Source organism: Triticum urartu, chromosome 3A (assembly GCF_056163025.1).
Source record: "Triticum urartu cultivar PI428250 chromosome 3A, HENAU_Tu73, whole genome shotgun sequence".
In the NCBI taxonomy this organism is placed as follows: Eukaryota; Viridiplantae; Streptophyta; class Magnoliopsida; order Poales; family Poaceae; genus Triticum; species Triticum urartu.
This window is the reverse complement of record NC_141875.1, coordinates 68391848-68463742: the sequence shown is the minus strand read 5'-3', so window position 1 is coordinate 68463742 and position 71895 is coordinate 68391848. Positions and strand designations below refer to the sequence as shown.

At 45.0% G+C, this 71895-nt stretch overlaps 4 protein-coding genes and 3 pseudogenes across 5 annotated transcripts; 3 read left to right on the top strand and 4 right to left on the bottom strand.

The window, feature by feature from the left end:
- The first annotated feature begins 9460 nt into the window (after window positions 1-9460).
- Window positions 9461-11431, top strand: LOC147978607 (uncharacterized). Its single transcript, XM_087514817.1, has one exon. It carries the CDS (start codon window positions 9461-9463, stop codon window positions 11429-11431), a length of 1971 nt encoding a protein of 656 aa, XP_087370943.1.
- Window positions 11432-24253: 12822 nt separating this feature from the next.
- On the top strand, window positions 24254-25871 carry LOC125547984 (uncharacterized). The gene has a single exon (XM_048711706.2). It carries the CDS (start codon window positions 24329-24331, stop codon window positions 25418-25420), a length of 1092 nt encoding a protein of 363 aa, XP_048567663.2. The 5' UTR covers window positions 24254-24328; the 3' UTR covers window positions 25421-25871.
- A 5054-nt stretch (window positions 25872-30925) lies between these two features.
- Window positions 30926-34398, bottom strand: LOC125547983 (cysteine-rich receptor-like protein kinase 6; annotated as a pseudogene).
- An 11399-nt stretch (window positions 34399-45797) lies between these two features.
- On the top strand, window positions 45798-47319 carry LOC125546668 (uncharacterized). Its single transcript, XM_048710839.2, has 3 exons — window positions 45798-45907; window positions 45998-46725; window positions 46804-47319. The coding sequence occupies exons 2-3, from the start codon at window positions 46007-46009 to the stop codon at window positions 47093-47095; spliced, it is 1011 nt and encodes a 336-aa protein (XP_048566796.2). The 5' UTR covers window positions 45798-45907; window positions 45998-46006; the 3' UTR covers window positions 47096-47319.
- Window positions 47223-52069, bottom strand: LOC125547982 (F-box/LRR-repeat protein At4g29420-like; annotated as a pseudogene). Its single transcript, XR_015618203.1, has 4 exons — window positions 51783-52069; window positions 50569-50735; window positions 49184-50424; window positions 47223-48429 (listed from the first exon to the last, which is right to left on the bottom strand). The product of XR_015618203.1 is annotated as an F-box/LRR-repeat protein At4g29420-like (transcript).
- A 1931-nt stretch (window positions 52070-54000) lies between these two features.
- On the bottom strand, window positions 54001-57706 carry LOC125542902 (F-box/RNI-like superfamily protein). Its single transcript, XM_048706129.2, has 2 exons — window positions 57181-57706; window positions 54001-55182 (listed from the first exon to the last, which is right to left on the bottom strand). The coding sequence occupies exons 1-2, from the start codon at window positions 57671-57673 to the stop codon at window positions 54341-54343; spliced, it is 1335 nt and encodes a 444-aa protein (XP_048562086.1). The 5' UTR covers window positions 57674-57706; the 3' UTR covers window positions 54001-54340.
- A 2363-nt stretch (window positions 57707-60069) lies between these two features.
- Window positions 60070-65842, bottom strand: LOC125546667 (uncharacterized; annotated as a pseudogene).
- Window positions 65843-71895: the final 6053 nt, after the last annotated feature.

Genomic DNA, 71895 nt, shown 5'->3' with positions numbered 1-71895 from the left:
ATGGAGAGAGAGAGACACAATTCTGCTTCTTTGAAGACCAACAGACAAGAGATCGTCCAAGAAAGTGACATGTGCCTAATGTAGACTTGCGATCAACCTTGTCACCAGCATAATCAGCATATGAGAATCCAACTAGATCAAACTCTGAGCCCTTTGGATACCACAATCCTAGTGTTAGGGTGTAAGCCAAATATCAAAGAATTCACTTCACAGCTAGGTGATGCGACTCCTTTGGTGCCGCTTGGAATCGGGCACACATGCAAACGCTAAGCATGATATCTGGCCTAGATGCACAAAAATAGAGTAAAGAACCAATCATTGAGCGGTATACCTTTTTATCGAACTCTTTACCATTGTCGTCGAGGCCAAGATGACTTTTGGTTGGCATTGGCGTCGTGTATCCCTTGTAGTCTTGCATTCCAAACTTCTTTAGACAATCTTTGAGGTATTTATCTTGAGATATGAAGATGCCGTTGCTTTGCTGACGGATTTGAAGACCAAGGAAGAACTTCAGTTCACCCATCATGGACATCTGATATTGCTCTTGCATCATGTGTCCAAACTCATCACTGTATCTTTTGTCAGTGCAGCCGAAGATAATGTCGTCCACATAGATCTGGCACACAAACAATTCACCATCGTATGTCTTCATGAAGAGAGTGGGATCCATGGAACTAGGTTTGAAGCCTTTTCTCTTCAGGAAGTCTTTGAGTGTGTCATACCAAGCACGAGGGGCTTGTTTGAGGCCATACAGTGCCTTGTTGAGCTTGTAAACCATATCAGGATGTTTTGGATCTTCAAAGCCAGGTGGTTGTGCAACATACACTTCTTCTTCAATCTTGCCATTGAGAAAGGCACTCTTCACATCCATTTGATACAGGAGGATGTTGTGATGGTTGGCATAGGCTAGCAGAATGCAAATGGCTTCAAGCCTATCCATCGGAGCAAATGTTCCATCGAAGTCAATACCTTCAACTTGAGTGTATCCTTGAGCAATGAGACGAGCCTTGTTTCTGACAACTTGACCATGCTCATCTTGTTTATTGCGATAGATCCATTTGGTGCCAATGATATTATGCTTCCATGGGTCAGGACGCTTGATCAATTCTGTTGGGGATATGACTACCAGATATGACCTGCCCAGGAGGGGCCGGGTCAACCACAATGGCGGTTCACCGGTATGAATCCCTAGAAGTATACAAGGTGGCGGTTCACAGTTAGGCTTATGATAGGCCCAAGCCCAGAGGCGGCTTAAGGCCCGTACGTATAAACCGCCATGTATGAATAGACTTGTAATGAAAGGCATGTAAGATACGTCACCGAGTCGGACACGTTGTATAAACCGGCCGGGACTCTGTAGGCCGCAGGGCGTCAACCCATGTAAATAAGGGGACGACCCGGCGGCGGCTTAGGACAATAAACAACAGATCGAGAGCCGGGTTAAGCGTATTCGCTCCCTGGTCATCGAAACACTAGCAATATCACCTCAACTGGACTAGGCCTTTACCTTCACCGCAAGGGGCTGAACCAGTATAAACTCCTTGTGTCCTTTGTCCCGTTTAACCCCTTTAAGCTTCCTAGTTGTGATGGCTCCATGTTTAAGTCCTTTCACTAGGACATCTGCCATGACAATTCCATGACAGTTGGCGCCCACCATGGGGCCAGCGCACGGTGGACTTGAGTTTTTGAAGGGCAGCTTCGAAGGGCTCAAGGGATACGCTGTGGGACGGATGACCAAGAGTCGTCGCGACAAGCTCTACATCGACGACGCAGGCTGGGGCCCCGACGTCGGCTCAATTGAGTATGGGTACTGGGTCCCCTTCGGTGGGATCCACGTCTTCATCGGCCGGATTGGTGAGTCGGGCCCTGAGCCGGACATCTGCACCGACATCGTCGAGACGGCTCAACGTGCGAGACCCGCCCGGGCTCATCCGGCCGTGAAGCGTGCCTTCGTGGGATGCATCCATGGAGGGGAATTTTCTGAAAGATCTGTGTCTGGTGGTGAGACGGCCGTCCAATCTGATGGTGAGTCATCCACGGGAGAGGTAGATTCGTTGTATCAACTGCAAGATGGTGGGCTTGGGGGCTGTTCCGATGGCAGTAGTATTCCGGACCCCTTTGAGCCACCGAGCAGAGCAGGGATCTTCATGACTAGCACACAGCCCGTTCAAAACTCTACGGCTGCGGCAATGATAACCACGGGGTCAGCAGCGGCTGGGGCAGGAGGCCCTGCGCGCCCGCTGGCTCAGGTGCTGATGGATCTCATGGATAGGATGACAGCCATGTTGACTGCCGTGGTTAACCCGGCGAATCAGGCTCAGCATGATGCAAAAGTGGCACGGTTACGTGAGGAGGTACTACAAGCCAAAGAAAACCTAGCAGCGGAGTATGTCAGGATGGCTGCAGAGCGGCGACTTTGGATGCTCGAGCTCAACAGCTTCAATCAGAGGCTTTTCAGCTCACGATGGATCTAAACGCATCAAACGAGGTCATGAGGAGAAGACACCAGAAGGCTCAGTCACGTCTTCCTCTGACTTACGATCCTAGAAACCTCTTCCGCACACCCGGTGCAGGCCCCAGTAACTCGCCAGAGGTGAACTGGGTTGCAACGCCTGCGGCTTGGGTGCCGGTTCAGCCACGGGTGATGGAACCCCCTCGTGTGAATACTGCTACACATCATTATGTACCAACACCATCGGGTCATTATTCTAACCCTTTGGAAAACATGATCGCTGCGGCGGCGCGATTGGCGGCTCTCTCAGCGGAGGGTGACTCTCCGACAGCGATTGAAACCCGAAGGGTCACAAAACTTCTTCAAACGGCTCTGGCGCAGCAGGAGGCTTATTCTTATAGTCGAGACAGGATTCATTTGACACCTCGCCCAAGCCGGAGCCCGAGTTATAGCAGGCACATAGATTCAGCAGTCGTTTCAAGCAACGCCCGGCGCCGTGACCAGCCGCATGGGCATGACCCGGCGCGTGATGGAGCTCCTAACTTGGTTGACCAGGATAGGATCCGCCAAGAGGCTGAGCGGGCGGCTCAACAAGCAGCTGAGCAGGCGGCTCACTAGGCTTTTCCGGTTTATCCGATGACCTCTGTTGAGGCAGGCGTGGCCACAAGGACAGGAGGTGTCGTGGAATTGTCACGTCAGATGTCCTAGTGAAAGGACTTAGTCGTGGAGCCATCGCAACTAGGAAGCTTAAAGGGGTTAATCGGGACAAAGGACACGAGAGGTTTATACTGGTTCGGCCCCTTGCAGTGAAGGTAAAGCCTAGTCCAGTTGTTGTGGTATTGCTAGGTTTCGATGACCAAGGAGCGAAATACACTAGCTTGGCTCTCGATCTGTTATTTCTTGCCCTAAGCTACCGCCGGGTCGTCCCCTTATATACACGGGTTGACGCCCTGTGGCTTACAGAGTCCCGGCTGGCTCATACAACGTGTCCAGCTCGGTGACGTCTATTACATGCCTTACTTTACAAGTCTTATTCATACATGACTGTTTATACTCACGGGCCTTAAGCCGCCTTTGGGCTTGGGCCTACTATAAGCCTTATTATAAGCCATCATTTTTGTATACTCTTTGGGCTTCTTTTAAGTAACCTGCCATGGTGATTGACCCGGCCCCTCCTGGGCGGGTCATGCCTGATAGTCATATCCCCAACATTAGGCCCCAGGTTGATTTGAACTTTGTTCTTGTCAATCTCCAACACTTAGAAAAAATCCATCTATTACTACTGCGAAAGCCTTGTAACCCGCCATGATGTCATCTCCGGATTTTTCGGAAAACCGCCACACCGTCATCTTCTAACGGATCCTTATCTTAAATGTCTTCCGAAAATCGAGGCATCTGTTTAGTTGGATAATCATTATTTTGGCCTTCCTTGATTTTCGCGCCTGCCTATTCACCTATCCCCTTATAAATAGGTATGACCGGCCTTCCTTAGTCTTCTCCTTCTTCCTCTCGCAACCCTTCTATCGCTCGAGCACTGCCGCCGCAGCAGCACTCACCGTCGTCCTCAACCTCGACCGCTGCATCACCCTGAGCTTGTCCAGAGAACGACGGCGATCCTCCGCAGTAGATCTGCATTCGTAAGTCCCTGCTTTCCCATACCTTGGATCTACATTTAGGGTTTTCGAGTTCCTTCTGTGTTCTTCGTCATTCGTCACGGTTTCTTTGTAGTTTCTCCACCGCATCATCCTTTGATCTAAAGGAAGTATAGAACTCATGTGGTAGTTGTTTTGCATCCATTCCAGACACTAGCAGATCCCTTTTTCTCGTACAAAAGCCTCCTTGGAACTGATGAACTCCTCTGTGCTGGTTTTTAGGTCTAGATTTATTTTCCTTTTTTGAACCATCTTGATCCAAAATAATAGCAACAACTTGTGAAACTTGTTTATCTCAGCACTTAGTCAATTCTAACTCAGGCAACCTTTGAATATCTTTAGTCATGGCGGCTTATCATGCCGGCTCATTGTTCCTTTATATATCATTAGCCCTTACTTAAGCCGCCATTGCTCATCTGTACTATAATCATTTAACCTGTAATTCCACCAATTAATTTAAACCGGCAAATTACTTTATTTTCAGCTTGTCCTTTTTCATCATGCCGTCAAAAGCGCCAACTGTCTGCAACTGGGTCCCTTCCACAGTTACTGATGACACCTTGAAAGATTTTGTCACCATCGGATATTTGCCGGAGAAAAATATTATGTCCTATCGTGCTCCTGACCCGTCCGAAGAATGACCTCAACCCAAAACAGTGAAGTCATCATCTTTACTGATCACATGAATCGGGGTTTTTCTCCACCCGACTCAAAGTTCTTCAGAGACGTTTTGCATTTTTTCAAGCTTCATCCACAAGATCTAGGACCCAACTCCATATCCAACATCTGCAATTTCCAAGTTCTCTGTGAGGTTTATCTTCAAGAAGAACCGGCCGTTGAACTCTCCAGAGAGTATTTCTATCTAAACCGCCAGAATGAATGCACCAACGGTCCTAGCTTGGAACTTGGTGGAATTTCGATTCAGCGCCGACAGGGCGTTGTCTTTCCCTTAGTAGTCTTACCAAGCCATCCCAAGGATTGTAACCAAACTTGGTTTTACTGCAAAGACACTTCACCAGCTGATGAAAAGCCATTGTCGGGTTATCGCGCGGAGCGTCTTGACTCTAAATTTGTGCTCCCTGACAAGCTGACTACCGCTGAACACAAGCTCATACCATCCATCAAAAGGATTCAAGCTTTATTGGGAAACGACCTAACTGGAGTTGACCTGATCCGTTGCTAGATCGCATGGCGGGTCATCCCTCTGAGCCGCCGATCCAACTTGATGTATAAATATGGCGGAGGCCCAGATGACCCTCTGCATCATAGTTCTGTACAACTAGCTGAAGAGGACATTGTTGCAATGTCAACCATCCTCGTGAACGGAAAATATGAGGACTGCAGTAAAGTTGGATTAAATCCTTTCTGCAAAATTAACCCGGCACCAGAGGTAAATCCCCTTGACCCCCTTTTGCTTTCAGTAGTTAAGTACCTGCATGACTTTTAACCTGTTATTTTCCTATAGGCCAAATCTGACTTCTGGAAGGCCAAATATGATCATGAAGCCGCCAAGAAGACTAGAGCCGCTGCCATAGCCGCCAGGAAGACAACCTGAAAGTCCAAGAAGAAAAAGACTGCTTCTGATATGTTCAAGTTGGATGATGTTTCTGAGTCGGGGGTAGCCCTTGACTCCCTTGGCCTGTTTTTTAACAACCTTATTGACACTGACTATTGTCAGGACGACACGGGGGCCAGCCAGGCAGTAGAAGAAGAGGTAACTATTTCCTCCGACTCAGAACCTTTGCCAAGGCCGAAACCTCGACCGGTAACCCGGAAAGTAAGGTTTTCACACCCTTTGTCTTATTTGGATCCTCATTTTCTTTTGAAAAAGCAGGAACATGAGAGCCGCCATCAGGCCCGGACTGATGACGACAATGAACTGCCCTCCGGCTTACCAAAAACTCCTTGAAAACGCCAGAATGAGGTTTCTTTCACCTTTGTCTCTTGCTTTTACCAATGAATCTATTTCCTTACTCTCTTAACTTTATTTTACTTTTGCAGGAGGTTTCTCGTTCTTCTGGCGATTCTTCACAAACTCAATTCCCGGCTTTCAAGACTGCCCCTGGGTAAGGGAAATTATCTTTCTTCTGCATCTTTAAGTCTGCATCATTATACTAACTCATGAAATCTTTCTTAGCGGTCAAGCAAAGTCCAAGAAAGCCAAGGTGGCTAAGCTGGCGGAAGACCCGAAAGACCATGCTCCTGAACCGGCAATACCAACTCCTCCTGAACAATCTGAAGCACCGGAAGACCATGGTGTCCATGTTCAATCAGAGCCTCTTGAGCCGTCAGTTGATGAGACCATTCTCAATCCGTCTACCGCTGAGCCATCTAGCTCAGCTAACCCGCCGACGACTTCTGACAATGATGTCTTAATTACTGGTAGTCGATTCGTTGAGCCGGGCAACCCAACTGTACTGGCCCGGCACTCTGCCAAGCAAGAGGCTTTAGAAAGGCAGAAGGTGCGGTTTGACATCTCTCACTATGCTCACCTGAATGTTAGTGACGTGCTATCTGGATACCTCAGTCATGTGCACTCCAGCCGTGACTCAGAAATTGAGATGGTCAAGCAACTGCAACTAAAATATGAGGTACATTCTCCGGCTTTCACTATCTTACATATGCTCTGCTAGCCCCCAACTCTCTGAATTATGATGAACCTGAATGATCTGGAGACTTGTGATATAGGTTGATGCTCTGTCTTAGATTTTCCTTAAGTCCAGCATAAATTTCACCTGTAGTCCCCAAGGGCCGGCTCAATTTATCATGAATGAGCCGGTACTTGACTTCATAACTGTCTTGAATTAGTCCAAACAAATAGTGTGATCCGGCTCAACATGAAAAGACTTTCTTAATATCATGCATTATCCCCCAAGTGCCAAGCGTTATTACTTGTAAACCACTTGGGACTTTAAACATAGAAGAGCCATTTTGCATTTTTTTTAAAATTGCTTTGGCAGACATTAGCCCCCAAGTGCCGAGTGGTGTTGCATTGCAAAGCACTTGGGACTTTAATCATTATAACCTTTATTGAAATAAATTTTAACACACATGTGCATGTTTGTAGACCGCCCTAACTGAATAGGGTTCTCAATTGACTGATGCAAAGACCCGGCTGGCGGATCAAGAGGCGGAGATAAAGAACACTAACTCCAAACTCCAGTTGAGCCTCTCTGAAGCTGAAAAACTAAAGACCAGTTTTGATGCGGAGAAGAAATCCTGGGCCGATGAGAAAACCTTGCTGATACAGTGTGCTGAGAAAGCGGAGGCGGCTCTCAAGGAGGTTACCACGGAGCTCACCGGCTTAAAAAACTGTGTGTCTCAGATGGTCTCCGCAATCTTTGGTGAGTCATTTGCATTAGTTACTTGCACTCTATTTTTGCCAGAAATATAAGCCGCCTGCTTTACCTTTTTAAAATACTCATAGGTCCACGGAGCAACAATCTGAGTCAAAACAGCGTGACAAAACTCAAGGCGGTTTACACCTTGGTGGAACAACTGTATACTGGGGCTCAACGGGCGCTTGCTATTATCTCCCCAGCCAACCAAGGACCCAACCTCTTGAGTGACATTTTGAAGAAGTTATCTATTTTACCCGCCAGCCAACCAAGTTATCTATGTTGAAGTCTTGTGTGGGAAGGTTAAATACCCTGCTGATTTTCTTGTTCTTGGTTCCCCACAAGATAGATTTTGTCCCATTATATTTGGTAGATCCTTCTTGAACACTGTTAATGCTAGGACAGACTGCGAAAAGGATGTTGTTACTATTAGTTTGGGTGATATGTCTCATGAGTTTAATTTTGCTAAATTTAGTAGACAACCCCGTGATGAGGAATTTCCTAGTAAAGATGAAATTATTGGTCTTGCTTCTATTGTCGTGCCTTCTAGTGATCCTTTAGAACAATATTTGCTAGACCATGAAAATGATACGTATATGAATGAAAGAAGGGAAATAGATGAAGTATTCTTTAAATAGGGACCTATTCTGAAGCACAACTTGCCTGTTGAAATCCTAGGGGATCCTCCTCCACCCAAGGGTGATCCCGTGTTTGAGCTTAAACCATTGCCTGATACTCTTAAATATGCTTATCTTGATGAAAAGAAGATATATCCTTTATTATTAGTGTTAACCTTTCAGAGCATGAAGAAGAGAAATTATTGAAAACTCTGAAGAAGCACCGTGCTGCTATTGGATATACTCTTGATGATCTTAAGGGCATTAGTCCCACTCTATGTCAACACAAAATAAATTTGGAGAAAGACGCCAAACCAGTTATTGATCACCAACGATGGCTAAATCCTAAGATGAAAGAAGTGGTAAGAAAGGAAATATTCAAGCTCCTTGAAGCATGTATAATTTATTCCATTGCTGATAGTCAGCGGGTAAGCCATGTCCATTGTGTCCCTAAGAAGGGAGGTATTATTGTCGTTCCTAATGATAAAGATGAATTGATTCCGCAAAGAATTATTACAGGTTATAGGATGGTGATTGATTTCCGCAAATTAAATAAAGCTACTAAAAAAGATCATTACCCTTTTCCTTTCATTGATCAAATGCTAGAAAGATTATCCAATCATACACATTTTTGCTTTCTAGATGGTTACTCTGGTTTCTCTCAAATACCTGTGTCAGCTGATGATCAAGAAAAGACTACTTTTACTTGCCCTTTCGGTACCTTTGCTTATAGACGTATGCCTTTTGGTTTATGTAATGCACCTGCTACCTTTCAAAGATGCATGATGGCTATATTCTCTGACTTTTTTGAAAAGATTTGTGAAGTTTTCATGGATGATTTCTCTGTTTATGGATCCTCTTTTGATGATTTCTTGAGCAACCTTGTCTTGAATGTTGGAACTAAACACGACATGTGCGTGTGTCCGTGTAGGTTTCGTATTCATCACCTAGTAGGATTAGGAGTAGTAACCGAGTAGGTTAGCTAGCCAATCTTGCTACTATATATATGTTTGTATAGCCCCTTGTAAACACAACCAGAAAAAGTAATACAAAGTTACGACAGGCTCGACACGAGCCTGTAGCCATCCAAATCGAGTCAAAGTATTCACGTACGTTTGCTAGTGCGGAATTGATCAAAGTAGAGATCGATCGCGTGATTGTATATTACTGCGTTGGTGTCCTGGACGGCTAAAAATACTAGTCCATCACGCCCAAGAAAGATCGATCAAGGACAAGGCTAGCTTTGTACTGCGGTTCCACTCGGCGTAACGTAAATCGTCGAGTTCGTCAGCGAGCTTCGATCGTCGTCAGTCGTCTTTAGTCATCGAAAAGTACTCGACGGCGTGGACTGGGCCAACAATTGGTATCAGAGCAAGGTTGATCTTCTAGTAACGGAGGATCATGTCGGATGACGAGAAGAACAAGCAGCTGACGGAGTACTCCGGTGCGGCTAAAGTATTTGCTGCCCCGGCGAGTTCGTCGTACCCACGATTTGATCGCGAGAACTTCGGGGTCTGGAAGGCCCTCATGGAGTGTGGTCTCCGCGCCAACGAGCTATGGGACGTGGTCGACCCAGGAGGCGTCGCGTTCAAGAAGGAGGGAGCCGAGCACCGGAAGGGTCGGCAGGCGGCGTCGGCGATATACTCAGTGATGCCGATGGATGTCCTCCAACACCTGATCGCCAAAGAAACGGCGAAGGAAGCGTGGGATACTTTGAAGCTCATGTTCGAGGGACACACCCGCGTCAAGCAAGCCAATCTCCAAACTCTCCTAAGGAACTATGAGACTTTGGTCATGGGCGACAATGAGTCCGTGGATGCGTTCGCTTCACGGGTAGCTACTCTCGTCAATCGGATTCGCGCGCTTGGAGAAAACCTCACGGAGGCCTCAGTTGTCCGGCGGTTTTTGCGTGCAGCCTCTCCCCGGTACCTGCAAATTGTCACGGCAATCGAGCAGTGCGTCGATCTCGCGACTCTCTCCATCGATGATCTCGTCGGACGGTACAAGGCTCACGACGAGCGGATGCGGTATAGTCTCGGAGACGGGAGGAACGACGAGCTTGTGATGCTCATAAAGGCTCAGTGGATCACCCTTGAAAACCAAGGCGGGTCCAAAGGCAGCAGCAAAAAGAAGGGGAAGCAGCATTCGGCGAGAAAGAACTTTGCCGACTCGGATGATGACTCAGACGATGAGGCTGCACCACCACCGAGGAAAAAGTTTGACATCAGAAAAGTGAGGTGTTATAACTGTGGCCTCCTCGGCCACTTCAAGGTTGACTGCGAGAAAGCACCGAAGCAGAAAGCGCTCATGGCCCAGCAAGAAGATGAAAGTGACATGATGTTGATGTGTGAACTCGTGGACAAGCAGGATCTAGTTCTTCAAGCGCCGGCTAAAGAAATTGTCGCGCCCGTGGAAGAAAAAGTTCACCTTCATAATCATGGTTCGGAAACTCGTATTGATGCTATTGATGTGGGAGGTGACTTCAAAACTTGCGTCGATGCTACATATGTAAGTGCTAACTTTGCTGGATTGGATGCAGCGAAAGCAGCGTGTGCTCAATCATGGAGAAGCAGTCTTTGTGTTGGTCAACTGAAAGAGAGGCCCGTAAACAACTCCAAAACCGACACGGAAGTTTTTACTTTAGGCGAAGGCGTGGTGCCAGAAGTCCACGACACAATGCGTCTCGGTGTGGTCATACCAGCGACGAGGTATGACACGCGGCAAACTGCGCTCGGACCTGACGAGTGTGGCACGTATGTGGTGTCTGACAGTGCAAGAGGGAGTTGCACGGACATGGAGAGTCGCTGCACATCCGACGTCGCGAGTCCAGGCGGTAGTGTCGCGTGCGTGGCAACGAGCGGCAAGCCAGCCAGCTCACGCGAGCAGGTGCCTGAGGCAAGGCATGGCATGTCCGCGGCTCCCACGGTTTTGATTGCTAGCAGTCCAGGAGATGGGCCGGTTGCTGTCTACAGCAGGCTGGCTGCAGCAAGCTTTACACCAGGATGTCCACTACCACGTGGTGACCCAGCATGGAGAGAAGTGGGGCAAGGCCCATGTGATGGGCTAGAAAATAAGCCAGGCAACGAAGGCTCTCTTGAACCAGATAATAGCAGCTCGTGCGCTGCAGGCTCTTCAAGAAGCAGCAGTTTTGGAGCGTTAGAAACATTAGTAACAGAGGTTTTGGCAACTCCAATAGATGTGGCGACGCCTTCGAAAGTACTGCAGAAAAGGACACGTCCATCTACAATCGATCATCTACAGTCGGAGTTACACCCATATTCAAAGAAATTTCTTCAGACGATTGACCCGGTAATGGTGAACGGGAGTGGGCGACGGTGTCTAGCAAACACCAAGGAACCGTTGGAATTTTAAGACGCAAATAAGCAGGAATGTTGGCGTCATGCTATGAAAGAAAAGTTGGGGTCGGTCCATGACAATCGAGCAGTTTTAACATGGTCCCTCTTACCCCCTCTTTTCACATGAGAGGTAAGAGTATAAAATAGATCTTAGCCGTTGATCTCATCAATGAATGGCTTGATTGACTCTTACCTTCTTACCTCACATATAAAAAAAGGAGGTAAGAGGGACCATGTTAAAATTTGCCATGACAATAAGAGCAGTTTTAACATGGTCCCTCTTACCCCCTCTTTTCACATGAGAGGTAAGAGTATAAAATAGATCTTAGCCGTTGATCTCATCAATGAATGGCTTGATTGACTCTTAAGATGGAGTCGTGGGAGCTTGTGGATCTTCCCAACAATGAAAAGGCTATGGAGCTCAAGTGGGAATTCAAGGTCAAGAGAGATGTCGAAGTGTGCATGAATCACAAAGCGAGGCTTGTGGCCAAAGGGTATGTGCAAGAGGAAAGTATGGACTTCGAAGAAGTGTTCGTTCCCATTGCAAAGATGGAGTCGGTGAGATTACTCATCGCTCTCGCAGCTCAGGAATCATGGAAAGTACATCACATGGATGTAAAATCCACGTTTTTGAACAACGAGATAGAAGGAGATGTGTATGTGAATCAACCACCAGGTTTCATCAAAGAGGGAGAAGAACACAAGGTACTGAAGTTATAGAAATTCTTGTACGGGCTACACCAAGGCTCTCGGGTAGTGGAATATCAAATTTGATCGGACGTTGATTTCTCTTGGATTTGAGAAAGCCCCACTAGAGCATGCAATGTACAAGAGAGGTGAAGGAAGGGATCGTCTACTAGTTGGCATCTACGTTGACGGTCTATTAATTACTGGAGCAGATGAAGAGGTGATTGCAAAGTTCAAACTACAGATGAAAGAGCTTTTCAAGATGGATGATCTCAGTTTTTTGAGCTACTACCCTGGGATAGAGGTACATCAAAAGCCAGAGGGGGTCACACTATGCCAGGAGGCATACGTAAGGAAGGTACTTGAAATCCGTGGCATGAAATATTGCAATCCTATTGACGCTCCAATGAAACCTCGTCTTGAGCTAAGCAAGAAGAGCAAAGCACCCGCAGTTGATGCAATAGAGTATATTGCAGCTGCAGCTGCGGCGTGTCAAGGTGTGTGGCTAGGGAGGCTACACGGTGATCTCATGGATCGAGATCTGAAATAGGTGATGCTCAATGTTGATAGCAAGTCTGAAAGTTTTCTACGCGAAGACCCAGTGCGGCATGATAGGAGCAAGCACATTGATACGGTGTATCACTATATAAAAGACTGCGTAGAAGAAGGTAAGATGAAGGTCAACTACGGTTGCACCGATGATCAGATGGCAGACATGCTAACCAAGGCGTTGGATCGAGAGAAGTTCTTGGAGATGACAAGAAGGATCGGCGTCGGAGCTATAATGTAACGACGTCGTGTTTAGGGGGGTGATTGTTGGAACTAAACATGACATGTGCGTGTGTCCGTGTAGGTTTCGTATTCATCACCTAGTAGGATTAGGAGTAGTAACCGAGTAGGTTAGCTAGCCAATCTTGCTACTATATATATATGTTTGTATAGCCCCTTGTAAACACAACCAGAAAAAGTAATACAAAGTTACGACAGGCTCGACACGAGCCTATAGCCATCCAAATCGAGTCAAAGTATTCGCGTACGTTTGCTAGTGCGGAATTGATCAAAGTAGAGATCGATCGCGTGATTGTATACGTACTGCGTTGTTGTCCCGGACGGCTAAAAGTACTAGTCCATCACGTCCAGGAAAGATCGATCAAGGACAAGGCTAGCTTTGTACTGTAGTTCCACTCGGCGTAACGTAAATCGTCGAGTTGGTCAACGAGCTTCGATCGTCGTTAGTCGTCTTCAATCGTCGGAAAGTACTCGACGGCGTGGACTGGGCCAACATTGAATTGGAAGAAGTGCCACTTTATGGTTAATGAAGGTATTGTCTTGGGGCATAAAATTTCTGAATGAGGTATTGAAGTTGACAAAGCTAAAGTTGATGCTATTGAAAAGATGCCGTGTCCCAAGGACATCAAAGGTATAAGAAGTTTCCTTGGTCATGCCGGTTTTTATAGGAGGTTCATTAAGGACTTCTCAAAAAAAATTTTGGCCTCTGACTAACCTATTACAAAAAGATATTCCTTTTGTCTTTGATGATGATTGTGTAGAAGCATTTGAAATACTTAAGATAGCCTTGATTTCTGCACCTATTGTTCAGCCACCTGATTGGAATTTACCCTTTGAAATCATGTGTGATGCTAGTGACTATGTTGTAGATGTTGTTCTAGGACAAAGAGTTGATAAAAAATTAAATGTTATTCAATATGCTAGTAAAACTCTAGACAATGCCCAGAGGAATTATGCTACTACTGAAAAGGAATTCTTAGTAGTTGTATTTGCTTGTGATAAGTTCAGACCTTATATTGTTGATTCTAAAGTAACTATTCACACTGATCATGCTGCTATTAAATATTTTATGGAAAAGAAAGATGCTAAACCTAGACTTATTAGATGGGTTCTCCTACTACAAGAATTTGATTTGCATATTATTGATAGAAAGGGAGCCGAGAACCCCATTGCAGACAACTTGTCTAGGTTAGAGAATGTTCTTGATGACCCACTACCTATTGATGATAGCTTTCCTGATGAACAATTAGCTGTCATAAATGCTTCTTGTACTGCTCCATGGTATGCTGATTATGCTAATTACACTGTTGCTAAATTTATACCACCTAGTTTCACATACCAGCAAAAGAAAATGTTCTTCTATGATTTAAGGCATTACTTCTAGGATGACCCACATCTTTATAAAGAAGGAGTAAATGGTGTTATTAGACGTTGTGTACCTGAGCATGAACAAGAACAGATCCTACGCAAGTGTCACTCCGAGGCTTAAGGAGGACACCACGCTGGAGACAGAACTGCACACAAGGTATTGCAATCTGGGTTTTATTGGCCTACTCTCTTCAAGGATGCCCGTAAGTTTGACTTATCTTGTGATGAATGTCAAATAATTGGTAATATTAGTAGACATCAAGAAATGCCTATGAATTATTCACTTGTTATTGAACCATTTGATGTTTGAGGATTTGATTATATGGGACCATTTCCTTCCTCTAATGGATAAACACATATTTTAGTTGATGTTGATTATGTTACTAAGTGGGTAGAAGCTATTCCAACTAGTAGTGTTGATCATAACACCTCTATTAAGATGATTAAAGAAGTTATTTTTCCGAGATTTGGAGTCCCTAGATACTTAATGACTGATGGTGGTTCACATTTTATTCATGGTGCCTTTCGTAAAATGATTGCTAAGTATGATCTTAATCATAGAATTGCATCTCCTTATGACCCAAAGTCTAGTGGACAAGTGGAATTAAGTAATAGAGAACTTAAATTAATTTTGCAAAAGACTGTTAATAGATCTAGAAAGAATTGGTCCAAAAAACTTGATGATGCATTATGGTCTTATGGAACTGCATACAAAAATCCTATGGGTATGTCTCCGTATAAAATGGTTTATGGTAAAGCATGTCACTTACCTCTTGAATTAGAACATAAAGCATATTGGGCTATTAAAGAGCTCAATTATGATTTCAAACTTGCCGGTGAGAAGAGGCTTTTTGACATTAGCTCACTTGATGAATGGAGAACCCAAGCCTATGAAAATACCAAGTTGTTTAAAGAAAAAGTTAAAAGATGGCATGATAAAAGGATACAAAAACGTGAGTTCAATGTAGGTGATTATGTATTGTTATACAACTCTTGTTTAAGATTTTTTGCAGGCAAACTTCTCTCTAAATGGGAAGGTCCTTATGTCATCGAGGAGGTCTATCGTTCCGGTGCCATAAAAATCAACAACTTCGAAGGCACAAATCCGAGGGTGGTAAACGGTCAAAGAATCAAACATTATATCTCAGGTAATCCCATAAATGTTGAAACTAATGTTATTGAAACCGTAACCCCGGAGGAATACATAAGGGACACTTTCTGGAATGTTTTAGACTCCAAAAAGGAATAGATACGTGGTATGGTAAGTAAACTGACTCCAAAACAGTTCTAATGGCAATTTTCTCCCTTTTGGAATATTTAAGAAAATAGAAAAATGAGAAGCGGACCGGAAAGGACACGAGGTTTCCACGAGGGTGGAGGGCGTGCCCCCTGCCTTGTGGGCACCTCGTGTGCTCTCCGGACTCCGTTTTCTTGCACGGTACTTCTTTTGGTCGGTAAGAATTCATTATATAATCTCCCGAAGGTTTTGACCACCGTATCACGCAGAAATCTCATGTTCTTGTTCAAGCTGTTTCTGCTGCAGATTGGAGCAATATGTCATCCCAAGATTCGGAGGGATAAACCTATGTGGCCGACTACCTTGCAGATCATAAGGTCTACGGGGACTTGGAGCATTGTGGTTGGACCATGGAGGAATAAGAAGACTATGAGCCTAAGAGAAAGGAGGAGACGAGCTCAGATGAAGATGAAGTCCCATTACCTCAACCTAGGGACATGCATGTGGAGTTCAAAAAGTCAAGCCTCCCCAATAGAGCAAAGAAACCTAAGATCGAGTTTATCCCTTTTTGTCTCTTGCAGGAGAACAAACAAGAACTATGCAAAAAGGTACTAAGCCTTGAGCGGGAGATCGAGGACCTAAAGGAGCAGAATTCTGTCCTCAAGCGCAAATTAAGGAAGAAGCGCACATCATCACCAACACCTTCTTCACCAACAAAGAAGAACTGAGCATTGAGTATGGGCACTCCCCTTGGCAACCTCCAAGCTTGGGGGAGTGCCCCGGTATCGTATCACCATCACTTTTATCTTTACTGCTTTTCTTAGTTCGATCCTTTTGGTAATATCTTGATCCAATAGAATAAAGTTTTAGTATGATCTAGTTTTGAGTTTTGCTTTATGACCTTCCTATGTAATCGAGTCTGTGAGCTATATATAGTAAAGATTAGTGTTGAGTCAAGGGCTTGATTATTTTGCTACGATGTTGAGGGAATAAAATAAAAGAGAAGAAATAAAGAGATCATATGGATCATATGGAGAGTAATGAGCTCACATATAAAGAGTATGATGAATAAAAGTTGTTGAAAGTTGACAAACATAGTTTTGGTCATCATTGCAATTAATAGGAAGTAATAAAGAAAGAGAGGTTCACATATAAATATACTATCTTGGACATCTTTTATAATTGTGAGCACTCATTAAAGTATGATATGCTAAAGAGTTGACGTTGGATAAGGAAGACAACGTATTGGGTTATGTTTTCTTACATATGAGATAAATTATACTGTCATGGATCATCCAACATGTTGGGCTTGCCTTTCCCTCTCATACTAGCCAATTTCTTTGCACCAAGTAGAGATACTACTTGTGCTTCCAAATATCCTTAAACCCAGTTTTGCCATGATAGTCCATCATATCTACCTATGGATTGAATAAGATCCTTCAAATAAGTTGGCATCGTTGCAAGCAATAAAAATTGCTCTCTAAATATGTATGACTTATTAGTGTGGAGAAAATAAGCTTTATACGATCTTGTGATGTGGAAGAAATAAAAGCGACGGACTGCATAATAAAGGTCCATATCACAAGTGGCAATATAAAGTGACATTCTTTCGCATTAAGATTTCGTGCATCCAACCATAAAATCACATGACAACCTCTACTTCCCTCTGCGAAGGGCCTATATTTTATTCTTGTCTTATACTTCATGCAAAGAGTCATGGTGATCTTCACCTTTCCTTTTTACATTTTATCCTTTGGCAAGCACAATGTGTTGGAAGGATCCTGATATATATGTCTAATTGGGTGTGGGTTTTCATGAACTATTATTGTTGAAATTACCCTTGAGGTAAAACATTGGGAGGCAAAACTATAAGCCCCTGTCTTTCTCTGTGTCCGATTAAAACTTCATAACCATAAATATCGCGTGAGCGTTAGCAATCGTGAAAGATTAAAAGATGGTTGAGTATGTGGACTTGCTGAGAAGCTCTTATATTGACTCTTTCCTTTGTTATGATAAATTACAATTGCTTCAATGACTGAGATTATAGTTTGTTAGTTTTCAATGAAGTTTCTGATTCATACTTGAGTATGTGATTGAATTGTTACTTTAGCATAAGAGATATATATGTTGCTGTTCTAAGAATGATCATGATGCCCTCATGTCCGTATTTTATTTTATCGACACCTCTATCTCTAAACATGTGGACATATTTTTCGATTTCGGCTTTCGCTTGAGGACAAGCGAGGTCTAAGCTTGGGGGAGTTGATACGTCCATTTTGCATCACGCTTTTATATCGATATTTATTGCATTATGGGCTGTTATTACACATTATGTCACAATACTTATGCCTATTCTCTCTTATTTTACAAGGTTTTCATGAAGAGGGGGAATGCCGGCAGCTGGAATTCTGGGCTGGAAAAGGAGCAAATATTAGAGACCTATTCTGCATAGCTCCAAAAGTCCTGAAACTTCACGGAAGTTATTTTTGGAATTAATAAAAAATACTGGAGAAAGAATCCACCATAGGGGGCCCACACCCTGGCCACGAGGGTAGGGGCGCGCCCTACCCCCTGGGCGCGCCCCCTGCCTTGTGGGCCCCCTAGTGGCCCTCCGATGCCCATCTTCTACTATATGAAGTCTTTCGTCGAGAAAAAATCATAAGCAAGCTTTCGGGAAGAAACTCCTCCGCCACGAGGCGGAACCAATCTAGGGCTCCGGCAGAGATGTTCTGCCGGTGAAACTTCCCTCCGGGAGGGGGAAATCATCACCATCGTCATCACCAACGATCCTCTCATCGGGAGGGGGTCAATATCCATCAACATCTTCACCAGCACCATCTCATTTCAAACCCTAGTTCATCTCTTGTATCCAATCTTTGTATCCAAACCTCAGATTGGTACCTGTGGGTTGCTAGTAGTGTTGATTACTCCTTGTAGTTGATGCTAATTGGTTTACTTGGTGGAAGATCATATGTTCCGATCCATTATGCATATTAATACCCCTCTGATTATAAACATGGATATGCTTTGTGAGTAGTTACGTTTGTTCCTGAGGACATGGGAGAAGTCTTGCTATAAGTAGTCATGTGAATTTGGTATTCGTTCGATATTTTGATGAGATGTATGTTGTCATCCCTCTAGTGGTGTCATGTGAACGTCGACTGCATGACACTTCACCATTGTTTGGGCCTAGAGGGAGGCATTGGGAAGTAATAAGTAGATGATGGGTTGCTAGAGTGACAGAAGCTTAAACCCTAGTTTATACGTTGCTTCGTAAGGGGCTGATTTGGATCCAGCTGTTTCATGCTATGGTTAGGTTTACCTTAATACTTCTGTTGTAGTTGCGGATGCTTGCAATAGGGGTTAATCATAAGTGGGATGCTTGTCCAAGTAAGGGCAGTACCCAAGCACAGTCCACCCACATATCGAATTATCAAAGTACCGAACGCGAATCATATGAACGTGATGAAAACTAGCTTGACGATAATTCCCATGTGTCCTCGGGAGCGCTTTCCTTCATATAAGAGTTTGTCCAGGCTTGTCCTTTGCTACAAAAAGGATTGGGCCATCTTGTTGCACCTTATTTACTTGCATTACTTGTTACTCGCTACAAATTACCTTATCACAAAACTATCTGTTACCGATAATTTCAGTGCTTGCAGAGAATACCTTACTGAAAACTGCTTATCATTTCCTTCTGGTCCTTGTTGGGTTCGACACTCTTATTGAAAAGGCTATGATAGACCCCCTACACTTGTGGGTCATCACTCATTTGTGATGTCAGTGAGGCGATCAAACGTCAGCTGAACATTCTCATTTCTCTTGAAGCGGTTGAAGAGGTTGCGAAGAACACTGATCCTTGAGTCTCTCTGGGTTGAGACGCCTTCGTTGACCTTGGAGAGCCAGTCCCAGACTAGCTTCGCAATTTCCAGAGCACTCACACGACCATATTGTCCTTTGGTCAAATGACCACATATGTTGTTCTTGGCAGTAGAATCCAGTTGAATGAACTTCTTGACATCAGCAGAGGTGACACCTTCACCGGCCTTGGGAACGCCATTCTTGACGACATACCAGAAATCGACATTAATGGCTTCAAGATGCATGCACATCTTATTCTTCCAGTAGGGGTAATCAGTGCCATCGAAGACAGAGCACGCAACGAAGACTTTGATTATCCCTGCAGTCGACATAGCTAAAACTCCAGGTGGTTAAGCCAAATCACACAGAACAAGGGAGCACCTTGCTCTGATACCAATTGAAAGTGCTAGTTATCGACTAGAGAGGGGGTGAATAGGCGATTTTTATGAAAGTCTTCAAAACATGGGGGCTTTGAAGACAAACAGTAGAAATGAACCTGTTGATATGCAGTGGAAGGTGGACTACACTAGACAAGCCATAGTCCAGTAAGCAATGAAGTGAAAGCACGAAGACTATCAAGTATGGATCAGGATGGAAGATAGTATGAAGCCAAACAACAACAGTCTTCACATAGTAAAGTCAATCAGATCGTGCAAGCATGCAATGACTTCATGAAGACAAACAATAAGTAAAGAGAGGTAGAGGATAGAACCAGTTGCTTGGCGAGGACAAGGATTTGGTGGACCAGTTTCAGTTGCTGTGACAACTGTACGTCTGGTTAGGGAGGCTGAGATTCAACTCAGAAGACCGCGTCTTCACCTTATTCCCCTTGAGCTAAGGACACACAATCCTCGTCCAATCACTCTGGTAAGTCTTCAAGGGAGACTTCCAAACCTTCACACACTTCGTTCACCGGCGATCCACAATGACTCTTGGATGCTCAAAATGCGACGCCTAACCAGTTGGAGGATTCACAATCCTCAAGTGTAACAAGTCTTCAGATCACGCAGACAGAAAGACTTCAGTGATGCCTAACACTCTTTGGCTCTGGGTGCTTAGGGCTTTGTCCTCGCAAGGATTTCTATCTCAAAGGCTTCGGAGGTGGGTTGCTCTCAAACGATAAAAGTCGTGCACTAACTCTGAGCAGCCACCAATTTATGGTGTAGGGGGTGGGCTATTTATAGCCAGGAGGCAACCTGACCTGATTTGTCCGAAATGACCCTGGGTCACTAAGGAACTGACACGTGTCCAACGGTCAGATTTCAAACACACGCGGCAGCTTGACTTGGGCTACAAGTAAAGCTGACTTATCCAGCTCTGGATAAGATTTGCTCTCATTGTCTTCGCTCGAAGACATAGGATTTGGTTGAGCATCGCTTCAGTCACTCTGAATTTGTTCACTTGGACCCCACTTAACAGTATGGTGGTTCCTATGACTCAACAAAGAAAAAAAGAGGAAACTACGTAACAACTATGTCTTCACAATCCATATTCTTCATGCGATGTCTTCTCATGTCATAGTTTTCAATGTGAATCTCTTCACAGACCACCATTGTCTTCAATGTCTTCACACATTTTTAGGGGTCATCTCTGGTAGGTAAACCGAATCAATGAGGGACTACTACCTGTGTTATCCTGCAATTCTCACAAACACATTAGTCCCTCAACCAAATTTGTCGTCAATACTCCAAAACCAACTAGGGATGGCACTAGATGCACTTACAAGCCCACAACAACTTGCTGTGGGTGAAACTATGACTAGTTGACGCCCACGGGCATCAATTAGGGTTTGCCAAGCGAGATGGTACTCCATCTCATCGTAGGTGCTTTTTAAATACAATATAAGCGAAGAAAAATCACTAATTGAGATGTACTCCTTCCAAAGATCATTGTGCTCTTATGTGCGCCATTCGTCGCAACCTGTGAGTTTTCCCTTATTCGTAGATCCGTTTATTTGAAATGGTTTATCTTTTAAACCGTGCGTCGAAATCTCGAATGTTTGCACCGTTGGATTCCTCGTGTCGAGATTTTCAGAACTACATCCATATTGATAGGTATTGATGAAACATTTTCTTGAAAAAAATTGGACAAAAAAACCATGTGTATCGTGGAAGAAAAGAAAGAAAACACATTTTTTTATTTTACGGTTGTGCTCTGGCAGAAGCAAATCCTTTTATGAGAGGTCCTACTTGACTAATTAAAGCTAGACCTACTTCCTCTAATCCTCATAATTAGAAGCCTGATGCGGTTCTAATCTCCTCCCTCTAATTCTACGGCGACTATTAGCTCTGGACGGCGAAGCGCTACCGAATCGTGAAGACCGTATGCTTGCAACCAAGTAGAGAGGTCGTGCCGTCGGTCTTCCGTTCGAGAGATTGCAAGTACGATCTACACTGACTCGTGTATTTCCACTGCACTCCGGAGTTGGTAACAATCGTTAATCCAAACCCTGTGCAAATCTTCATATTGTTCCTGGGTGATCGTTGGTCGATTTTTTCTACTATGTTTCTGAATAGTACAGGCTACCGAATATGATGATTCGATCTAGCGCGTAGATCTTGACCAGGCCAAGGTGACCAGTTGAGTCGGTGGCGCGTAAGACGAGCATTTGACCCAACACAAAGGTCGTGCCCGGAATTGATCTGAGCGTTGGTCTGAACTCCCATTGAGCCGCGACGTTCACCTAATAAGACCTGCATGGGCCACCACTGTTGGAGCAGGATCTGGCAGATCTGTCGATAGGGTATCCTAGATAGACAACTTAGTTGGATGGTAATAGGTGCATGTTCAAGTTCACGCTCTCAAGGAAGATATAAATACCCTACTCTCGCTCCTGTATATTGTGTTGGGGTATGTATAAATTACAAATCAATACCAAGGAACCGTGTGTTGTCCTATCGACTGTCTGACCCCTAACTTATGTATCATACCGAGGGTCCTACCGTTACAAGTTCTAGTCGGCTATGTCGGTGGAAGTAGAGTCCTTCACGGTTCTGGTATCTTCGGATTGTATATCAAGTCTTTCGCAGTATTCGTAGATATTACGAGGCCGGGAAACCGACATGGTGAGGGACCCCTCAGCCGAGACACCATCAAGGATGCTCCGACGTGCAACTATATACCGCCGACAGGCATAACTACAACACGGGGTACTACTTTGCTGATGATATCTACTCCCTCCGTTCCTAAATATAAGTATTTTTTAGATATTGCAATATGAATACATGCGGAGCAAAATAAGTGAATCTACACTCTAAAATATAGTTTATACTGAAATCTCTAAAAAGACTTGCATTCAGGAACGAAGGGAGTATCCTCTATCGGCGATGTTTGCGAAAACTATATCCGATCCTCGCGGTAGAAAATAATGTCGCTTTGCACAAATGCAAGAAGGTGCTAGTAATAATGCGAAGAGGGCATTAGAAATGTTTCAAACTCTCATCGAAATAAAAAAAGTTTCAAACTCGTTGGGTATGATATTTGAAAGATGGACCGGCGCAGTACAGAGCGCGTAGGTTTGCCCGGTCGTCGGTCGATTCCAGATGCTCCGAGAGGCACCCAACCAAAGGGGAGGGGGAGGGGGCCGTTCGTGGTGGCTGCTTCTGGTCCCGCCCCGGCCTCCTGCGGCGGTGGCAGGCAGGCGGTGGTAGCGGTACCGCACTGGAGTTGCACGCAAGGGGACAAACAGTGCATGCTGCGCCCGGTCCGCTGCAATTGCCCAGTCCAAAACAAACCCCGCCTCCGCCTGACACCTCTGCACTGCGCGCAGACCGCCCAGCTGCTGCCCGTCCTGCACTGACGCCTACGTAACCCGGTTGGCTCTGCCCAGGGTCCCCACGCTGTCAGCCAGCGGCGCCGGACGGTGCCCTCTGGGGATGGGCTGTGGCTGCTGGGTCTTGCTTGCGCCTGCGCTGCCGGCCTGCCGCTGCACGCGACACGCCTCCGTCTCCCTCGCCCGATCGGACTCGAGATTTGACCATCCGTTGGCGTGTCGACGGGACCGATCACGAAGCGTCTTCCTCCACTTCAATCCATCTACCTGCGTGCATGCAGGTTTTGCGCCGAGGAGGCAATGGCAATGACCCGTCGGTGCACAGGGCCCGCCCGTCTCAGAGTGTCGAACACGCCTGCAGCAGCTATCAACATGTAGCCCACCGTTTCAAGCGTAGGCTAGGGTGTCTCGTCATGCATCTCAACGGAACCGCTCGCCGGGGAAGATCATCGACGGTGTGAAAAGAATAGGTACCACTCGAGGAGTAGAGTCGAGTAGTTCGGTGCTCATCGCGACTTTTCAGGGGCCTAAAACCGATCCTAGACTGATGTGTGGAAATAATAATGAGACCCTATGCCTGGCTTGTTGATGATGGCAAAACATGAGCAGGATTGGTCTCCAAGGCCTCCAGCAGTTTCGCAGCGTGTGACTCACCTGACCTGACCGGCTTGACGCAGACCGTTGCACCACTCCTGGTAGTCAATAGAGCTAGCGCTGCCACTGCCCAGCTAGGAGTAGCCTCGATCAAGCCGCCGTGTGCCGATCAACATCGGTCTGGATTCGTCGCTCCGGGACGCTGCAACGAAAGTTCACCAACAGTCAAGAGGAAGAAACTTGCCATGCGAACTCTAAAAAAAAGAAACTTGCCATGCACTTGTGCATTGATCCATGTGCAGTTCTACGAGAAACAAAACGGAATGGGGTTAAAAATAGTATAATTACTATACAAAAAGAGCAGCCAGATGTTTCGTGTTTGTGCTACCCACAATCATTGTTACAATCTACAGGATGTAAATAATGCTCAACGTACGAGCTGCTCGGCAATGCCCGGTCCCCAGAGCCAGGCCGAACCACGCAGAGGAGAGGATAGAGATTAGAGAGAGATGAACAGGAGGAGTCAGACAGATAGGTCAGGGCTGCAGCAAGATGCCCAGCCGCATGCAGGATGCCACCTCTCGTCTTTGACTGGAGTGTCTGGGATGCTGAGCTCCGGCGGTCGGCACGGCAGGGCGAGCAACGGATCGCCCGTCCGGGACAAACCACAGCCTTTTCGCTCGCCGCCGCTGCGCCCTTGTCCGTTTCCCCAGAATAGAAGTCTCAGACCCCCACTCCTGTTCAAACTGCCCCTCCGCCTGTCAGCTTGCTCTGCCAACCCACCAGAGATGCTGCTGCTTCCCGTCGTACTCCCACTGTCGTCCTGCACCGCCACCCCACCACTTCCATTGTCTTCTTCCTGCACCCCCCGCTACATATTGGCTCACCGTCCCGCGCCATCTTCTTGCAATCTCAGTTACCGGCAAGTGAGAGCTCGATCCAGCGTCCAGCTTAGGTTGTTCAGGTTTCTTGGAGCGATGGTTCGTATTACGGCCATGGACCAGCTGGAGGGGGAGGAGGTGGTGGTCAGGGCGCCGGCGCCCACGGGGGCGTCAGGCGGGGTGAGGAGGGCCGGGGAGCCGGAGAGGCTGGCGCAGTGCCCGTGCCCGCGCTGCGAGTCCACCGACACCAAGTTCTGCTACTACAACAACTACAACCTCTCGCAGCCGCGCCACTTCTGCAGGGGCTGCCGCCGCTACTGGACGCGCGGGGGCGCGCTCCGCAACGTGCCCGTCGGCGGCGGCACGCGCAAGCCCAACGGCAGCCCCGCCGCCGTCCGCCGCAAGCGCCCCTCCCACTCCCACTCCCACCACGCCGTCCCCGCCGCCGCCGCCTCTCAGGCCGCGCCGGTCGTCCCGCTCTCGGTCTCCGCGCCCGCGCCCCTCCCGCTGCCGCTGCTCCAGCCGCAGCCGCAGCCGCAGCCGCAGCAGTACGAGCTGACCTTCCTGCCGCCGTCCCTTTCGGCGGTGGACCCCGACCGCCGCCTGCTCGACCTCGGCGGCAGCTTCAGCTCCCTGCTCGCGCCGCCCGCGCCGCTGCTGCCCAACTTCGCCACCAGCTTCGTGTTCGGCGGCGCCGGCGCGGGGATGGCGATGGCCCACGCTCACGTACCTGCTCTGCCGCAGCCGGCGCCGGTGGCATCCCAGGCGCTGCCGGAGAGCTTCTGGGGCATGGGGTGGCCGGACCTGTCCATCTAGAGTCTCCATCAACCTCCCCACCGGCCGGCGCGCGCATCGCCAACATCATGGATGACGGCGGCCAAGCTCTAATCGATCTAGCATTTTCTTTCGTTGACGGTAGCTTGTTAATTAGTGTTACTTCTGCATCCATCCATCCATCCTCCATGGTTATCTTTTTGAGAGCTTTCGAAGCGATCTTGATCAATCCGTCAGAGCTAGCGATGAGTATTTTGTTAGTTAGGTTCGTTCAGGAGAAATGGTGCGGTTATGAGAGTCGATCTGAGGATGGTGGTGAAGATACTCAGGTTAATCCGTGTGTTTTGTACTGTGTCCGCGACTGCATGCATGGTCTGCAGTCTGCTGATGGTGCCAAGCGTAGAACTGAAACTGGAACTGATGGAACGATCGACGATGGTAGCTTATTGATGTTGAAAATGCAAGTCTTGTTTCCTTGTGATTTCACTAGTTGAATGCCCTTCATTATAGCACTTCATTATTGTCTCCATTTCTTTGTCGATGCGATTTTGGAGCTCCGGATTGACCATTTGCTCAAGATTTTCCACCGGTTCAAAGTTGGATTAACGTTCTTTTGGGATCAATGGCACGACGTACAGTGTCTATTTTGGTATTGGTTTCTTTTGGCCATTCTTCCCCTTATCTGTGCACAAAAGGAAATTGAGGCACCAGATCTATGAGGATTGAGGGCCATGAGACCATCTTTTTTTTAGGGGATGAGACCATCTATTAGTTAGTGCTTGACTGTTCGTACTTCCTTGAAGCCCACTGGGCTTGGAGTCCATGGGCTATGACCCCGAGTGGACAGGGGGCCTGGTGTCTACTTCTTCTCCCTTTCTTCTTCTTTTGATGGGTTTTCCCTGAAAATCCTTTTTCTAAGCTCGGGCTCATCTGCACATGTGTTAAATAAAAAATTTAAAACAAATACTAGAAAAATTCAAAGAAAAATCCACTTTTTTCCGTGGTAGACAATTTGGCGCGTGATGTCCGACCCAATTTTCATATGATTTGGACAACTGAGGCAACTCTCGAAAAAAAAGACAAATTCGGGGTCTCTAAAATAGTTTACTGTTCATGTACTGTTTTGACTCAATTTGTCTTTTTTGTTGAGAGTTATTCAGATGTCTAAATGAGCTAATATTTAGACCGAACCTCACGCAATAAATTGTCTATCATGGGAAAAAAATTAGAATTTTTTGAATTTTCTAGTATTTTTTTTAAATTTTTTCTGATTGGGTGTAGATGAGCCTGGGCACCGAATCACTGCACTCGGTTTTGCCTTTCTTTTCTTGAAAGGGATCATCACCATAGACCCTCAAGCTTAGGGAAACTCCAATGCCGTGTATCAAGAAGCCCCTAAATATTCGTACAACATGGTTCATACACTACATCCGCGGACCGGTCCGTACGTTTGAAATCTCGCAAACCATAAACAATCTCGTGGAAGGTTTGGGGGAGTGCAAACATGTCAGACTCCAACATACCTGGCCCTCCACAAACCCTTCTCCTGGGGCCCTTACCCTCAACCTTTGCTCTATATCCACACCAATCAAGACTGCCGTCGCCGCTATACCACTCGATCTGCCGCCTAATTCTTCTTGGACCTCCGTTGTTGCACCCTACAATTTGGATGTGATCCATGATCACAGTGTCGCTACTTCATTGGTGGTACACCATTTCAAACATCATAACAAAGTATCGCGGTTTGCACAAGTGGAAAAAAGATGGCCACCGGGCGCATCAATCATGGAGATCATAAGTTTTGCCTCTTGTTGCTTAATGTTGACCAACTCATGGATTCACTGAATGTTGCAACTTGATGATCACGTCATTGTATATCCCGGCCGTGATGCCGCGTTGTACCAAAGGATGGAGGGCAATCCCTTCACATTGATGCAAATCCCTTCACATTGATGCATTGTTGAATGAAGATCAAGGGGCACAACATCTGGATGAACAACATGTGTCGAGGAAGAAGTTCAAGCTCGAGGAGAGAAAGCTTGAGATGAAGGCTAATGTTGCACATGTGTAGGGGGTCAATTGTACATCTATTTGATAAGTAAGAGTATCGATCCCATGAGGAGCTGATGAAAATGGTAAGTGCAAAAACAGCCAGGTTTCACTACAAGTACTAAAAGATGTAACCATGTCTTCTCTTGTGTTGGTAATGGAGCAATGAAACATGATTAACAATAAAAAGTAAAAAAAAGTGTTGTAGGTGACCCAATCCATAGTAATGCTAAGGACAAAATGGTTGTGTTACTTATGATGATCAAACATTCTTAAGGACGGAGGGGCAAATTAGGCCAGAAAAACCTTCAGGGGAAGAACTAGGTTTCGGCTTCGTAGTGGCGACAGAAAAAAATGAATGAAGAATGCATATAGCTAAATCACATCGAGAGATACCCTAAAAGGCTTGGGGGTTACCAAGGGTGCATGTAGGCCCCCGGCGCCCCTGTAGGTGTGCTGGCATGGTTGTCACCTAGGAACCCTAGCGCCCACCTAGCTGCCTCTTTTGCCTCTTGGCCTCTTCTGGTCCCAAACTCCGTAAGCTTTTTTTTGGAGCTCTGACATCGTGCTTTCTTCACAAAGGTCCAAATTCCATCCTGAAAGCAGCTCATAGAATTAAACCTTCAATTCTCTGCATAATAAGATAAACCACAATTAAATTTATGCAGAGATGACTAAATTAACATAAAATTAGAATATTTATACCCTAAACTATGATGCAAAATGCACGTATAAAATGAAATTTTCAATGAATTTAAAGAACTTGTTGAAAATTTGGTGCTTTTATTAGGATTTAAATGTATGGCTAAAGTGCTATCAATCGATGATTCACAGTGAAGCTGCATAATGGCATTTTGTTTAGTTTCACTTTTTCTATTGGAAAAGAAGCATACATGTGATGCATAGGGTTGGATGGCCACCCCTATCTAGTGTCCATGGACATTTATTGTGTTTGTTTTGATGAACCAGGTTGGAGTTGGCCTTAGCACTCAACATCAAACACAACGAAAATGATTTTATATAGGTTTTATTCTAATATTGAACGACTTTACCTGTGATCTTCCGGCATGGATTTTGGCCCGATGACCTCCGCCTAATGTATCCTTGCTACTCTTTCCTGCCTAAGTTGACCAAGGTAGGGAGGGCGGCCAAACCGCAAGAGGGTCAGATTAGATCGGTGAGGAGTTCTTACTCCAAAAGAGAGGGGGATAAGGGCAAGAAAGGGCATGTTGACGTCAAAAACTTTCTTGGGAAATTGAAGCTGAAGGATTCGAAATTGAACGATTTGTTCTTGTCAAAAGCCAATGTAGATTATAAGTACATTAAAAGGAGCACGAAACACAGTCCAGATCTAGCCCTACCGGATCTACGACTCAGATCAAATCACTAACCTGACATGTGGGTTCTGGCCCACCGGTTAGTTTAAACGAAACGGTATGGTTTCTAACCTTACAAAGGGGAGACGGTGATGCTTGACTAGAGGTTTGTTGGATTCTCACCGTGGGGTCGGGCTGGAGGTCAATCTTCGCGACGTCTTATTAAAGTAGGGTGTGCTAGAGGTTGCGCATGACTGTTGGCTAACACGAAGGCAGCATCCAAGTCCGTGACATGCTAATGCTAGAGAAGATTAGGTCATAGGGGCCTAGGGACACTAGGGACACTAGGATTCGAAGGAATTATTTGAGCAAGATTTAAATCAAATAGAGTTTGACTTGATTTGTAATATTTTGAACATAACTAGGTAGGTTTGTTGCTCTCAAGAGTTTGGAAACACCAACAAAAGGTCAATATGGTTTTCTAGGATTTTTGCCAAAACTAAAACTATTTTTTTAGAAAAGAGTCTAATTTTAAAATGGCAGAAAAGAAATACTCACATCGCCTCCAGAATTAAAATTTTGGTTCTGCCGTTGTAAACCCAAATTTGTATTTTTTTTACATAAGATTTAGCATTTCTAGTTATACCCTTGTTTTATTTTAGGGTTTGAGTGCTAAAAACAATTTGAGCCAGCCCTGCCCCGCAAATAATTCTTGAAAATTTATTTTAGGGTTCAGGCTGACTTCAAGTATTTTTAGGAACGTTTTATTTCATATATTTAGTTCATCAGGTATTTCTTGTCGAAAAATGCGTTGTTAACGCAAAAGTAACCAAAGAAGACCCAGATCGAAATAAAAAATCAATGTTGAATCTCACATACCAAGTTTTACCATGAATATAACATAGATGACAGCCACACACCTAAATCTGAGATCTTACAATATATGTATATGTATACTTTAAGGCTTTGTTCCAAAATTTTCAAAATTGGAATATATATATAAACATATAATCTAAAGCATGAGTTGGTCTATTTTAGAATAATAATAATTCTCTCAATGGATGGTGAAAAATACAAAAAATGTAACCGTACAAATATACTAGGGCCTTAAAGATAACAACCCAGTTATCCTTTGCCATCCTTTTCCTCGTCTTTGTTCAAGCTCTGATTGAAACTTCATTTGGTGTCTGACATACCTAGCATACTGGTCGACTCAGAAGTCACACGGCTCATGAACATGAATTTCTTGGTCTCAAAGGTTTGGAAATGGCAAGAAATGGCTAATACAATTTTCTAGTATTTCTACAAAAACCAGAACTTAATTTTAGCAATTTACATGCTAAAGTCTAATTTTTAAAATGGCAGAAAGGAAATACTTCGACCACCTCCAAAAATAAAGTTTTTGGTTGGTGATGTCCTAGGATGTTGTAAGCCCTACAATTCATATTTTAACAGTAATATGTTAAGTGAGTTTTTTGCACTTCTAGTTATACCCATGCTCTAGGGTTGCAGTGGTAAAAACAATTTGAGCAAAGCCCTGGCCTAGAAATAATCCAAGAAAAATATATTTTAGGGTTCATGGTGACGTCTACTCCCTCTGTTCCAAATTACTCGTCGCAGAAATGGATGTATGTAAAACTAAAATGCATCTAGATACATCCATACCTGCGACAAGTAATCCGGAATGGAGGGAGTAGCATTTTTTGTGAACTTTTATTTCAGTTTTAGTTCCTCAAGTCTTTCTTGAGAAAACGTTAGTTATTAAGGCAAGAAGAATCAAAGAAGATCCAAATAGAAGTGGAAGATCCATGTTGAATTTCACACACCAAGTTTTATCTTGAGTGTACATAGGTGACAGTCACCCCTAAATCTGGGATGTTACAATACATGTATACTTTTTACAAAATAGTTTGGGTACCAAAAACAATTTTTTGAAGAAAAGAAACTGAAGGGCTACCTGGAGGCCGGTCTCCAAACCCACTTCTCGATTAATTGCCGAGGTATTTGGCTATTTTCAATGCATAACTGCTATACAAGTAGGGCTTTAGCTTATGTTCCAAACTTATCAAAACTATAAACATATAATCTAAAGCACTGAGCTGGTTTATTTCACAAAAAATAATAAATTGTCTCAATGAATGGACAAAAATGCAAAAAATCACAGTAGTAGGGCTTTGAAGACAACAACCCAATTATCCTTTGTCATCCTTTTGCTCATCTTGGTTCAAGCTCCGTGATTGAAACTTCATTTGGTGATGCCATACCTGGCATACCGGTCGACTCGGAAGAAGTAGGGCTCATGCACATGAGAAATGATGGCTTGGATGGAGACCGGAGAGACACAGTGTTACTGCTAAGCATGAAATTTACTGTGGACATCGTAGGCCTATCTGCTGGGTTATCTTGGACACAGAGCAGGCCGATGTGAAAAAGCTTCACCACCTGGTTTCTTGGGGCATGGCCTCTCAGAGATGAGTCTATGATCTCTGCAGTTGTACCCATGGTCCAGTGTTCCCATACCTGTATCGAATCAGCAGCACTCAGTATTTTTACTGAAGTTAATAGTTCAAGACCAGGGTAAGTAGGAAACTCACCAGACTTAAGAGATTGACAGACTCGTCGAAGTTCCAGGAGCAACTGCTTCGTCTTCCTGTCACCACCTCTAACATCAAAACGCCAAAGCTAAACACGTCCGATTTTACAGAAAACTGGCCACGCACCGCATATTCCGGGGCCATGTATCCACTGCAATGAATTAACAGGAGCATAATGTCACTATAGTTGGCACACCGTATGAATATCATCACACCAATCGAACCATACTTACTACGTCCCAACAACTCGGTTTGTCACCTCCTTTGTTTGATCTACTCCAAATAGCCTTTGCCAAGCCGAAGTCTGAAATCTTAGGAGTGTAATCGGAGTCTAACAGAACATTGCTCGCTTTGAGGTCCCTGTGGATTATTCTCAGCTGCGAATCCTCATGAAGATATTGTAATCCTCGAGCAATCCCACTTATTATCTTTAATCTCTTTCTCCAGTCTAGCTCCTTACTTCTCTCTGGATCTGGCATTTGAACAGGAGAATCGTGAATCGGTGAGGTTCAGTTTTACAACCAAAATATGCTAATGCTGAAATAATAATTGGAACTATTACCAAAAAGAATAGTGTCAACGCTTTTATTGGGCATGTATTCATACGCAAGCAATTTCTCATGCTCTTGCACGCATACCCCAACAAGCCTGACAAGATTCTTATGTTGAAGCTTGGCGACCAAAATAAGCTCATTCTTGAGCTCTCCTATTCCTTGCGCTGAACTTCTTGAGAGCCTCTTCACCGCTATCTCCCGGCCATCAGGAAAGTTTCCCTGCATAAGTGTAGCCATGATCAGTTGTCGTAGCACAAAAGAGTATGGTAACGAATTGGTATGGGCTGATACTCCCTCTGTTTCTTTTTAGTTTGCCTATAAAATTTGGTCAAAATCAAACTTTATAAAGTTTGACTAACTTTATAGGAAAAAATATCAATATTCACAATATGAAATCAATATTATTATATGCATCATGAAATTAACTTTTATGCCATATCACTTTAGTATTGTAGATGTTGTTGTTTTTTGATATAAATTTGGTCAAACTTTGTTTAATTTGACTTTGACCCAATTTTATATGCAAAGTAAAAGAAACAGATGGAGTACCTTATAAACTGCACCGAATCCTCCTTCTCCAAGCTTATTCGCCGCGGCAAAGTTATCCGTTGCACGACGTAATGTTGATAGATCGGCGATAAGTGAATCAATGTTTGCAATGTCCTCACTATTAGCCGAATCTGTAAAAAAGCAGGAAGAGGGCCCATAGAGATGCATTACATATAAGCACCATATATATGTTTCAGGACCGATGTTTTCTAATAAGAAGTATATTTTCTTAACAGTTTTGCGAAAGCACATTTAGATATACCTTAAATATTGCACATCTAAATGACTCAATCAAAAATGTCAAAGAGAAAAGACTCAATTAAACTAGAAAGGAAAAGAAGTGTAAGACAACATACAAGGTGGTTGCTCACTGCTTGCTCGTCTTGTCCTCCTCTTCCTCGAATAACAGAGACAAACAGCAGTGATAGCTAGAATTGCAACAACCAGAGGTAGCGTAATTGCTAGAACAACTACCGTCTTATTTCCCCATTTTCCTGTAGATAGATGCCAGAGTAATTAACGGCTCATCATGTATTCTGAGAAAGATGGCGCTGGTAGCTAATAGTACATTTGCTGTAATCAATTTTGTTCTGTAAATATATGCATATAGAGCTATATTAGAGTAAAAAAAATCCATTCAACATCATGTAGTGCTACTAGTTTCCCATTGGAAATACCTTGCACAATGTTGTGGGAATATTTTGTAACATATTTCAATGTAATTAGTTGTATTAAACATAAATTTTTGAAGTAATAATATAAAAACTAAAACTAAAATTCATATAATTAATTATGATTAATTACTATATCATTGTAAAATGTTTATTAAGTATATATAGCATAATAGAATGAAAACTCTCATGTGTGTTTGCATGTTGAGACGGGATTTTTTTTATACATGTCATGATGAAGTGGTACGCTTGCATGTTAAGAGACATATGATAGTGAGGATGAATCTTTTCTCATGCATGTTATGCGATGACGTGGCATGCTTGCATGTTGAGAGAAACAGTTAGCGGGGACTAGCTATTTAAATATTGAAAATATATATAATTCATTGCTTAATGTCAACAGAAAGGTCAGGGTGAACAAGTAGCAAGTCTTCCATGGGGCTCACGCTCACCTCGTCGGGCGAGGGTTGCTGGAGTCGGAGCCGTTGGCCCTACGGCGGGCTCAGGCGCCGGCGCAGCCAGCCGCACCATCACCGGGCCGCGGAGGTAGGTGTATATCTCGTATCTGTAGCTGCACCTGACCCCAAGAAACTTGGCCCCGACGCGGTCCGCGGACCGCGGCATTCCCTTGATGATGCCGGCGAGGCAAACGCGGCATTGCGCAGGCGTGAGGTCCGGCGTGCACTGCGCCCAGCTGTAGACCCTGGGGAACTCGCTGCCGACGTCGAGGTCGGCCTCTCCGGACGCGTACCGCCGCGTGGAGTTGTACGCCGCGTAGTCGGCAGTGGCGTCCACGAGCGCGGCCACCCGGCGGTTGAACCGGCTGGGGTCCGACGTGACGTTCTGGCCGTTCATTTGCGTCCTGGACCTGACGTTGTCGACGGAGGAGAGGAAGGGGGTGTTGGAGTAGTAGAGGGTGCATGGATCGTAGTAGATGGCGGCGTCCTTGGCGTAGGCGCACGTGTTCTGCGCGTCGTGGAAGGCCGCGGCGAGGCAGCCGGAGCAGGCCGTGGCGTTGGCGTCGCCGCGGCAGAGCGCGAGCGCCGAGACCTGGTCCTGGACGGCGCCGACGGCGCCTGTCGCGAAGAGGTCCGGGGAGGAGGACGCGTTGTTCGGCAGCGCGGCGGCGAGGATGCCGAGGTTGGCCTGGTACGTGCTGTTGGCCGTGAACTCGCCCGTCGAGCCGCACACTAGCAACGGGTACGCGGCGGCGCACGGCGAAAGCAGCACGAGGGCGAGAGCGAGGGTTACGAGGACGATGTGGCTGTGAGATCCAGCCTCCTCCATTTTTGCTGTGAATGGCAACCTCCTCCATCGTTTTTAAGCAGACGCGAGCGGAGACTGGCTTGACCGCCGGTGGACATGGCAGTGCGAACCGTCGACCTAACCATATCATCACTTGCCAACTTGCTATACTAGTTCAATGCCCGTGCATTGGCACAGGCTAAGAAAATATAAGTACAACGAGGAATATGCTAATAAAAATGTATATATATATACAAAGAGAAATGTCATGCGATATGGGAGTCATAGACTATTTACATGTGATGATATTTAATTCTCGTGATGTGATAGATAAATGCACCTCTTCGTCATCTTTGCCGTCCCCTCCGGACGAGACTTGCCTGCTCCCCTCCCGTGTGCCCATCCGTGCTCCCGCATACGTGGCTTGATTTGATTGGAACAAAATAAGGCCCAGCCCCACCCCTTGAAATCAGGGGGGAGATGATTAGATTAGAAAGAAAAAAGAAAAAAAGACAGCCGTTGGATGAGGTGGGAGCACGGATGGGAGCACGGAAAGGGAGCAGGCAAGCCGGATCCGTCCCCTCCCTCTCCCATAATCCTTTCTTCTTCCGTTTTTCTTCCCCCACATCCACCTTTGCAACACTACTGAGTGGCTTGTCCGACTTCAAAATAATTCTCCACTTGGTCATCCCTCAGATTATAGATAACTTATATGTGCCCAAAAAAGGATACCAAATGTCGTGTGAGAAACAAGAATTTAGGGTGATGTCTGTCATGCAATCAGTTTTTAAAATAAACATTTTGTAGCAAGATTGTGACATAGTCACATTCCATGGAATAAACTTGTGATGCCGCGGACTGGATTAACTGTTGAAATATGCCTATGATAAAAAAATAAGTTTACTCAATACATATTTATCAAAGAATGGAGTGTAATTTGTTTAAAGTAAAAAAAGATAGATTTGGGTACATCCAAAATTATCACATATATTAGGGAATAAATTTCATAAACTCATGATATAAACTAAAAGGACTTCGTATTGGAGGCATAGATCGTGAAAAGCATGTTATATGCACTCCATGATGCGAAAGTGCTATTTTGTGCTAGAGCACAGGTGTGCTTGTTATCCCTCCCATCAAGTCGCTCCGAGATTCACAACCCTACACACATAGGCCCAGATGTAATCTATGTATCCTTCTTTCGAACAGTGAATATTGCTCGATGCGAGTCCATGAAATGGGCCATCCAAGACGAGATTCTAGAGTAACGGAGTCGTTCAAGTCCATTTATTCTATCTGACTAATGGAGGTAGCTTTCCTTCCCCTACATGACTCGAGCTCGTCCCACACCGGCTAAATCCAACTCCACCTAGATCCACCATTCCCCTACAGTCAATTCTTCCTCATCGGCCATTTTCCTAGGAGATGTTGCAGCTCATGCCCGCTCGGATTGCGGTGAGTAGATCATCACATGGATTGCCGATAGTGGGGCGAATGCCGGCAATCTTCCCCCGGTCACTTGCAACCACAAGAGCCCCTTTAGTATGAATTTGATTCACACCATAACCATTTATAGCAATCTGGGCCTCTAGTCAAAGCCCATCCTAATCCTCATGGGGCAAAACATAATCAGTTATATGAATAGTCATAATCAGATCAACACAAAATCTATCATCTGCTCCAAAATTGACACATGTGCTTATTTGTTGTCATAAATACTGGAAAAAACAACTGCAATGTCACTATGAAGATAACATTTTGGAAGCACATTTCTCACAAATCAGTATTAATGGATCAGGCACAGACAAAATAATGATGCTACAGATTCCAAGTCGCAAAAATTGTCTTAGAATTATAAGAAGTAAAATATAAATTATAAATAATTAGAAGAAGTGATCTAATTGAGCGAAAACACATTGCATCTGAACAATGCAAAGCATCTCCAACACATCAGCTAGCATGTTATACATGCTTTAAAGAAGGCGGATAGTTTCACCACCTACTGGTAGCTACTATACACACTCACAAGGCATCAGGCCTTTCGTGCATTACTTGCCTGGGACGAGAAAACATAGGTCAAAATATTATCCATTTGGCAGAAGAGAAGATATTATTATATGACAAGCAGTTGGTAAATTTAGAAACTGTGCATGTCGTATCAATGACTGTTGTAATCAAACTTCGAAGCTACAATCAGATAAAGGAATAATATGAACTTCAGTTAAATGATATCAAATAATAAAAAGAGGCATGTCCAACGAACACAATGGAACCACTGAATAAATGCACCTACAAGATTGCACTGAATAAATGCATCTAAGAGATTACAGTGAATAAATGCATCTACAAGATAACACATGCATCAATTACTCTCTTATGCTTCTTTTCTCCTTAATAACTCTCTCCGTGCAAGAAGACAAAGTGACATCATCTTTTCTCGATGCACCTCTTTTCCCTCCACCTTCACTCCCTTTGTACCACCTTTTTTTTGGCACTACCGCTATTTCAAATGTTTGTCATCTCGCTTTACCATCGCCTGCATTCTTTTAAAAAAATCTTCGCAAGTATACGAAAATACCCTGTATCGCGAAAGATGATGACATATTATGTCTGATTTACATATGGAACGGTTCTACCGGCTACCGCGATTAAATGATGATGTACTAATTTTTTATGACAAATCTTGAAAGACACACAATGCATGTGTCTTTACTCTTTAACCGTAAAACAAAATAATCTTTTTTGTGATGAAACACAGGGAAAACCCAATTTAGGTGAAAAAGATAAAACAACTTTTAAAGCTCTTTTGTTCTCCTATGGGCTCCCGTGTTTTGTGCCGCAGCAGCCTAAAATTCAGTCCGAATGACCTGGCTGCATGCAAATTCAGACATGAGCACAGCCGAAGCAAAGAAAATCACAAGATTAAAAATAGACCACCTGTATAGACAAAAAAATAACAGAGTTGGGTGAATAAAAATAAAAATTCCTCCTCACTCTGACGTGGCAGAGTATGCACACATCGCTACTAAAGTTCCTACACGGATGTAGCTAGTGTGGTTCCTTTAAGATTCAATATAGTAATAACCATGGTGAGAAAAAACCCCTACATAAATGCAAAGAGGAATCGGATTCTAATTATAATGAGAAAGTAGACCCAAATCGCTACATAATTTGCTTGATTTCCATAATATTTAGATCTCTTTGAAGGCGGCGGGGTTTTTAAGAAAGGAATACATTTAGTACAAAACCAACATAAAGCAAACTATCATTCTTCTATCATTACCACTTTGCTGCTTTTGTAAGGTTGATTGACATCACAAGATTTTCTTCTGATACTTGGAACTTCTCAAAAATTTCAACTTACAAATACCCTTTAAACACTTCAAGGGCGACAAGCCGACAAGTATAATGTACAAAAGAATAGTTAGTCTTCATTAATCGAGGTAAGGGCAAAATCAAGTAAAGTTCAAGTTACTTTAAAGAAGCAATTGATAAGTGTGTATGTCCAGTAAATTTATTTTCCACTGGCACAAAGAAAGCAAAATCAAATAATGGAGAAGATGACTATTCGGTTTATCTTATGCATATGCCCCTAATGAATCAAAGCGACACAAGCGCTAGAGCATGCCTAGATCATCTGAGGGACAACTTAACTGGTACAACAAAATTTTGAAGGATCATTATGTGCATCTGATATGTTTTAGCCTTCAATAGTGAGAAAATCAGGTAATCTAACCTAGTTATAATCTCCTCTACCACATAATAAGTACAGGCAAACAAACTAACCTTTACATGAATAGAGTCAATATATACACAGTCAGAGTCTCTCGAGCCTTCATTTTCTCTTGCTGTCCATGCATGGAACAATGTAGTAAATTCCAAATGTGCTTAGGACGTTAGGATATCAATGGATCATGCATAGCTAGCCTTGGATACGAATCTATTCGGATGCATAATAGCCATCTTAATTCTCCAATACCTGCATGAACAAACAAACTGATGAAAGATAACACCGAATTATGATAGATTGATGTAGTACAATAGGGACAAAATAAATAACTCCAAAAATCTGTTTCCTAGCAAGTAGCAACCCCAATAGCATCCATCCTCTCGGTCATTAACAAAAATAGGTTCCGGAAATTATGCAACAAAAGAAAACCTGCAGATGAGTAGATGATGGGTAGACATTGAAACAATAGTAGTACAGGCATGAAGACATTGTAGCGGCCCACGCTAAGGCCCTCCCCGGTTCCCAGGTCATTAGTTCTCCCAGCCGAGGCCCGCACGAAAACATCCTGGAGATGGCTGGGTCACGGTCTGCAGCGGCGCCGCACGCCATCGAGCGTGAACCAGGAGTTGATTGCTGCAATAGCTATGGGTGGACACGGTCTGGTCCCTGACCGAGCCGCCTTTTGGACCGGACTGGACCGGCGAGGCAAAATCTCGGTCAAGACCGAGGGACCTGCACGGCGTGGTCGGGGTTGACGCCATGGTCGCCGTGTGCAGCATGCGTGTGTGTGCCCCATCGCTCGTTGTTCTTCTCCTGCGTGTTCAGCGTGCCCGCTACATCTTATCAGCCCCAATTCAAACTCACGCGATGTCTGTCAGCCCCGACTCAAACTCAAGCGAGGCAGAAGACAATGAACAAGACTCGCAGCTTGGCGTATCTCACTAAATGAAGAAAATCCTAACTGTTGAAACTGAACTTTGACAGCTCGTCTGACGAAACTGAATTTTTCATAAAGTTTGGTAGCAGCCGTTAACTTACATTGCCGGGTCATCCACACGGCGTCGTCCTTGGTGTCCGCGGTGATTGCGAGCGCGAGGCCCAAGTTTGAGAGCTTGGCGGAAGAATGCGTCGAGGAGAAGTTGTGCAGGTAATTGAGCCCGTCTTCCCGAGCACCTCATCAGCTTGGACGTGCAGCTACTCGCTGTTGCTGAGCATGCCGTTCGGCGAACTCGAACACCACTCGAGGTTTATCTCCACGGCAGCGCCCACATCATCGACCAGATCGCGGGACGATGATTCAAGGAAACGCACGACGTTGTCATTGTTGAGCCCATGCACGGGCAGATCGGCTGAGAGGGACGCGACGACAACGTTGTTCTCGTCCAGCTTGTGCTTCTTCGAGAAGGGATCCATGGGCAGGGGCACGGCACGGGGAAGGGGAATAGAAAACCCTAGGCAGGCTTGACAGCGCAGCGGTTTGAGGATGGGTCGGAAGGAAGGGTTCCACGCAATGGGGCAAGGAAGATCATGGTATGGTAGGTGCGGGTTTTTTCTTAGCGAAAAAAACCCAAAAACCGAAGATCAATGAGGGAAGGTGCGGGAGGGCGGTTTTTGGAGAAAAGAAAATCGGTGGGGGTGGGGATCGATCGGTGGGGCTATGCGGGGATCGATGGGGGTACGAACGAACGAACGACCGAGGTACGGACTCGTTCATTAGGAGTAGAGATATTGCCAAGCCCCTGGTCCGATGGGCGATCGCACCGGCGGAACCGAGGGGATTCCAGTAACTTCCAGTGGACAGTTGAATGGTCACCGCGTGTGAATGAAGAAGCTAAATGGTCAATTGCACCGGAGATTCATGGACGTGCACCGCGTGTTCATTTCTGTCCACAGAGTTGCAGAATGGAGCCGGCGAACTTCCAACTCGGGTTTCAATGACCCTGCTTGACCGACTGTTCAACACCGTGTCCTTGGACGGGAACGGGACTCGCCGCACGCCAGCGGGAATGACGCACGCGCGGGCTCCTTGCTAACGGCGCCGACGGAGTTGCCCAAGTACTCCCCCGGCAGTGCCACCGGAGCTGCCCGCGGTTGTTGATGGCCGCGCGGAACGCCGTCTCGTGGTCGTGGACCGAGGCCACCGGGCGCGGCCGGTGCACCCCTGCGATTATTATGGGCCTGGATCAACCACGTCACGACGGCCGCCAGGAGTGCCTGCGGCAACACGGGCCGTATATTGACCCTTTCCTGAACCTGTGGCGGTTGCGTGTCCACCGGAGGCTGATGTAACTCAGTACTCCCTTCGCTCCTTTTTACTCTGCATATTAGAATTCTCTAAAGTCAAACTTTACAAAGTTTGACCGTATTTATATAAAAAAATATCAACATCTGACATGCTAAAGTTATACAGTATGAAACTTTAAGTCATGACACATCTATTGATATTGATTTCAGATTGTGAATGTTGGTACTTTTTTTTATAAAGTTGGTCAAACTTTACGAGGCTTGACTTCGGTCAAATCTTATATGCGAACTAAAAAGGACCGGAGGGAGTACTAAAACAGTCACGTAAGAGCATCTCCAACCGACGCGCACTAGCGTGATGCGCTAAAAAAAATTTACAGCATCAAAATAGCGTTTTAAGGCACGTGGAAGGGTGGTTGCTTTTCGAGGCGCTGTAAATTTAGCGCGCCGTTGTAGCGCTTCATCAGGCGTGGTAACATTCAGCACGCCCGCCTGGCCCGCGCTTGGAGCAGGAGTACAAAATACCCAGCGCGGTAGAGCTGGCGCGCGATGCAGTTTTTCCTAGTGCGCTGGCGCTTTCTTACCGCGCGCGGGATTATAGCGCGGCTACTGGAGCGCTACTTTCAGTCGTGCGCTATATAGCCGTTTTATCCGGCGCGCGGCTTATTTAGCGCATCTGTTGGAAATGCTCTAAGAGCATCTCTAAATGCAAAATGAGCTCCGCGTCGGTACAGCGTTAAACGTACAAAGGGTAATATGGACCTTTACAAATCAACCATTCGTTTAAAGAGAACCACACTAACTAACTAGAACAACTTTGTACCTATTTACTTTTTTTTCTTTACTTCTTTAGTTTGCAGAAGCCCCCGGTTTCGCTGGGCCGGTCGATTGTCGAATTGGTCCTTTTCTAATTTCTAATTTATTTTTTTCTTCTTTTTATTTCTCATTTTCTAAAAAATCTTGCGCTTTTAATTTTTTTCAAGTTTCAAAAAAATGTTTTTATATTGTCAATAAAATAAAAATATTTGCATTTTCAGATTGTACCGAAATATAAAAAAATGCCATCACTCAAAATTGCTCAGGATGTCAAAACACGAACATTTTTTTAAATGAGCGACTAAAATTTTGAACACAATAGTTTTTTGATTTTCTCGAACATTTTTAAGAAAACACTAACAATTTTGGAATTAAAAAAAAATACGAAGAAATTTTGAAACATATTTTAAAATTTCCCCAGACATTTTTTGTATTTGTGTAGATTTTTTTTGAAAACCGGAACATTTTTTAAATTCCGAACAAATTTTGATAACACAGACATGATTTGAAACTCCTCAAAAGTTGTTTGGGTTTTTTGACAATTTTTTGCATTTTCTCGAGTTTTCTCGGTGAATAAAAGGCTGATAAATGGCCGGACGCGTCACAACATGCATAAGATATCGAAGTCATTCAAACCTAACATGTATGCCTACAATGGGCATATGCCCACCTTCTTACAAAAGTTGAGGTCATTTAAGGGATGTCCAAAAATAAACCATGTTTGACGTGAGGTGTCTTGGTAGGCTAGAAGGTTTCGTAGGAGAGCATTTTTTCGACGTCCGTCAAATGGCCATAATTTTTTCCATGGCCTTGTCAAGGCACCCGAACATCCTTCGTTGAACATGGTCGTTTTTTTGACATCCTTGAAATGGCCTCAACTTTTACAAGCAGGTGAGCATGCCCATGATAGGCATCCATGCCTGGTTTGAATGACTTTGAACAGTGTATGCAGGTTGTGACACGTCGATCATTTATCTATCTTTTTTAACCGAGAAAACTTCATAAAATGCAAAACTTGTCGAAAAGTTAAACAACTAGAAATGGTTCCTTGAATTCATCATAAAATCCGTGAAAAAAAATTAGGGTCATTTAAGGGATGTCGAGAAACAAGGTACTCCCAAACGGACCCTTTCAGCCTACCCGAACACTCTACATTGAACATGGTTTTTTAAGTCTCAAGACAACCACAACTTTAGAAAGCAGGTGGACATGCCCATCTTAGGCATTCATGTATGATTTGAACGGCTTCTAACATCGTATGCATGTTGCGACATGTCAAGTCATTTATCAGCCCTTTTCACCAGGAAAACTCCTGATAATGCTAAAATTGTCAAAAAAAATCAAACAACTTGGCATGGTGCCTTGAATTGATCATAAAGGCCATGACAAAAAAATTAGGGTCATTTCAAGGATGTCGAGAAACAACGTGCTCTCACACATAGCCTTTTGGTATAGCGAGACACCCTGTGTTAAACATGGTCTGTTTTGAAACATTATTAAAATGACCCCCGGCATTTTCAAGCGGGTGAGCATGCCCATGGTAAGAATCCATGCCATGTTTGAACGATTTCCGACAACGTCTGTGACAGCTCCTTTTAGTGATCCGATAAAGGAACAGAAAAGTATCTCGCACCTATTTCCCCAGAGCTGACCCTGGATTATCGAACCCACGAGAGAAGGTTCCCTTGAAGCGATGGTCTCTAGCAAGCTTTCATTAAAGGATCAATTCTAGCTTTTGACCAGATCAATCAAGCAAATAGTGATTCAAACACTTGTAATAAAAAGAGGTACGAGTATGAGGTCTTAATGCTTACAACCATGCATTTGTGTTGAGACCAGATATGATCTTAATTTATCCGCTTGAAGTTACCCATCAAGATGTGCTTGTTACAAACCAAAATGGAGGATGACTTGATGGGTGACTTCAAGCGCATAAATTAAGATCATAAATGGGTGATTCCTTATTTCTTCATTTCCACTCCTTTTCATGTTCACACGTAATTTCTTCCCTTTTTAGCCCAATTCCTGTGGAAACACATCAAAGAGAGGGTTTGTATAATCATTTGTATTCATTAGTCATTAGTAGCAATATTAGAGCGAATATCTCAATTTTAATAAAATATCTCGGTTTAAACAAATGGTGAATAAGTGTAAAAATATCACTCATCAGTCTGCAAGTTTCGACACGTCCAACCAATATCAGTCTTTATTGACACAGAAAACTCCAAAATGCAAAACTTGTTGAAAACCAAAAGAACTTGGCTTGATGCCTTGAATTTGTCATACAAGCCAATTAAAAAAATTGGGGTCATACGACGGATGTCGAGAAACAACGTGCTCTCAGACAGAGCCTTTTGACCTCTACACAAACATCCTCTGTTGAACATGGTCTTGGACATTCTTGAAATGACCCCAACTTTTGCAAGAGCATGCCCATGGTAGGCATCCATGTCAGGTTTAAATGACTTCTAACACCATATGCAAGTTACGGCACGTTCGGACATTTATTGATCTTTTTACCGAGAAAACTTCAGAAAATACAAAACTTGCGAAAACCCAAGCAGCTTGGCAGGATGCCTTGAATTGGTCATATAAGGCCATGAAAAAATTGAGGCCACTTGACGGATGTCTAAAAACGTGCTCTCGAACGGAGCCTTCTAACCTACCCACACACCCTATGTTGAACATAGTGTTTTTTTGGACATCCTTGGATAGATGGCCGCGGGCAATCTGGAAGCAGGTCAGCTGCGAACCGAGCCTCGCGCCTGGTCCAGATCTCCTCCAGCAGCTGCATCCGCCTCTCCAAAGTAAGCATTGCATAGGTGGCTAGCAGCGGATGGATTGGAAGTGGCGAGCAGCGGAGGTGAGAAAGAGGAAGAAATTGGAGCGGGCTAGGGTTGGTCTGCTGTCATCCGACTTAAATAGCCCAACTTGATAGGCACCATGAATGTGTCCTTACCAACAAACGAAGGAGGCGCTCGCGCTGCTTTACGCTATTGACCGTGTGGGCCCTAGCGGTCAGTACTAAGTGGCGGGCGCGTTCGAGTGTCCCCCTATCCGTCTTATATGAGTCGGGTATGGGGTTGTCGGTTAGTCCAGACGTTTGTATCAGATTTACGAGGTCCGGTTGGGTGGCAATTTCGCGTCTGGGCACTGACTAGGCAGCCCACCCAGGCGTTTGGGGACAGCTTTGAGAGCTCCAGTGGTAAATCCTCTGACATACTTATTTCACACCTAGTAGACGTGATTTAGCAAACGTGATAACTATTTCTAAATCGATTGAGCCACAGTCACTCCCAAAAAACCACTCGTGCTAGCAAAACACGCTTTAGAGCATCTCCAACAGCCGCGCTAAACTAGCGTCGCGCCGCAAATTAGGCTGTTTTAGCGCGCGCGCAACGCGGCGGGTCGCTCCAGCGGGCGCGCAAAAACGGCACGCGCGCTATAACGGGTTGGGCGCGCGGTTGAAAACACTTACCCGCGCGGCGTATTTCGGGCGTCAGCTACAGCGCGCGGCACACTCGAGCGCTCGCGCCGCACTCTCTCCTCTCCTCGTCCTACGCCCCGCGCGCGCCGGCGCCGGCGCTCTGCCACCCACCCATGGACGCGCACACCGGCGCCCCGCTCACCCCGCTGTACAGCCGCGAACCCCCCCCCCCCCCCCCCCCCCCCCGCCGCCGCCGCCGCCGCCGCCGCCGGAAACCCTAGCGCGGGAAGCGCTGGCCTCGGCGCCATGGGTGGCGGTGCTGTCGGCGCCATGGGAGGCATGGGTGGCGGTGGCGGTGGCCTCGGCGCCATGGGAGGCATGGGTGGCTTCGGAGCCATGGGAGGCATGGGTGCACCTCCGGCCGCCATGGGAGGCATGGGTGGCTTTGGAGCACCCTCCGACGCTATGGCCGCCATGGGAGGCATAAGTTTTGCTTCTCTCATGGGAGGCATGGGTGCACCTCCGGCCGCCATGGGTGCAATGTCTTTCGATGTGCCTTCTCACACACATTCTCATGAAGATGCCATTGAAGATCTTGCCAACACCGTCGGAGCTTCACATGATGCGGTGCGTGATGCGGTGCGTGATGAGAAGAGGGAGGAAGATTCATCTTCGGAGGCGGAAGAGTTGTCTTCGGAAGATGAGGACGAAAACGAAGACGAGGAAGATGAAGATTGATGTGTCTTTCATGTCTTAAACTTTAGTTTCCATTTGAACTTGGTTGGATAAACTTGTGGGCATGATTTTGAACTTGTGGGCATGAACTTTTATTCATCAACTTGTTTGTGTCAAATTTTACATGTTCATTTTTGTCTAAAATATCATATATGCAAAATGCCCGGCAAGTCACGCGCGCTGTATTTTTGCGCTCTGCTGGAACGGCGCGCGCGCTGCATTATAGCGCGGCTGCTGGAGCCAGCGCAGGCAGGCGCGCAAAACCAGCCACAGCGCGCGCGGTAAACATATTTTTTACGCGCGGCGCTTAGCGCGGCTGTTGGAGATGCTCTTAGCATACAAGCATTGCGGCCGTGCTCTGGATCACCGGTACTCTGCACTTGGGCATGCACGCATGCCTTGATTTGGTGTGGTTTCGTGCTCCCAATTGGGTGGCTTCCCGGCCTCCTCGCGCCTCCCGTTGCAGTGTATCAGCGAGTCAACCAAAAATAGACGAGGCAGCATCTCGAATTGGGGCACGGCGGCAGTGCCCTCTCTTTTGCCGCAACGGCTGCATCCGACTAGCTCCATCTCGAATTGGGGCTCCGCTTAATCTCCAGGTCTTGGATTTTTGTTGCAATTTCCTTTCTTTTTCGTTTGATCTTAGGCAGAGAACTCAATTCGCATAATCGCCATGCATGGCTCGGCAGGACGTGCTCATGGAGCCCCAGTCGCGCGGCTCGCCGGCCTCTCCGGGGAAGCCGTCGGCGCCGGAGCTGCCCGAGCCTTATGCGGAGATGCGGCCGTTGGACGTGGCGCCGGACGAGGACGCCGCGGTCAAGCCCGACCGGCGGACGTCATCGGCGTCTTCTTCTTCGTCGAGGGCGTCCTCGCCCGGGTGCGTTTTCCAGGTCGACGCGTCCGAGATGCGCACCCCGTTGGTCGTGGCGGCGGCGGACGGCGACGACGACCATGCCGACGCCGGTCCGGCCGCGCCGCCGAAGTTGCCCGACGACTGGGCGTCGTTTTCGGAGCGGTCGACCGGCGGAGGCACGGTGTCGGCGGCGCCGGAGGCGCAGACGATGGCCAAGCCGGCGGTCGAGGGCTTCAACCCGGACAGGATCCCGGCGTCCATCTTCCAGCCCAAGCCGGGGGCGCAGGCGGACTGGAGCATCGCGTCCAACGAGTCGCTCTTCAGCATCCACGGCGCCAGCCTGAGCATCTCCGACGACTTGTACGCCCCCAGCAGGTCCCACTTCGACTACTTCTACGACGAGGCCATGGCGGCCGGCGGCGGCGGGTACCCAGACGGCAAGCTGCCGCCGCTCGAGGAGGTGCCGGGCAGCGCGATGTCGGACGCGAGCGAGGGGAGAGCGATCCGGCGGCACGAGAATGGCTCCATCGGCAGCTCCAGCAACTTCTCCTTCGCCTTCCCAATGTACGTACGCCCCGCCGCACGCACGATTTTCTCTCTGCCATGACCGACCGTGCTTGATCGATACCTTTACATACGCAGACTGGCGGAGCCGTCGACGGGGACGAAGGAGAGCATGGGCGGCTACCAGCAGCTGCAGAAGGAGCACGAGCAGTCGCCGCCGACGCCCTCGAACCGCAGGTCGCAGTTCGAGGAGATGACGACGGAGGAGGAGCGGCGGCCGCAGAAGGCCGGGTGGTGCTGGTGCGGGGAGTGCTGCGGCTGCTGCTGGTTCGCCTGCTCCTGGCCCTCCTGCTGCTGCCAATGGCGGTGGCGGTGCTGCTCCTGCTCGTGCTCCTGTCCGACCTGCTGCCAGTGCAGCTGGTGCCTCTGAGAGGTGGCGAGAGCCACACTAGAAATGGCGGGAAGAGAACACAGAGCTGATCTTTCAAAAAAACCATAGGTGTTGTGAAGGAACAGTAGATGAGTAGGGAACCAGCGGGGTAAAAGGGATTCAGAGATGCAGTGTAGTACATTGTTGACAGGGGATGAAAAGTGCAGACATGTACTGTTTTGTTAGGACAAAGCAAAAGGATTTTCAGAAAGTATTTAGCAGGTCATATGCATCATACAAGCACATAATCTAGCAAGACAACCATATATAGTTCTTCATGTTGGAACATTTTTTCCACAGTGCTGCGGCGCATAGTAGGCACACATCCGGCCATCGGCAAATGTGCCATGACCAAACCAACAGCCTTCAGAAACTGTCGAAGACGGTGATGCGTCGACCAAAGTGTCGCAGGCACTGCTAGCTCTGCGATTCATGATAGCCTCGAATGAAGTATGGGTACAAGGGTTACTGCCAAGTACCCCATCGCCATGTGATCTCCGGAAACCTTGGGAGTCCCCGAATGGATGATGGCCAGACTGATGCAGCAGCTTGACGAACAGCATCGCTGGTATCAGCATGGAAAAGAACAGCCACCTCGCACGACGGCGCGCTCACACTAAGCAACGGCACGAACGGACAAGCAGTGATGTCCGATGCCGGTAGATGGACCAGAAGTTTCTCCAAACGGCCTGCAGACGCATGATTCGTACAGAGGCATAGGAGGCTCATCAGTACACATGAAAACCTTGGTGACAGCTTCACTTCGGTGATTCTGGAGAACAATTGGACAAGGTAGTCTGGCTTCACCTCATGGTAAAGGTCTACGCAGTTCACAGAAACTGGTAGCTCAAGATCTAATGTCCTGATATCCCGATCACTTGCAAACAGCTGCAGGAGGGACTTCAGATCCGAGGACTCGATTCGAAGATTTTTCAAACTCGCTAGGCCGTCAACTTGGACAGTTGGACCGAGTTCATCAATGGTCAGCTTCAGAGTAGACACGGAAGGAGTGTCTAAAATGAGGATATCTGGTTGAACACACTTCAACTCGAGATGAACCAAGTTCGGCGCATGGATAGCTAAGGACCACGGAGCATTTGATACCTCCCAGCGGAAAGTCTTTACTTGAGAGAGGTGAATCTTGGGGTTTTCGAGACCCCCGACTCCGATAAGATTGAGAATCTGAAGGCAAGGGAAGCATTCATTCAGCTTGCTCAGGTCCTCGTCATCGAGTCTAATGAATTCAAGAGTCAGATGGGTCAGATTAGGCATTATCTCGAGCCCATCAACAGACAGCCATGCATTTTTCAGCCCCAGTTTGAGCAGATTATGACCTGCATACACAAAATTTAATCTCAGATCATTACAAGCAGGGTTTAATTAACTGGGTAAATATCTGGAACCAAATAGACCATCATAAACTCAGCGTGACAGATGCAGCCTTAACTACACAAATTATTTATATCTGAATATGGTGATAAACTGATAATAGCACTACTTGGTGAGATTCCACATTGCAGCGCTATCACCCAAAAATGTTTTCATCTATGACCCCAAAATGTTCTACTTGTGTATCTTCATTCAAAGATAATAAAATGGTTGGAAAGTTCTCTCTAATTAAAATTGTGTTTTTGCCGTTCTGCCAGGACGAGAGTAAGCCAAATCTTAAGCCACTGTAATCTACCGAAATATCGGTTTCAAGCTTTAGACAAAGCAAAATCAACATGATCCCCTAAAAAATGTAAAATCTACAACTGACATCTAAGAGACCCAGAACTTCAAACCAATGAGCAATAGAGTTTTAACAAAAACCAAGCCCCCTAATGTAATTATTATTTCTAGAGCCCAAAATTGATAAATGAGCAAACGGGTAAGTTTCTAGAACAGCACAGGTTAAAAGACAACCTTTTTAGAGCATTACAGATTATAATTCAACGAAGAAACAGTAAGCTTTGTGAATAAGGAGCATAACTTCAGCTAAATAACTTGTTCCGACGTGACAAGCTAACTCTAGCAGGATAATACATTCCTTGAAATGAAACAACTTTTCAATGCAGAGAACATAAATACTGCCAGAGAGAGACTGACAGAAGTGCGAAATGACAGGGAGCGCCTCCGCCTTCCGCCAGCATGACTGTGGCCAGAAGTCAGCAAATCTCCACCTCCCGGAGGGCAGGTCCTGCGGCTGTTGTAGCCCACGCCCGCACGGAGTTTCCACTGGTAACATGCAGATTATCAGGCTCATCGAACTCCCCCTCCTCCACCCACGTCGCTTCATCGGGGCAACCCTGCCCTTCGGACGCAATGATCACAAGGGAGCGGAGGTGCGACCCGAGGCGTGACGCGAGGTTTCCAGCGAGTGTGTGGAAGGCGGTGCCCTCGACCCCTCCCCCACCCTTCCGAAGACCGGGTGCGCGGCCAGAGGCGTCAAGGCGGATGCGGGGGCACTGGTAAGCCGCAGCGAGGAGCTCGCGCGAGGCAAGGCGGCACGATGCGATGTCTCTGGTATGAGCGACGCGGCCGAGGATGTCGGCGAGGATTGATAGCGGGAGAAATTCGAACGGGTCGCCAGCCTCTGACATGTGGGCCATGGAGGTATCGGATAGGGTGGGATCAGATGAAGGTTTGCAAAGTGGGATTGCTGAACAGCTTCTTTTCTTTTTTCTTTTCCATTTCCCATCATTTCCGTTTCCCGTTTCATCATGTTTCCGTTTTGAGTTTCTATCAACGGTTCGTGTTACAAATGATCCACCAATGAGATTAGCATCAGTAGGTGTTGGAGCGGCAACATTCTCCGAGTGAGAAGGATCATCGCTGATAGTAGCACATATGCCTCTTGAAAAGTTGGGAGACTGATCTTCAATAGGATCAGGAGAGACACGTGCGATATCACCCGAGACTAGACCCTCGGTGCCAACATTCTCGTTCACTTGAGTGTCCTGAGCATCCTTTGAATTTAGAACAGGAGAGACATGTACATTATCATCCGACACTCTGGCTTGACTTTCTTTAGCATCCATTGAATTTAGAACAACCTCTTGAACCTGACCTTCAGATGCAACAGGAGGATTCTGCTGATCTCAGACCAGATCGACAGGAGCTTGATCAGGACGTGGAACTTGATATTCAGTTGTACCAACAGGATGTAGCTGGTCTCGAACTTGACGGGAAGAAGCATCCACATCAGTCTGGCAGTTGCACACGAGCGATGAAATAGCGTCAGAAATGTCGGCTGCCATTAAGGATAAACGTTTCTGTTGAATCAATTCAAATTCTTCAGCCAAGATAGCACGATGCTTTTCTACGATAGAATTGATAATAGAATGCACCTGGTTAAATAAGAAAAAGAAGTATAAGAAATATATATAAGAAAAATGTTGAACTCATGAACCCTACACAACTGATTGGCCAAAAACTTGGGACCACAAGCATTAAAAGATGGCCACTGAAAATGTTCCGAATATAAGACTAACATGAGTAGAAGAATTGGAGGTTTCCGCTTGGGGGCTTGACGAATTTGGCTCCATGGACTTTGCGGCCGAGGTAACCTTTCCAACTGCATGTTCAACAGAACTCTGCACCGCAGCATCAACTTCAATCGTCTGTGACGGCATCTTCGCCATATGGAGTAGATCTGGAACTAAATGATGGACGCAAATATTACATAAAAAGGAAAGAAATCAGACGATAACAAAGTGAAGCAAGAAGCTGTGAAAGAAGGTAAAACGAGGATTATAAACCTAGATTAGCATTAGCAATCAAACGAAAAGAAAAGTGAACCCGATAGCTCGCCTACCCACGTTCGATCCGCAGAGGTCTCATTTCTACCTAAATAATGTACGGTTAAGGGAGGGAACTTCTCCCTTTTAATCCACTTTTTTCTAGATTAGCATGGCAAGCGCAGATAACTTTACAGCTAAAACTCTGCATGCATGTCTTGGGGTCTCCGGTCTCTATCCTTGTCAGTTTTGAGTCACAAACATACAGTCAGTTGATACGCAACAGATAACGAAATAGTTACAGCCCACAAAATTTAATTTTTAAAATAATTTTAACAAAATTATTACATAGAACTACAGACACATTTTCAGTCGTAGGCAAGGATAAGCAATTAACGAGTGATACACAAATTACTTAACCGATGTATGAAGATAAAAAATTGTGCTGAAACATGACGAAATACTACCCAATATAACCTGGGTAATTGCATGGTTTCTTAAATTGCTTCAGATCGATAGCCGGGAAATAGGGGAACAAACACAAGTTGCTTAAACGAGTAAAATTCCTGCATAATCCCAAAAAGGGATGGTAAGAAAGCTACTGCTACTGAGATGCTAACGAGGTTCCACTTGCTTGAACGAACAATAACTACTCTCCCTCCGTTCCACGATGTAGTGCATATTAGTATTTGTAAAATCAAACATGTTTATGTTTGACAACTTCATAGAACAAAAAATCGACAAAATTAGGACCACTAGATTCATCTTAAAGTGTATTTTTTTTCTATTTTACTTATCTAGCATTTTAGGCTTTATTCTAGAAACTTGGTCAAAGATAGAAATGTCTGGCTTTTGAAACACCTAATATGCACTGCATTGATGGGGCATTTGGCTCACAGTCAAGATCGAAACAAATAATGGTGAACCGAAAGAGGAACCGATGACTGTGAATGGGTGAATGCGTTTACCAACTCACGGCCGGGAGAAGGGGGGCTGAAGGAGGTTTCGTTGACAGAGGCACCAGATGGACGGAAACCTAGCAGCCGGAGAAGATTCGGCGTTGGCGGAAAGCCCAGAGACCGAGCGACGACGACGCCTAGGCTCCTAACAAGGGCGACGGGCGCGAAGATCCGAACGCCCCCTAGCGCCGACGAAGAGAAGACAAGCTAGGGCCGCCGGCCTTGGTCGCCATTGCAGAGATGAAACGATCCCGGCTGCTGTTCAGTGGGATTGGGGGAGAAAGGAGACCGCAATGACCCACCATGTGGGATGCCAGGCGTCCCACCCAAACAAACCTCGAAGAAAAATGGTTTTCATCATATTTTTGTTCTTTCCGTATGTGTTAAAAAAATGGTTACAGATGAGGAGTAAGGCGAGGACGGGCTCTATGAAGCTTTTTCTTTTATCAATAAACCTCCAATCCATTCATCCTCGATCGTGGCGGTACAACGAACACCAAAAATAATAAAAATTACATCCAAATTTGTAGACCATCTAGCGACGACTACAAACACTGAAGCAAGCCGAAGGCGCGCCGCCATCATCATCCCCCTCTCACCAGAGCCGGGCAAAACTTGTTACAGTAGACAATTAGAAAGTCGTTGTGTTAAGGCCCCATAAAACCAACACACCAAACAGCAACTGTCGTCGATGAAGAGTAGCGTATATCGGAAGGATCCAAACCGAAAACACACGAGCGTAGACAAACGATGACCAGATATGAGCAAATCCACCAAAAATAGATCCGCTGGAGACACACATCCACACGCCCACTGATGATTCTATACGCACCACCAGGACGGGGGCTGGGCGGGGGGAGCTTTATTCCATCTCCAGGGAGCCGCCGTTGTCTCGCTTTCCTGAACAGGATACAAATCCTAACAAAACTTGAAGAAACATCTAAAAAATGAAGCCCTCCCGTCCACAAGGGTTGGGATCCACCGTGCCCACATGGCCCTAAGGCAACCAGAGACGAGGTGGACCAAAGGCGGCGCCGGCGGAAGGTGGAGGGACCCTAAACTTCTTTTGGGAAGGAGGCGCGTATTCAATCCATTAACAATATGAATGTATGTAGGATGTAATGTCCTACCTCCGTCAGGGTTTATTGTGCCCCTTCGTATTTTGGGGTAAACTTTGATCATCTCTAAAACTAACACGATATAAATTATATGATACATAAAATATACTGTGGGATTTGTATTTGAAATAGCTTTTATAGTATAATTTTTATGGTATACCGTTTACATTTTACGGAGTATTAGTTAAAATTATGGTCAAATTTTAACCCAAACTGAAAGGAGGCATAATAAACCCAGACGGAGGTAGTTATATGTGTAAATTTCATGATGAAAAACCCTGAATTGCAAGTTGTGCACACTGAGAAACAAAACCGTGAACTTTGAGAATGAACAATGCATGTGCTAAAGTTCACATATTTGTTTTTGTTTTTTTGTAGCCCTCGTTTTAACTTATTTCATCATTAAAACTTAGTAACTTACACACATGTACATTACATATCTGGGTATATGTGTTTTCGGATTTTTTTGAAACAAAAAGTATGATTTTTTTAATTGTTTAACATTGGAGCCCAAGTTTCATTTAGCATTTACGTATTTACTCATCCCTCTCACATATTCTCACCAAATAGTTGGTCAAGTGAGGATGAAGGATTGCTTGATAAAAAAAAGAACAATTCTGCCCCACATTTGATTTGGTAGGGCTACATGGGACATGGACCAAATGTATCCTTGCATACATGGGTTACACTTGCCTACAAAACAATTCAGAAAAGAACCAGCATCAATCAAGCATCTTGAGCTATATTGCTTGATATCAACAGGTAACTAGTGACAATCAGGAATTTATTGCCTAACTGGCTTTCATGTTTTGATGAGTTGCCTGGGATCTTTTCCATGACCTATGTCGTGTGAACGATCGAAATCGAAAGAATCATTAAGTGGTGCACCAAATGATAAGCCACAACTAGTGCCTCCACCTCCGGCTGTGAGAAAACCGGCACACCAGAGCCTGCTATGGAATTTTGGAAGTAACAGGAATTTTGGAAGTAACAGTAGTAGCGTACCTTAACCTCGCACCAGCTTAGCAGCTGATTTAGGGTCAAAGTGCAAATATGTATGGTTTTGGTTAGGACAAAGCATGATACCGATCATTTTTGTTTCTGTTCCATAAGCTAGCACCCAGAAACTATATATATTTCCTTATCTTGGAACATCTGTACACAGTGGTGCCAAACAGGCCCAGTACATAAGCATATCCATGGTTTCTACTTCCTCCGTTTCAAATTACTCGTTGCAGAAATTGATGTATCTAGAACTAAAATACATCTAGATACATCTATACTTGCGACAAGTAATTCGGAACGGAGGGAGTAATTTCTACCATAACATACATATGCACACATTAGGCATTTTTAGGCCATCAACAAATGTGCCATGACCAAACTCAGTTTCAGACACTTCTAGTTCTGTGACTCTTGATCATCTTGAAACGAAGTATCTATACAGGATTACTGCCAAGTACCCCATTGCCAAGTGATGTCTGGAAAACGCAGCGGCCAAGAGGATGCAGCAGCTTGGCGAGTGGCATCACTGGAATCCGCATGGAAAAGAACAGTCACCTCGCACAACGGCGCGCAGTTGTTGATCAAGGGTATGAACGGGCAAGCAGTAAGGATGGATGGCGGCATATGAACCAGAAGTTTCCTCAGACAGCTTCGGCAGTCATAACTGGTCATGGAGAACACAATGCGCCTCATCAGTTCATATGAAAACCTCGGCGACAGCTTCACTTCGGTGGCTCTTGAAAACAGCTCAGGCTCCACCGCTTCATAAAGCTCACTGAGGCCTGCAGAAGCAGGTAGCTCAAGATCTAGTGTCCTGACATCTCGACTCTCTGAAAACAGCCTCAAGAGGGAATTTAGATCCGATGACTCTATCCGAAGGTTTTTCAGATTCACAAGGCCATCGACTTGGACGGTAGGGCCAAGTTTATCTATGGTGAGTTTGAGAGTGGACACGGATGGAGTATCTAGAATGAGGATTCCTGGTCGAACACACTTCAACTCAAGATAAACCAAGTTAGGGGCATGGATAGCTAAAGACCGTGGAACATCTGATACCTCCCAGTGGCAATTCTTCAGCTGAGGAAGGTGAATCTTGGGGTCCTTGAGCCCCCCAACTCCAATAAGATTGAGAGTATGAAGGCAAGGGAAGCACTCATTCAATGTGCTGAGGTTCTCGTCATCTAATCTAATGGACTCAAGTGCCAGATGAGTCAGATTTGGCATTATCCTGAGCCCATCAACAGATAGCCATGCCTTTCTCAGCCTCAGTGTTGAAAGATTATGACCTGCGTAGCCAAAATTTAGTCTGAGATGCATGCAGTGTCAAGCTAAACAGTTAAATATGTAGAATGAAACAGATTATAAGACCGTGCGTATGGCGGGTGTCGTCTTGAATGTGCGAATCGCATATATATCTGATTACATCATGATTTACTAGATACTGAAACAAGCAACATTTGCTTAGTTAGTGGAATTCCCATACAGCTACGATGAACCAAACAAGTTCTACTTTCTGGTTAAAACTGGGAATGGATGTGAATAAGCTAAATTCCTGCCAATGTTATCTACTACTCCAGTGTCACATCAGTGTCACATCAAAATCAAGCAATGTCCTTGACTGAAACTAACAGCCTACAAGACTCAAATCAATGATCAACAGTCTTAACATAAACTGCTCGCCTCATATTGCACAAGAGAGGTGATTCCACCAAATCTCCTTATTTCTAGGACGACGATAACTGCCACACGTGTGGCATCTAGGGGGTATGTGCCGCACGCCCCGTGTGGCATCGACACATGCCCGCCCGCACGAGCACGTCCGCGCGCACCCCACCACAGCCCGCACGTTCGGTGTGCGGCGCAATCGCCCACACTAGCACGTCCGGGCGAGCGACCTCATGGCCCGCACGACCCGTCTCGGCCCTCGCCCCTCCCCGCCTGCGAGCCACACGCCCCGCGTGGCAGTAACCACGCGTCCCGCCGCGATTGCCATGGTCCGAACCCTCTTCCATGTTCGTTTAACTGTAGTTGCCATGTTGCTGAACTGCAGTTGCCATGTCTGACAACTACAGTTGCCATGGTTGCTCAACTGCAGTTGCCATCTCAGGTCAAGTGTCGGATGCCATTTTTGGGCAACTGTAGCTGTTGCCATGTATGGTCTGGTCTACTACAGTTGCCATGATTTGAAAACTTTAGGATTTGCCACCTACTAACACTAGACAGTTGCCATGTAGCACTACAAAAACATGGCAAAAAACATGTTCGGGTAAAAGAGAGAGTTGCCATCTGCTTACAAGCACACTAGGGCAGTTGCCATGTACCCTGCAAAAACACATGGCAACTGATAGCTTTTGGTGTGTGGGAGAGGAGACGGGCATGTGGGCGACGGTGGTATCTTTAGGAGTTGCCACCTACTAACACTAGACAGTTGCCATGTAGCGCTACAAAACAGACGTGTCAACAATAACATGTTCGGGGTAAAGAGAGTTGCCATCTGCTTATAATCACAAATAGGGCAGTTGCCACGCACTAGCACTGGACAGTTGCCATTTAGCGCTACAAAAACAGACGTGGCAACAATAACATGTTCGGGGTAAAGAGAGTTGCCATCTGTTTACAATCACAAATAGGGCAGTTGCCATGTACCCTGCAGAAAACATGGCAAATGACAACTTGGTGTGGGAGAGTGGGAAAAAGGGCAGTCATGGGAGATGGGGAACAGAAGTTGTGCGCGGCGTGCGGGCGCGACAGCAGTTCCACCGCACGCCCCGACTCGCAACCGGTCTCGTCCGAGGGAGAAACAGTGTGCGGGCGAACTACCTACACACCACACACCGGGCTTGTCCTATGTGGCACACCAAATCCATCTTTTGGTGTCAGGATTCGTGCAAAAAACAACCAACGACGATCCAGGCGTGTGGGCGAGTTGGAGACGTTCCACACGTGTGGGCGTTAGTGTTTCCGTATTTCTAAACCATTTGGTTAGTTTTTCGGCTCCGTGATTATATGCACTATACAAGACTAAAATTCTCCTGTTCCCAGTGCCCGCATTATTTCTACACAACACAAATAGCTACACAATTGAGCCAGAAACAGAGTTTACTAATCAAGCAAATCAATTCTTCAACATGTTCTCACTTCTCACTCAACTTTCTGATCTCTAAGAAACCAGTTTTTAGAGCAACTCGGCGTATCATACAACATATAAACAGGTTAACTTAGCTCAAATTTGGATTTGCAACTGAAATGTACTTCTAATTTTGAGATAAGATGGAGAGACTGACATAAACGGGAGATGACGGGGAGCGCCTCCGCCTTCCGCCAGCACGACTGCGGCCAGAAGTCGGCGATGTCCACCTCCCGGAGGACGGGGCCAGCGGCAGTGGCCGCCCACGCCGCCACGGACTCGCCGCTGGTGAGGTGCAGGTCGTTGGCCTCGTCGAACTCCGCGTGCTTCGCCCAAATCGCTTGATCGGAGCAGCCATGCCCTTGGGACGCGTCGAGCGCGAGGGAGCGAAGGTGCGTCCCGAGGAGCGAGGCGACGTTCGCGGCGGCCAAGCGGAAGGCGGTCGCGCCGTCCCCGCCCCCGCGCCCGCGGAGGCGGCGCGCGCGGGCGGCCGCGCTGAGGCGGACGCGGGGGCAGTGGTAGGAGGCGGCGAGCAGCGCGCGCGAGGCGAGGCGGGAAGCCGCGATGTCCCCGGCGTCCGCGACGCGGCCGAGGACATCGGCGAGGATCGCCGAGGGGAGGGAGTCGAGGGGATCGACGACGTCCGACATGTGGATGCCGAGAGCCAGAGACTGGTGTGGTGAGTGAATGCTTAAAGATTTTTATTTTTCATCACTCTGATAAGCAGAAGCGTCAAAGCAGCTCCACTTGTTTTAAAATACTTTAAGGGTTTCTAAAAAATCTCGAGATACTCTAAATGTTCCAAAAATATCTGCAACTAGTTCCAGTGTATTCTACTCCCTTTATTTGCAAATATAAGATGTTTTGAGTATTTCAACATGGACTACATATGAAGTAAAATGGATGACTAAACACACTAAAATGTGTTTATATACATCTGATTCACAAAAAAAATTTAAAACATCTTATATTTATGAACATTGGAGGTTGGCTCCTGTTGTCATCTTTCTTCTTCCTTAGGATTTTTATATTTACGTTTTTTGGTCTAATTGTTCTCGTGTGCTTTTAATTCCTATGGACCCATTCCAAACTCGGATACTTCCTCACCCCCAAGGTCTTGGTTAAGGATGGTTTAAGGGGTGTTGTGTTTGGCCTTTCCAGCATGCAGGTCGTGGGTAGGTGCCGAGCATGAACAAGCCGGTAAGAGGAAGCGCGTGGCCGACCAATATGAACAAGTCATACAAGGACCAGAAAACCTTCGAAGTCATTATAAAACGTGATGTTCATAAGTTGCTTAGCTTCATATAGAAGACTGGTAGTTCTACGCCGCTAAGACCATGCCATTGTCCAGAGAAAAGACCGAGCCATGGTCCAGAGAAAAGACCATGGCATGGCTTACAAAGCTCAGCTGCCAACCAGCATCACCAAGCAACCGACATACATGCTTAATTATTCGTTGGCCCACCACGCGCTACCAATCTTAAAATACTTGTGTTGAAAACTTTAAACAACGCAAACAACCGTGCATATATTCTACATTATATTTTCTTGACAACCGCACACCCTGGGAATGAGCAATGCAAGCATCCGCTCGAAGCAATCCTCTCATCTCAATCAACAAACGACCAGCATTTCTCATTATGTATTGAATGGAGCCAGACTCGATTGATCTATCCTCCTTAGGACCGACTAGTGCATTAGGTACAACCGCGGGGGGGGGGGGGGGGGGGGGGGTTTCACTTTTTCGCCAGGCCGGCTGACAAATACTGCAAGTACCTGTCATTATTCCATCCCTTGGGGGTTCGCTTGCCAAAAGGCCATTATGGCTTTCCGCATTGGGAATCTACACAAGGTTTAACTATCCGTCCTTCTTGTCACATCTTCTGCTAATCAGGGATGAAAGTTTGACTATGGTGCCTACAAATCGTCTTCATGACCACACATTGTCTTAAGAATCACATACCCGTACACATGGTTGTACCCAGACGCGTGTGAGAACGAAGCAATAAATGGCTATTCTACATTGGTAACTGGTGGAAGGTTTAGCCACCTGCCTTTCTTGTTCCATTTTTCGGTACACGGCCAACGATGAAACGATGCCAGTGATATTTTCAACAAAAACATGTAGCATAATGTTTTTCTTAAAACGAGACCACAATTATGGTGGTGTTTGACAATTTACTCCAAGAAAAATATAGTCTGCTTTATAGAAACATTGAAAAGCATGGTCATCAATGCAAAAACTCGCTCCTTAGAACTTCTTAGTACATGTCCAATATCAACATAATTCACAACCGCACTACTGGACTACATGCAGATCAGAAGATGTAATAACCATAAACAAACCACATACTTCTCCCCGCTATCGAAGCCAATACTGTCACCCACTCGAGATCAGATTATTCGTCATCACTAAGATAAATAAAGGAGAACTCCATATCAGCATGACCACTGGCATACCCCATTAGATAAATAGGGTGCTTCAGTGCATGCATTCCTTGATTTTTGCATGCGTTGCAGTGACCTAAACAAAGATCAAAACCGTAATTTTGCAGCAAGCAAACTAAACAAGATTCATATTTAATAAGACGAAAGAGTGACAGTAAGGGCACATACCATCATCATATGAACTTAGTTCGTAGCAGGAATAATATTTTCTTCCGTAGATCTCTTTCACTTCAACAAAAAAGGGCGTGGATGACCAATCACCGTCTGACTTCTTCATCTTAACGGTGAAGTTGAAGTGATGGAAGGTATGGCCATCGCTATCCATGCTGAAGCACTGATGTTGAAGCTCATCTAGGCCATAATCCACCATGTCCTGAAAAAGCACCTTATAAACAAACTTGCTTTCAGATAAAAGAACAAAATAGCAGGAAACCACACGTACTTCGAATTGGCTCTTTCCTTCCTTGTACTTCTCAAAAGCCAGCATGACTTCCTCACCCATCCACTTTTTACCATTCTTAATGATTTCTTCGGTAGACACTTCACCCCTGCAATAATACATTAAAATTGTTGCATGCTTCAAAATTTTATATGAAAATCATATCAGAACATACTGTGCTATATTCTCTCTTGGAGAGGCAAAGGACTCAGGGACTTCAGGAGATACAAATGCCCCTTCTGATGCCAAAAATGCTTGAGCATCCAGTTTATGCTGGGCCGGGTTGCTAAAGCCATGTTTAGCTGCAATCATAGCCTCCACCATACAGGTGTATGTATGTTCTTCCAAGTTCTTATGTATATCACGACATGTTTGTGCCCTGAATCAGAAAAAACCCAAAGGATGAACAAATTGCAGAATAATACCACACACATGAGCCTAAGAAACAATATACAGCAAACGTTTTGTCATGCATATTGAAAATTTGTTAAATAGCATTGAACTCCATATACATATACAATGTTCTCTAAAGTGCAAGTGCAACGAGTAAAATTCTAATTAATTATGCCATTAAATGATCAATATATTGATCATGAGTCCTGATGACTTACACGCACTTAGGGTTGTCTAATAACCAGGTTGTCTAGTACTCCCTCCATTTCAAAATACTCTACTCATCTAGGTTTGTGCTAAGTCAAACTTATGTAAGTTTGACCAACTTTATAGAAAAGATTGCTAATGTCAACAACATCAAGTATATATAATATGGAAACATATGCTATGATGAATCTAATGAAGCTAATTTGGCGTTGTATATCTTGGTATATTTTCTGTAAAACTTTGTCAAACTTAAAGATAAGACTTAGAACAAACCTAAAACTTCCAAGTATTTAAAAACAGAGGGAGTAACAATTACCGGTTATACATCCAACACATGATTAATAACCAACAACTGGTCTAGTAACAGTTACCGGGTTATATATCCAATACACAGTTACCAACAAAATATCAAGTTATCCGGAATATGTAGTGATAGTTACTAGAATATGTAGTACTCCCTCCGTTCCGTGATAGTTACTAAGTTTTACTAGAATATGTAGTTACTAGAATTGTGGAACGGGAGGAGTAATAGTTACTGAGTTTCACAAACAAAATTGTATAAACATTTTTGTAACTTAACAAGAACTAACGGACACCCCTAGGAATCTAGCATTGTTTGTATCTTAGGAATGGACATAACAAGTTATCCGGGTGAGAGAAACTAGGTTGTCAAATTCTCTCTCCCAGACCAACTTACACTTTGAGAGAACCATCACATGCCATCATTTTAGGAAGGGGAAGGACATAGCCAATAACAACGATATAGATTTTCATAATCAAGCAAGACTGCCTTGGTTGTCAAAAATAAAATCTCAATCTCACACCTCCCAATCCTCCATCAAAATAAATGGAAGCTCCAAGATGTGCAGGAAGCAGATGCCAGGGTCGGTGACACAGGAACCTCCAGACATCCATGAGCCATAGCGCTTGGTTGTGACTGAGTTGATATGGTAGGAACGGAAGAGACAAAGTAGAGCATGGAGGGTGGTGGTCTAGTGGAGGATGGCGACGGGGAGAGATTGGGTGAGTGAGGAGAATGTGTAGGTGGCTCTGTCTTTGGGGTGATTCCACGATCTCAGCCTCTCAGGTGTGATTCCCCGATCTATGTTTGAAACTTTGAATCAAGCAAGAAAGAATAAATATATTGCCGCACATATTCTCTAAGCTAGTATATGTCTGTACAGCCTCCTGCGGCCATGGTGTCTGGCTATCTTCAATGCAGTGGTTATCTCGTCATGCATCTAGGTTTATACGCCACACTACACTAATGACATGTTGTTTTGTTGTTGTTTCCTTACTTGATCCATGTATATATAAATAAGTAAAATTGTGGTACGTTGAGGCGTCTTGCTACAGAAATGCATTTAAGACTTACAAAGTACAAAACAAATATAATATGAGACGAACAAAAGCAAAATCATCATACATACCAAGGCTCTGATACATCTTTGAGCATCTCCTCAAAAATTTCTGAGCGAGTCTCACTGTCGTCGCCAGCATAATAATCACACCATTCCTTGGACCTAGAGCAACAAAATGTCCACACAACCAATGGTTATTCCAAAGCTATCATTACTTGACATAAATAATCTTCTTCGGCAATTTTTTGTGAAGTTGATGATGAATTAAGCATATTTGAATGATATTAAAACTCATGAAAGAATGTTATAGGTCCATTTTTATTGCTTCGAGGCTTCTAAACAGTAAATGGTACTCCCTCTGTCCCAAAATGCAAACGTTTTACATTTTGGGATGGAGGGAGTAACAAACAACACGATAAAGCTAGAAGTAATAAAAATCAATCAATAATTGACCGACGGTTCGAGCTGTGCAAAAAGGAGGGCAACGCAATACCTTTGAGTTGGGTTACATGTAGGAAGTGACTGACCGAGTGTCGGTGCTTTGAACTCCCTGTTGCGCACCTCACTAGCATCCTCCTTAACCCTAAGCAAACTGATAATCAAACCAATATGCTCATTAGCTAGTGACTATTATGATGGAGGTATTGCAATAATAACCACGCATTCTCGTTTTTCATTTTAAGGAGCTCTGTAGAGACCAATGTAGGTAACGTGGAAAAATGATATGTTGTATTTATTAGAGGCACACTTATGGTGGAGCCTTAACTGTAGGACCCTCAATGTCGCTCACCTTGCCAGCATTCTTCTCAACCCTGACCAAAACATGTTGGTTGGTGATTATAGAAGTGTGGGAATAATTATACTAGCATCTATAAACTAAAGTAGCATTCCATGCAATATTATTTCTTCAATGAGAATTGCAGTGCAAATAATAGCCAAAACAGATATTTTACATAAATAATCTTCCGTAACAAGTTTTATCAACTTGAGGAATCAAACGTATTTGAATTATATGCAGAACGTATGCAGGTCATAATAAGCACCTCTCATTTCAACTAACCAGATCCCAATTAATAATAAGTTAATAACTAAACAACAATGTCGTACCTATGAGTTAATTCATGTAGATCTGTAACTATAGATCCCTCACCGCCACTCACCTTGCTAGCATTCTTCTCAACCCGGATTAAAACATGTTTTGGTCAGTGACTACGGAAGTAAGGGAAAGAATTGCCAGCTTCTTTAAAAGAAACTAGCAATAGAAAACTATTTATTCTATGAGAGTACAGATGATAGCTAAAACAGGTCCTTTATCAAATGCTCATGTAAAAAAGGCACACAAAGAATATCATAAATAACTAAGAAAATTTACAGTAGCTCATTCGGTGATGGTTCTTGTTCTCGTCTGCCACGGGACCGCCTGAGGCGGCCTGAATATAGAACACTTTGCCGAACATGGGTTACATTTCCAGCTTGCCTGCAAGTATTGAATGGGTGAATTCATCTCTCTAAAGAAAAGAAAAATACCTTGGTTACCCTAAAGGAACAGCAGCAGCCCTCTTGGCTACTCATGTGCGGGTGGTGTTACGAGTTACAACCTAGATCATTATATTGTGCTTTATGGGTTTATAAATTTAATTTGCTAAATGTAATAGCAGTTGATGCAAATCCCCCCGAAATATTATCTATAAATTAAATGTCAATTCATAACGCCTACACATTGTGGTGCCACAGGCTCACGGCACACTAATTACATATTGATCGGTTGCCAATTTCTCCATTATTCCATTCATGTATCACACTTGATTAATATATATGTGGCGTATGCTACATTTGCAAATTTATAACTTGTAAGTGGTAACAATAAACAAGATAAACCTGGAGATTTAAAAAAGAAAAACAAATCGATATATTAAGCCATGGTTCTAAGGAGCTCCATGCATGTTAATGTAGATGTAGACAATTTGGAAAACTTATGCGTGTGTTAGCAATAAAAATTACTCAAGAGTTCCAAGATAGATTTTTCTAAACCTTGGAAGCGCATCAAGCTTTATAGATTACACTTGCACAGAAATCCATGGGAGCAAGCACCCATCATTAAATTAAGAGAAGTACCAACATAAATTAGTCATACCTATGAGTTGACTCAGGTGTAGGGCGTGATTGATCAAGTTTCAGGGCTTCAAACTCCCTGCTTCTTACCTCATCCGCATGCTCCTCAACCCTAAACAAAACAAGGACGGCAATATGCTCACTCATCACTGATTAGAAATGATGGGAGGTGCTGCAATAGCTAACAATGACCATGGCATTCTAGTTTGTCTACAAGGACAGAAGGCTAGTGTAAATATTAAATAGCTAATATGTTACCGACTAGTAATAGACACATTTGTGATAACCATAATGGAAACAGACAAAACAACATCTAGAGTCACACTTACGGTAGCTTATCTGAAGTAGGTATCCTGGATCGCCTGGGGCGATCTGAATAGAGAAGGCTCTGACGAATTCGTCCTCTCGCCGTTGCGGGTGACCTGCAAAGTTTGAAAGATCTGAAGTTAGGTTTGCTAAGATCTTATTAACGTATAGTTGGTAGGCTATCACCACCCCATAATTATAGGAACTGCGATTGGTATGTATTTTTAACCCACTGATGTAAAACATATATGAGAAAGAGACCACCAAAACTTTTTCTTTAACCCCCCACACACATGTGCAACCTAACTTTTTTTCTTTAATCCTCCGCACACATGTGCAACCTAACTAATCAAAAGAAAATCATCTCTAAGCTGGTGTTGTGTTGCCCTTATGATCAAAAGATTCTTTTTTTAGCTGCTCGTAAAAGGGGCAAGGGGCTCACACAACAGTAATGAACGAATAGAGTCTTCTATGAACCATTTTTTCCGCTGAAACAAGACCCGGTGTTGCATTGTTGCAACTACAACATGACCCCTTATTGCAAAAGCATTTCTGGCTCACGGCCGTGTCATCGCATTGCAACAAGACCCGTGTTGCAATTGCAACAGGACCCTTGTTGCAAAAGGATGTCCACCTCGCAGTCATGCTTGCAACAAGACCCTTGTTACAAACCTTCATTGCAACAGGATCCTTGTTGCAAAAGGAACAGAAGAGCTCGCAGAGCTCTCAACATTGGTGGTGGGTGGAGAGCTCGCAACATCGATGAAGGGCGTCGAGAGGAGGACAAGCTTGAAGAGCTTGGGGGTACCGAAGCCCGACTCTTGTACGACCCCGTCCCGGCTCCGCTCAGTGGAGGAGAGATTGGGGGGACAAGCTTGCAGCAAAAGTATTGTTATAGAACTCTTTGCAAGAGAGATTGTTGCAGAAACATTTGTAACATTGGTTGTGTTGCAGAAATTTTTCCAGAACATCCGTAGTTTTATTTTTGCGACAAAAGGTCATGTTGCAGAAAATTTATGCAAACAACGAGAGTGTTGCATGAAATGTTACTTAGCCGCATCCGTGGTTGCATGCAGCTGAGTGCTCGAGGAGGCGATAGCCATGGACGCCCCTATCCCTTGGGGATGGCGGTGACGTGAAGATGGACGACGACGTAGCACGCCACAAATATAAAGTGGCCTTGTATTCAAAGACGAATGAAATACTCCCTCCGTTCCATAATGTAAGACGTTTTTTGACTTTAGTGTAGTGTCAAAAAACGTCCTACATTATAGGACCGAGGGAGTACTTTTTTATATTGCACTACGTATTAGAATCAAGAGAAAACAAGCCGGTACACGTAGAAACGTCTATAACGAGCGGCTCCATGAGCCAATGCACGAAGAAAAACAACTTCTCTCAACCTTGGTAGAAACTAAAACGTGATGTAATTTGGCAAGGTGGGAGTACCTTGGATTAGGGACATGGATGCTGGAAGCAGATGAAGGAGTCAGCGTTTGGTCCATAGCTGGTGGACGTGGAGCTCGACGACGACGACGAGGTCTCTGCTCCATCGATCGTTAGCCCGCTGGTCACTGGTCGAATCAATGCGATGTGTTTCTATACCGAGATTAGTCGACGAGACGTACTTGTCTCTATATTATACAGACGGATCTTCTTACATATAGCGAGGGAAGAGAAGGATAGGAAGCGGCGAACAATCGAGATCAACATCGACTTGTAAACCGACTCGAATTAAACCTGAAACCAATTTCAAAGCCACGTCGATGTGGGCCGGCCCAGCAACGGTCGCCACTACGCGTCGCTCGCTCGGTTAACCGGTTGACTGGTTGACCAGTTATCCCTAAAAAAAGACTGGTTGACCAGTTGAGGGTTGACCATTGATTTTGGAAAAAATATATGAATCTAAAAAATTGTAAATTTCAAAAGTCCATTGACTGTTGACTTGGCCGTTGATCTTTCAGAAAAAGTTCGTGTATTCCGTGAATTTGAAAAAAGTTCATGTGTTCTTGAATTTTAAAAAGCTTGTGTATTTAAAAAAAGATCGTGAATTTGAAAATAAAAATCACATGTTCCGCGGGTTTGAAAAATTTCACAAATTTGAAGGAAAAAATCATGTATTTGAGGGGGAAAAGTTCATGAATTCTAGGATTTTTTTAAGAAAAGTTCACAAAAATTAATTCATTAGCAATAACTTGGCAGACCTCTTTGTTGTAGTGCACATTCCCTTATGGGTTCGATAACCCAAGGTCACTCCTGGCGGAAAAGGCAAGAGAACCTTCTGCTATCCAAAACGGATCGCGGAGGGCATCAATCACCTTTGCTGGCACCATTGCCGGGGAGGCGTCGTGTCACTAGTCATTGAAGTAGAGTTATTGTTAAAGTTTTTATTTGAGTTTTTTTCTTGACTTTTCTTTGTTTTTCTAGTTGTGTTGTATCGGAAAAAAATAAAAAATATCATGGCACCAAAACTTGAAGAATTTACTGGTCCAAATGAGAACTTTATGCATGCAACATTCACACTACCTGATGTTTCGGCCGAACAATATGGAATTAAGCCCCACTTTGTAACATCCCAAATTTTCAATTTGGAATGTTATACATAGATCATTCATGCATATCATATTTTATTGCATTTCGTTTCGCTATCCTTGAAAATCCTAAGCAACTCAAGGACCCGCACGGAGAGTAGGGGATTTCACGTTCTTCATATTTGAATTTTATCAAATATTGAGGCAAGGATCATTTTGGTTTTAATAATTTTTCTCTCCGAAAATATTTCATATTAAAATATATGAGAGGAGATAATACGACATCATTTTGGTTTTAATAATTTTTCTCTCCGAAAATATTTCATATTAAAATATATGAGAGGAGATAATACGACTTCTCCAAAAAAGTGAAATATTGGAGTAAAAATATTAAATCAAATGAATAATTTTTTTTGGATCTTATTGCAATTTTATTTGAATTAGGAAAAAAATATGCGTTTTTCAAAATTGCATTATAGGCCCAAATAAATGTTCACTTTGTCCGTAATATTATTAGAGGACCGTGAAAATTTATTTCAGAATTTTTGGAGTCCGTTTAGTATTTCTTTTATTTGTTTTGCTACGTCAGATTTTTTTTAAAAAAGAGAGAGCGCCAACCTAACGGGCCGTGCCCGACTAGGACACTGCTCGGCCGGCTTTTTAAGGCGAGGCCCGAGGCCCGCGAAGCTGCCAGCCCCGCCCGAACCCTAGCGCCGCTCGCGCGCCGCCGATCCCGCCGCCGCCGGAGCCGCCGCCCGCCGACGCCGAGGTAGCCGCCGCCGCCGTCTGGTTTTCTCGGGAAAACCGTTGTGTTTTTAGAAAACCCTAGATCTAGTTTTTTTAAACAGATCGATTCGTTCGGTTTTCCGTCGGCTTATTTATTTAGCGGACGTCCGTCCGTACGTTCGTTGTAACGAACGTTGTTCGTCGGTTAGTCGCAGACAGCGAACATTCGTTCGCTAGCCTGTTTGTCAGTTTTTTCCAGGGTTTTTTCGCGATTATTTCCGATCACGATTTCTGCCCCAATCTTCGTTTTAGTATATCTTTTCGCTCGTTTATCCAAATGAGGTGAAACAAGCGCCTAGATCTTCGTCTCGAAGCCCTCTTTCTGTTTAAGCAACTTGAACAAGACTTTGATACTGTAAAATTTGACTTTAGTCCAGATTAGTAATCGGGTCTTGTTTCTTTCGTAGTTTGAGTTTCGTTGCTCCGTTTGATTTGATTCTTTTTGCAAATCGGAGTTCTTCAGTTGAACTTTCTGGTTAGATCTTCTTATTTGAGTTTTCCCCGTGCATCTTTGCTTGATTGCTTATGTATGCTATTATTTGTTTGCGATAGAACACCCGGAGTGCGAAGCGTGCTACTACGAGTCACTAGGTTTTGCAGATCGTCAGCAAGGCAAGTAACACATTGATCATACTCTTTCATACCCAGTTTTTATGCATTAGTTACAATCCTCAAACACTACATGATTAGGATGTGATTAACATGTGGGTATTGGGAAGTAGTTGATGAGGTAGAACCTATTACCTGTTTCATTATCAAACCCTTGGGAGTTACTTCTACGTTATACTTATATTGTTATGCTATGCTAGTAGACGTGGATTGGGTTTGAGTGTATCCATGACATATGTGAGTGTATAATTAATGGTTCAATTCTAAGGTGGCAACTTTAATACACATCTGAGTGGATTGTTGGTTTTGGGCACCTGGGGTTATACCAGTGTTGTCCTAGGAGATCCCGGGGTTATATCGTGTGATCCTCCTATGGTCCGCCGCCCAGGCACAAAGGGATCATTATATTATTCATGCTAGAAACTTCCATGTGCAGCCACAAGCTATTATGGGCTCTAGCATAGTTGAGTAGGTTGCATGACCTCTTCCAGTGGTAGGCTAGCAGATGTAGGGGATGTAGGTTGGTACTGTCTACCCGGGGTTCGAGTTAATGCTTCTGAGAGACTGTGTCTCGGTCATCCGTTTCTCAAACACCATGTAGTGTGAGAAATCCAACGGAGGAGATCAAGTCTTGTGGGGAAAAGTGCGCAAACCTCTGCAGAGTGTACAAACTAATCATGGTTAGCCGTGTCCCCGGTTATGGACAACTTGAGTATCTGGTTCTTGGATTATCATATGGATCTCATCACTCTAAATTAATTTGTTGGGTTGATAATTACTTTTAATTAGGATTGAGATGGGGGTACCATTCTCAATGTTTCAACCATCATGATAGTTAAATAAAGTATATTCCTTTGTTGTAGGAAAAAATTGGCTTTTTGCAAAAACATTATAACCATAGAGCGTCCACCAGCCAAAAATGCATGTAGTGATAGCATTTACCTGTTCATTGCTCTATTGTGTTATATTGCCAGCATATTCCATGTGCTGACCCGTTTTCGGGTTGTAACATATCATGTTGCAGACTTTTCAGACGAGGAGTAAGATGCGATAGGTCGTTTGTCATGCACTCAGCTATGCCGTTAGAGTTGATGGACTCACTTTATCTTCCAAGTCTTCCGCTATTATCTTATTTAGATGGCCTTAAGCCATATTCATTATAATAAGTTCTCTTGTGAGACATTCGATGTAATAAGTGTGTGATTGCTACTCTGTTATAAATCCTTCGAGTACTGTGTGTGTCAGTATTACCGATCCAGGGATGACACTAAACACAGAGACTTGACCGCCTGAGGTCGGGTCGCTACAAGATGGTATCAGAGCACACGCTGAATGTAGGACACGACCACTAAGATGAACCATATGACACTCTTCTCTACTCATTTTTGACTCCTCTCCATTTTCTACTCTTTAGGATGGCGGACTCGAGGAACAAGTATACACAGCCGGATGAAGACACCCCGTTTGGACGACATTTGAAGGAAGTCACTAGGTACCTGAACATCGGAATACCAAGCTTCACCGGGACCTACACCGCCACTTTACCAGAAGAGGAGCGTTGGTTGATTCGAGTTCAAGTTCCAGGAAGGACATTCACGCCAGTCACTAACCCCATAGAGTTTTCGTTTGACGCACCAACCTGGAGTCTAGGCAAGAGCATGGTAGCCCACATCGCCATAGGACGCATCGGCGAAGTTTACCACAAGGAGCTTAAGGACACTATCTACCAGATATGTGGGCGCCGAGATGAGCAATGGGAGATAGTCAGCACCAGGAGGGACAGGTCCATAGCAGCTTTCATCCAGGAGTTAAACCATCATATTCGTCGCCAGGAGAACCAGATGTGTGCAAGCATGATAGATTTGAAGAAGGCGATGACCAGGATCACATAGCTAGAAGAGGAGCTTAAGTCTACACGTGATGGATATGAGGAGGAAATGATGAGACTTGCGGAGAAGAATGACGACATGACAAGGAAGCTAGGAGTTTTCATGGGAGACCTCGCACCAGGAGGAGAAGACGAGAACCCAAGGAAATTCGTTCTGAAGACTACATCATCATCGACGACACCGACTCCGACCCTGACGATAGTGATGATCATTATGAAGACGAAGCTGGAGCAGATATCATGGAGTCTTCCACCGATCAAAATTTCTAGTAGACCACCATATGATCAGTAGTGTTTCCCCATGTATATAGAATAGTCCGAGCACTGTAACGATAGTTAGATTGATTGTATGCCCTTGCTTGCTTGATTGAGTGATATGATATGATTGTGTTTGTCTCATGTGCATATGGATAGTGCTTTTCTCCTTAGACCTCATTCTATTCTAATCTATCCCCCCTAAAACCCATCAGATGCCTCCGAGACGTAACCCCGGTTTTGCTTTCCCACCGGAGCTCACTCAGTTGATCCAGTAGTAGAATACACTGATGCAGTTGCTAGTTCAAAATCAGGGCAACAACAACAACAACAACAATAACAACAACCCACCGCCACCACCTCTAGTTGACAACTTAGCCCGCTTTCTGAGGTTACAGCCGCCGGTGTTTTCCAGTAGCACCGAGCCTGTAGTTGCGGATGATTGGCTACGTAGGATTGGAAGGGAGTTAACCACTGCCGGTTGCACAGATGCTGAGAAGGTGCGTTTTGCCACACACCAATTGGATGGACCTGCAGCCGCATGGTGGGAGAATTACACAGTCACTTTTCCCATAGCCAATGTTACCTGGGAGCAGTTTCAGCAAGCATTCTGCACCTCCCATGTCTCAACTGAAGCTATGAGCACGAAGAAGCGTGAGTTTCGCAACTTGCGCCAGGGAAATCGTACTGTGGCCCAGTACGTAGATGAGTTTAGTAAGCTATCTCGTTATGCCCCTGATGATGTGGCCACAGATGCCGTGAAGCAAGAGAAGTTTATGGAAGGGCTTAATGATGAGATGAGCATGCAGTTGATGGTGGCAACATTTAACAACTACCAGGAGCTGGTAGACAAGGCTCTTATGATTGAAGGGAAGCAGTGATAGTCTCCAACGTATCTATAATTTTTGATTGTTCCATGCTATATTATATTGTGTTTTGGACATTATTGTGCTTTATTATACACTTTTATATTATTTTCGGGACTAACCTATTAACCGGAGGCCCATGCAGAATTGCTGTTTTTTGCCTATTTCAGAGTTTCGCAGAAAAAGAATATCAAATGGAGTCCAAACGGAATGAAACCTTCTGGAACGTGATTTTTGGAACGAACGTGATCTAGAGGACTTGGACCCTACATCAAGAAAGCTACCAGGAAGGCACGAGGTAGGGGGCGCGCCTACCCCCTAGGCGCGCCCCCCACCCTCGTGGGGCCCATGTTGCTCCACCAACGTACTTCTTCCTCCTATATATACCTACGTACCCCCAAACTACCAGACACGGAGCCAAAAACCTAATTCCACCGCCGCAACCTTCTGTACCCATGAGATCCCATCTTGGGGCCTTTTCCGGAGCTCCGCCGGAGGGGGAATCGATCATGGAGGGCTTCTACATCAACACCATAGCCTCTCCGATGATGTGTGAGTAGTTTACCTCAGACCTTTGGGTCCATAGTTATTAGCTAGATGGCTTCTTCTCTCTCTTTGGATCTCAATACAAAGTTCTCCACGATTCTTGTGGAGATCTATCGATGTAATCT

What these genes read in the sequence shown, in the direction of transcription:
- LOC147978607 (XM_087514817.1), top strand. Translation starts at nt 9,461, where the DNA reads ATGTCGGATGACGAGAAGAACAAGCAGCTGACGGAGTACTCCGGTGCG.
- LOC125547984 (XM_048711706.2), top strand. Translation starts at nt 24,329, where the DNA reads ATGCTGAGCTCCGGCGGTCGGCACGGCAGGGCGAGCAACGGATCGCCC.
- LOC125546668 (XM_048710839.2), top strand. Translation starts at nt 46,007, where the DNA reads ATGGAGCCCCAGTCGCGCGGCTCGCCGGCCTCTCCGGGGAAGCCGTCG. An exon ending in TTCTCCTTCGCCTTCCCAAT is followed by an intron (nt 46,726 to 46,803) that starts GTACGTACGCCC and finishes TTACATACGCAG; the next exon opens with ACTGGCGGAGCCGTCGACGG.
- LOC125542902 (XM_048706129.2), bottom strand. Translation starts at nt 57,673, where the DNA reads ATGTCGGACGTCGTCGATCCCCTCGACTCCCTCCCCTCGGCGATCCTC. An exon ending in CCCCGTCATCTCCCGTTTAT is followed by an intron (nt 55,183 to 57,180) that starts GTCAGTCTCTCC and finishes TTGGCTACGCAG; the next exon opens with GTCATAATCTTTCAACACTG.